This window comes from Haliotis rubra, unplaced genomic scaffold (assembly GCF_003918875.1).
Source record: "Haliotis rubra isolate DU_JTF1 unplaced genomic scaffold, ASM391887v1 Scf1539, whole genome shotgun sequence".
Lineage (NCBI taxonomy): Eukaryota > Metazoa > Mollusca > Gastropoda > Lepetellida > Haliotidae > Haliotis > Haliotis rubra.
In genome coordinates this window covers 93662-157100 of record NW_025765491.1, presented here as the reverse complement: position 1 = coordinate 157100, position 63439 = coordinate 93662, and the positions used below count along the sequence as shown (strand labels likewise).

Here is a 63439-nt window from a genome sequence, read left to right as displayed (position 1 = left end):
TTACGGGCTCAGCCACACTTGATGCGGACCTGAAACTAGGGATGACTATTGAGGGGGAAATTGTTGCGATATCGATAGTCTATTGCAACATGCCCATTGAGATAGCGATAGTCTAATAAGTGACCAACTATTGCAATAATTAGTAGGTTTTTTCACCTTGAATTTCTTATATCTAAAGTCATTTCCAAATGTTTTATAGTTTGAAAACAAGCTGAAGTAGTTTCAGTTTTCCATAACTGAACAACTGCGACCAACTATTGCAATACTAGTAGGTTTTTTTCAATTCTTCATTTGAAGTCATTTCAAATAAATGTATAGTTTATGTGAAAAATGCTGAAGTAGTTTCAGTCTTTAATAATCAATCCGATTGGTAGAAGAACATGTAAAGATGTTAGTGTTGACTATGTAATATGCCTGCATCATGCTTACCTTTAATCATTATTGATCTGAATGTACCTGACTTCACCCTTGTATTCGGATGTACACTGTCCGATAACATTTACTTAGCAATATTTTGCAGGCTCCAACAATGGTGTTAACATAAAGTCAGTAAGTCACATAACCCTCAACGGGGAAGGCCAAGACGATAACCGTGATAAATCCAAAAAGAATTCACAATAACTTAGAGCACCGGCAACAACAACCTGATTAGAAAGGCGCACATTTAGCCAGGCTTCAAGGTGACCAGTCCTGGTGAGAGTGAGGACATCACAGATGGAGGGTGCACTGATACACGAGCAATCCTCGAAGCCAGAGAGAAAGAAGTGGTTAGGTCAAGTCTAAACCGTGGTTGCGTCAAAGAAAGATTTAATAAAGCCAAACGGTGGCGATTAAAAATGAATTCGTTTATAACAACGCGTTTATAGACTGGAGTCTAAGAATTATAAAAATGAAGGATACTAAACATATCAAACTTTACAAAGATGAATAAGATAAAATGTTGAGAGATAAACAGAAAACATGACCCAAAAGAGAGTTTGAAAATTTTAAATGGTAATCAAAATAAAGAGGATGACAATTCCTTTAGACATTGACGCATTTTACGAGTTAACTTCAAATCATTAAATGAACCAGCAATAACGTGAACAAGGAGATAACGATAATACCGACAATGCTATACAGGTTACATGTGATTGTTTTAGATAGGGCCACAGGGAAAATAGGCTTAGCTTATTTCGGTAATTAAACACCAACTCAAGAGGGGTAAGGCATCAGGGATAGACCTTATAGAAAATGAATATTTTATAGATAGTGTTGACTTGTTGGCTCCATTCATTAGTTGAACTATTTAATCTCTCACATTTGGAAAGCGGGTGTTTTACCTGTAACTCATGGTTAACGGGAATAATTAAACCGGATCTATAAGAAAAAGTATGATAAATTTGATCCCAACTCATATAATTTAATAACTCGACTTGAAGGTTTTGGAAAAATTGTTCTACCTCGGTATTATAAGTTCAACCGCCTTTCGGATTTCGGATACTACATTAATGTTTTAACACCTGCCTGCCGGGTTTTTAGAAAATCATTCTCCACTGTTGACAATGTATTTATAATTACTAACGTCTGATGCAAATTTTGAAAGATAGGAAACGAAAACTCTATTGTGCCTTTATAGATTTTACAAAAAGCTTTCTTTGAGATACTATTTAGTGAAAGTGGGATTGTGGAAAAAATGCAAACGATTGGTATAGGGGCAAATTCGAATCTTGTCAAATCAATGTATAAACAACATCAAATCACTTGTACAATGTAATAATGACGTATCAAACTACTTCTCGTAACAACGGCGTCGTCAGACAAGGGGAAAATGTCTGTCACCTTTACTATTCTCCATTTTCATAAATGATATTGAACTCATTTACTTTACTTCAGACTGTAATGGTGTAAATCTAAACTATATTGAATACGTGAAGGACGGTGCTATTTGTAAAGTTGTTAATTTTATTATATGCAGATGATACAATATTATTTGATGAATCGTCAAAGGACTTACAAGATGCTTTTGGACTCATTTAAGGACTATTGTGATTCATGGAAGCTTAAAAGCGGAATATAAGCAAAACTAAAATAGTAATATTCGGGGTAAGGACCCATCGTTAAAAAACATAGATTTCATTTGGATGGAAATTACTTGAAATTAGTTGATAGTTATACGTACCGGTATAACGCTCCATAGAAATAGAAAACTCGTATCAAGTATTAAAACTGTAAGCAATAGTGCCTCTCAAAAAGCAATGTATAGTTTAGTGAAAAAGCTAGAAAATTAGACTTGCCTTTAGACTGTTTATTGTTAGCATTTGACTTAATGGTAGTACCTTATCATGACCTATGGTGCAGAAGTCTGGTCTGTCTTCGAAACCTTGAAACTTTGGAGAAAATTCATTTCAAAATTCTTAAGACTCATTACAGGATTAAGAAATTCAACCCCTCGTTTCATGCTGTATACAGAACTAGGAAGATTCCCTGATTAGAATCATGGGATTTATAAGCGTTTATTAAACTTTTTAAGCACAAGTTAACTTTACCAAGAAGGTGTTTTTTTAAGCTTACGAACTTCTAATTTACAGGTATTTATCACTTCAAAGATCAATTAGATAAAAACATAACATAATCCCTGGCTCGCACGTTGGGTAAAATATATTAGATTAATACTGACTCTCGTATGTTTTTGATAATCCCTCAATTTGTACTTCACCCAGTGGCTGGTCACAAAGTTGAACATATTCTTTAAAGATCAATTTATCCAAAACTGGCACAATGACATTATTTCTAGTCCTAAGGGTATACACTATCAGCACTCCAAAAGCCATTTCCCAATTTTGATGTATATCTCCTCCTTCCCAAACGCAAACGCATTTCTTTGCCATTATTGAGATTTAGAACATGTAACCATAGTTTTACCTATTGAGACAGGCTTCGCTGGAAAAATATTCAAGGGACGAGAGAACGTGTCAACTATGTACTTCTAAAAGCATCGCAGATGAATACCACTATATTTTTCATTGCAAAGCATTAGATACTTTGAGGAAAGAATATTTACTCTCCCACTTGACCTCTTTTCCCAATGAAACAAAGTTCACGAAAATATTATCTGTAAAAACATCTCGAGACATAGTAAATCTATCAAAATATATCCTACATCTATCATCTCTTGTCAGAAAAAATGTTGTTAACTGCCATCTTGAATTTGAATTTGTATTTGTATATATGTTTACAATATATGCTCTTGTACCACCAAGGTGGTTTATGAGAATAAAGAAATTGAATTGAATTGACAAGAAACTTCAAGTAAACAGTTAAAACATAAACTCAATGAAGCTGCAAGTCTGCACCCAAACATCTTGTATTTTGGGCTGCGCATTTATCAACGGAAGTCAATTACTAAACTATCGATAGTCACACATACTATCGAAGCATCGATAGTCTTTCGCTTCTACCATCAATTAATTGCTCTCGGAGACTCAACAATTGCAACCCATTGATAGTTCGATGCATCGTTACAGCCCTACTGAGACATACATGGGATTGAGCGTATGTAGGGATGGGTAGAAGAAAAAGACAAATTGGATAACTCAAAGCTGTTATACTTTCTTTGGAATTATATGTAAACATTCGTTCTGTCTAGGAATAAATGTATATTTTCCACTTTCAACCAAATGTGCATTTGAAGGATATCTGAAATCTGTTGCTTATTTGAATCATATTTACAATTAAAAGACCCAAACAATGGTTTGTTGTCCAAATGTTTTGTTTTCCATGTCTTGTCCCAGTCACAGAACGATATTATTTCCCCTTCCGCCCATCCCTTTACTTGTAATGCTTACGCCCTAAAATGAAGCATGTCTTGATATCCCCAGGTTCCAAGCGTTCGTCATAATCTGCAGGAAAAACTGCAGGGTTCGGCCAGAATTAACATCCCAAACACCACCATGGCTGGCGGGGCCAACATCTTCAGTAACATTTACATCTGCCAACGCTTAATTCGCAAGTGGTGAGGCAATAAGCTAATGATGCTAAGGGTCCTGTACCATGTTTGTGAAGTATCTATGATGCCTTACACGAAGCTCCTATAGTCTTTAGCAAGTCTAGCTATGTATTCACTGACTTAATCATATTGGAAAACACATGGCAACCTATACTTCATTGTGACCACAAGGGTTATTTCCTTTGAGTTAACGGACAGGCTTTCGGTGTCAAACATTTGAAACTACGACCAAAGGTAATGTTATGCTGTCTGCAAATATGGCTTTTTTCTAATGCTTTGGTTGCACTTAATGATAAGTGATTGTTAAATGTACATATGGTGTTTTGAAGAATAATCTCAGCTGCATCAGATACTTTGTATCGTTTTCCCCACTTTCCACACCCGTAAAATCAATTTTCTATATATGTCTGTAAGGAAATGCTGCAAAGAAATGGGATGGCTGAATTTGGCCACCTTGAGGTAGTAATCGCAGCATTCTGGTTACACTGCATTGAGCTCGAGAGGACAGAGCTTGGCAAGATACCAATAAATATGCTTGTACATCATACGTGATTCAATGTTATTAGAGATAAAGAATTACTATTACGAAGTACCAAATGAGTTCGGCATTCCCAGCAGGGTACATAGAAAATGTTACTTGCTTTGTAAGCGGGGTACATTGAAAATAATAGAAGAGCGCTCAGCCAATCAGAAACGACATTAATGTGTGAGGCAAGATAATGATGTATATTCCTTTATATGAATATATCTCAGATATTATGTATAGACTGATGATAGACCTGCCAGTCGGATATTCCGAGTCACATATAGGTAGCAAAACGTTAAATGGTACCCATTGTGGTGCCTACGTCTTGCCCAAAGGTTCACCAACTGCGGTTATCTACCCTTTCCAGGAAATCGACGATTTGAAGGCACTTTTAAGAGTGGAAGATCTTCTGTGTTTCTTGATGTACTCTGCACGGTGAGATGGTTCAGATGGACCCCATGTGTCATCAGGTTTCAGGGACATCTTGATCCTCTGAAATATATCCAATACCATAAGCACTCCGCACAGAAACATTGCTAAAAAAGCCCTTCCATCAGGAGCATTAAAAACTAGAAGCCTTACACAAATCTTTTCGCACAGCTACTGACGACCGCGTTTACAGTATTGCATACACATCCAAGACACTGTCATGAGCTGTAAAAATACTCAAGGACCTGTTGCCATATATTATGAGTCTAGAATGTCATACTCATTTAACCAAGAGTCAACAGGCATATACTGAAGAAAGGTATTACTTCCAGATGAAACAATGACGGGATTACTTCTTTGAGTGTACTCCAATCATGTACATCAACCCTATTAATTGTGCAAACATCAATCACTTACTGTTCTAACTTTACTATGTATATATATACCTTGCCTCAGTATTGTTCATCACTTGCTTGATAACGGTGTTAGTAGCTACACCGAAACGACGCTCATATTATATTAAAGAACTTGCATATCCATAGAACTCTCCTTGTTGTTAACGACGGGATTATTTGCTAATTATTAAACCTATATATTTATCTTGTTTTTTTTACGAATTGCGTAAAGACACATTAGTCTATTCAGTTCCACTTCACACAAACAATTATCACATTTCATTTTTTCAAAAGGAACAGCAACGTTTCAGTGATACGTTTTCAACGCAGTGATGAGCTTTTAATCACCGTAGATTACTATATGTATCACCATTCAAATGATAAAATAGATCTAAAGAGGTGAGGTGATATGGTTTATAACGTCACTTTCAAGACTCATGCACTTTCACGGCGACATGCGGATACGAATTGATCTTCAGCAACCCATGCATGTTATAACTCGACTAACGGGATCTCTGATTTTGTTGACACATGTCATTGTATCCCAATTTATGCGTAGATTGATGCCCATGTTGTTGGTCACTGGATTGTCTAGTCCAGGCTCGATAATTTACAGACCGCTGCCAAATAGCTGAAATATTGCTGAGTGCGGCGTTAAACAACAAAGAAATAATGGAAACTGTTTCATTGAGAATGTTGATACCTTTAAACCGAATTACCTGAAAAACACCTCCTTTCCTTTCCTACGGTAAAGAGCGAGAAACATCATTATTATCACAGGCATCAAGGGAATCGAAGCGATTATCCATCCTATTACAGTCGAGTAATAAGGATACACATATTCTCCATATGTTGGTGATTTATACTGGGCGAAAGTGAAAACAACAGTCATCTGAAAAATGAAAAATCAAATATGAAAGAACATACACACACACACGCAACAAATACACACAACACACATAATAAACACACATACAGACGTATATATGTCACTGTGTGTATTGTTTAGCATCAGACCCTTTCAAGCGTATTTTGTAAAGAAACCTTGGTAGATCTTTCCAAAGCTTCCAGGCAGGCATATATTTGTTTCAATTGAACAACTGACTTGCCTTTGTGTGTGTTTATGATGCGTGCTATCGTTTGGACAGGAACCGCTTACCTATTCGCGAACACTTGGTATCATCACTGTGTTATAGCGATCCCTAAAAACGTTTGAATCTAACAATGGTTACTATTTATAGAATCTATTTCTTATGGGATGGAAATGAAATTGTTGCTTGTATATATTCCCTGAGGTCATAAAGAGGCGATTCCATGAAATACGTTGATACCTACCAGGAGCATTGCTGGTGTAATGTAACACCATGTGATCTTGAAGAATAGGGGTGCTGGTCTGCCAATCATCAGTTGTATGTCGTCACTGAAACGGTCAATACCTACAAAGATAGACACAATATTAGAAAGAGTTTTCGACAAATGGTAGTTGAGATAGAAAAAGTATAATACTTTATTGACAACAACTTCTTGATTTATTATGACGCGACGTTTCGGTATAGCTTCCTATACCGTTGTCAAGCAAGAGTGATCATCATAATGAATAAAGAAGTTGTTATCCATAAGGTATTATACTTTTTCTATTTTCCATCAACTTCTAAAATGCCAGGTAGTTGAGATATCAACATCTGAGCTCGTAATTCCCTGACTTCTATTTAGCTCGGCGACTGGCGGTACTGCGCTGTCTTATAGCGAGAGAACCGCAATGCACGTAAGGTAACAAACATTTGTTATGAAAAATTGTAAAATGGCTGGCGCTGCGGAAGAATGCTTTCCCTTCTCGCTAACAACTCGTGACATCACTGATATTCAGTGATCCAATTATATATTTTATTCCCGCATGTTGCAGTGCTAAAACTTGCTACCTCTGTAATGAAAATAACGACCAAATAAACCTTCCCAAAGTACACCCGACAGTTATTGAATCCTATTTGCAGGGACATTGTGTAAGGGTTCTCTGTTTCTTTGACAAATCGGGGTCCGTAAGTCAGAATTAGTGACATTAAAGGATATCCTCTAATGAACTTATTCCCAACTGACGAAATTAAACGAAATGTGTGTATTCTCTAGGTACTGGTCCAGATCAGCGTTGAGGCATTATTATTGCAAGAATCTGTCTTCACGACAGGTCCTTGTTACAACTGATCTCCGGCAACCCATGCTTGTCGCCTATGAATATCTGGGTTAGAATTGGTCTTCAGCAAACTCATGTTTGCAGTAAGAGGCAACTAACGGGGATGGGCAAGTCATGCTCTATGAGTGAGTGAGTGAGTTTAGTTTTACGCCGCACTCAGCAATATTTTAGCTATATGGCGGCGGTCTGTAAATAATCGAGTCTGGACCAGACAATCCAGTGATCAACAGCATGAGAATCTACCTACGCAACTGGGATACGATAACATGTGTCAACCAAGTCAGCGAGCCTGACCACCCGATCCCGTTCGTCGCCTCTTACGACAAGCATGGGTTACTGAAGATCAATTCTAACCCGGACCTTCACGGGTCTCATGCTCTGTGACTTCGTTGACACATGTCATTGTATCCCAATTGTGTAGATAGATGCTCATGATGTCAATCACTGGGTTGTCTGTTACAGACTCGGCTGATTACAGACAGCCGTCACATAGGTGGAAAGAGTGCGGCGTTAACATCATCCAAATAAACAAAACACTCTTCAATAAGAAATGTTACATTTGCAAACATCGTAACAATTCCAACCACAAAAACGTCAGTGGCACATATATTTACTTAAAACTGTGGAGCGTTTGTGTGTTTTTTCTCCATTTGTTTACATTGGGCAAATACCTACTGTCTTTTAGAAAATTGAAACTTAAATACTGACATACTTATATCAGATGGATCATTGGCCAGAAATATTCAGTTGATAAATGGACTGGTGTTTTAAAACCATAGGATGTGCCTAGCGAACAGTCCTTACCATACAACCACGACACCATGACACATTCCAGCAACGCAGCAAATGTTATGAAAAGCGCCACAATGTACCAGTCTACAAGCTGGAACACATATTCCACCCTGAAATTAAAGATCAAAATATTAACAAGCAAGAACTTGACGTCATATTTATATTTCCTTTCTGTAAATCACTTCAGTGCACATTGCAATGGTAAACAGAATACCGTGAATTAGGCTACAGTTGAAATTGCACAGCTATCTTTACGTCAAGACATATAAACAATAACACAGTGTTTGTCGTATTCAATGTCATGAGTGAGTTTAGTTTTACGCCGCTTTTCAGCAATATCACGGCGGGTGACACCAGAAATGGGCTTCACGCAGTGTGCCCATGTTGGGAATCGAACCCGAGTTTTCGGCGTGACGAGCGAACGCTTTAACCACTAGGCTACCCCACCGCCCCACAATATCATGTAAATAGGATTGTCGTAGTTAAGCAATACGCCTGGAAATATTAAAACGAGCGGAAAGAAGACATGCAGTCATAATCATCTTTATAATTAAATATATTAATAAACGACCGAGAAATCAATGTGTGTTATTGAAATCTGTAAGAAAACATTTTGAATACGATACGGCTACAGAAAGTTGTAAGGGCCATCCATTTTTGCTTTGGATAGAAGACTTATAGATATTATATGACCACACAAATACAAGCGCACGCACATGGACGCACACACATACGTACGCACGCACGCACGCACGCATGCCCTAACACACACCTCAGTGGTCATTACAAGTCCAAGGAGAAATGACACCAGGCAGTAGACAGCAGCGATTGGTATTCTCCATTTCACTAGGTTGTGGTATTCATCCAAGATTGCCGTCATGAAGGTTTCAACCTGCGAGAACTACCAACAAACATGATTATAGGTGTGCATATGTCAAATTTGCATGACACGCCACTGGCACGATGACCACTGACTTGGACTTGATACATGTGTTTGTTTGTTATAAGACTATCACATGTTACGCATCATAAACTGACGTACAAAAGAAAGTATACACCGGGTGTTTGGGAATTATTTGAAAAGTGTTGTAATTTTGACTGGCAACTTCGCAATTGGGCACGATATCTGTGGTGTTTTGGCAACATATTAGGAAAGTCTGTGACTTATATATCATTGTAAAAACTCTTTTCAAAACATTTACGTCGCTTTTTGGAAAGTAATCCAAAAGCACCGAATGTGTACTTTCTTTTGTACGTCAGTTTATTTACCTCTACACAATAAAGATTTCAAGATTTTAGGTTAAGGTCCTCCTGTATACATTGTTATTCAGTTCCACACAATCACTAGTCTATTATTTCAAAGTATATTAAAATAAGCTTCAAAATACACATCTGACAAACTTTATGAATAAGAAACGTACGACGTTTCGATACAGATTGTGATACCTGCTTGATAGTCTGTCTCCACAGTCCCTGAACCACATTATTTTCCCTACTGCCAAGCCTCTCTGCAGTGCTAAAGCCCTCAATAAAGCAAGTCTAGATTTCCTCAGGTTCTGAATCTCTTGTCTCCCTAGGGTTCCTTTTCAATTTAAATGGGCTTGTTTGTTACTATCAAAATTATATATATTCAGGGACTAAGCATTAGTCTACCTGTTTGACAACGGTGCAAAACTCCACACTGAAACGTCGGACTCACGAAATAAAAGAAGTTGTTATCCATAAGGTTTTCAATATTGTACTTCCCAAATAAAATGCCACTCAAAGAAGGTCAAAATACCTAATCTGCAAACTACATTTAATAATGAACCTCACACGTTCTGTGTATTTGTCATGGTCAACTATCATGCTCTGCAACATATGGTCATATGCGCAAAATGTATCATCTGCATCACAAGTGTGAGATATAATGTAAGAGATCTTGCATTCTAACTATGCCAAAACAGAATGCGGAAACACTAAATTTGAGCCAATTTACATCGAGGTCGCGAAAACTGTAACTTTGTCAAACGTGTGAGAATGCCAAATCGTGAAAACACGAGATTAGGTCCAGTTTAGCTCGTTTATCAAGCCCGTTTCGCGAAAACGTCCCTTACAGTAAGATTCTTGAGAGGCATTTAGAAGTTGGTGAATATATAAGACGAGTATATGGATGGCAACTTCTTGTTTATTGTATATCACAACGTTTCTGGGCTACTTCTTGCCCCTTCTTCAGGTGATTTAAGACAGATGCAGATGCATATGCAAGTCGAATCGAACTAATTCAATCACTGGGTAAAATTAGATCAGTGATTAATATCATAATTATGAAAATTATGTTTGAGGTATATTTTACACCGGATGAAGCCATTACCAGCAAAAACAAATTTGTAGCATTGGTGTATTCTAACCAGAGAATCCATTGCCAGAAGGATGATCATGACAAAGAAGATAAAACTCCACAACTGTGGAACCGGAAGATGAGCCAGGGCTTCTGGGTAAATAACAAAGCCCAATCCAGGTCCTGCAAAAAAATAACAAATTTAGAACAAAACAGCCCTCAGGAATACACAGGGAGTGAGCGAATCAGTGAGTATGGTTTTTAGCCGCTTTTAGCAATATTCCACAAATATCATGGCGGGGCACACCAGAAATAGGCTTCACACATTGTACCCATGTGGGGAATCGAACTCGGGTCTTCGGCATCACGAGTCAACGCATTGACCACTAGGCTACCCCACCGCCCCTATCACAAGGAGTGATTAATTCTGGTACATAATCATAAATTGTATAAAAAGTAGATTCCTCACATTGTCGTTTATGTACGCAGGATCTTTCACCGCTCAGCATTTCTTCAGTTGTAATAAAAACTATGTGTAGTCATTGGTGCCACACAACGGCAGTATCTATGTCATCATAAAACGTATGACGTAACAGTTAGTGACAATAAAAGAAGTAAAACGTAGTCATTGGCGACACACCACGGCAGTATCTGTATCATCATAAAGCTTATGACGTAACAGTTAGTGATAATAGAAGGAAAGGAAAACGTAGTCATAGGCGACACACCATGGCAGTGTCTGTGTCATCATGAAGATTATAACGTAACAGTTAGTGAAAATAGAAGAAGTAAAACGTAGTAATAGGCGACAGCCAGCATGGTTGTAACGTCATGATTTTGACGACACAATTTGTGACAATAGTGGTAGGCTTCAATACATTATGTTGTGAGTGTATACATATACATTGAGCTACATACATTGAGCACCTGGCTTCATTTTTCGTTCATGTTGTTAAACAATAATAAAAGGAAAAAGAACAGATGTTCATGTAACATGCTATTTTCAGGTCATCATGGTTGTTGGAATTTATTCCACAATAGACCATGCTTATCTGTGTTCACAGTATATCATACAGAAATATGCACGCGTGTGATCAAGTGAAAGATGATGTAATTCAGCCCATTGTTAGTCATAAGTAGTGTTGGGAATTGGTTGAAATCTCACAATTGATGATTGCTTCATTACCAACGAACAATCATCGAAAAAATTGGTTAGCGTCATTTTTTAGATTTTCCTATCCAGGTTGTTATTGCTGATATGTATAAGATGATGCAACTTGCTACTTTAAAGTGATGACTTATATATCATGAACATAAACTTCCTGGAGTCTTCAAGAAATATTCAGTCATGACTTTCAGTTAGTGAAGTGAGTTTTCTAAGAATTAAACACGTTTTCAGGCACTGACAGCTTCAACGATATGTTCCATTGTCAAGTATTTCAAAGACTACAAAAGTAGTTAAAAAATCGTTTATGTTCGATTACGAGAAAATGTGATCGATTGCTCGGGCGTTTGGTCACTGCGACCAATCTTCGATTATTTCAATTAATCGGAACACCCCTAGTCATAAGAGTCCATTAAACTGGGAACCGGTGATGAATACGGGTTAGAATTGCTCGTTAACAACCTATCATGGGTGTGAGATGCGTCTTATTGGATTGGGTCACCTGGTTCAGTGACTTGGTTGAAAGCATGGCAACCCCGATCGTTGGGATCGGTTTGAATTGCTGCCTGTGAGATAAAAAGACTGATTGTTTGATCTTGACGCGATGATTTTATGGCTGTCGTCAAATACCTTGAACATTGGTGTGTGGGGACATTAGACCAGACACAACTAATATGAATACGTTTATAGAACGTGCCCTAGGTTTCCTCGCTGAATGCACATATCGCTAACAGACAGATGCAGACTGTCATTTCACACGTACAACCAAAGTCACAAATACAGACATGCTAACGCATTCATACTCACACATACACACGCAAGCACGCACGCACGCATGCACGCACGCACACACACACACATTCTTTCCTTTGTCATTCATGATGTGCCAAAATGATATGTACTTACCTGATGACACAACTTCTGTTATCGGCACACTGGCCTCGTGGGACATGTATCAAGTATCGTGAAGACAACAAGACCAGCATACATGCTTGTTCCTTCCACACAGAAGGTACACACGAATCGCATTTCTGAATAAGATTAAAAACAGAAACTATGTACATGAACACAATCAATCATCCACCAAATTCAATCGGAGGTTGAAGTATGTAACTGCATCTGTACATTGCTGCTCTCTGAAGTCAACCATTCATATCACGGAATTGACCCTCTTGTTGTTAAATAGTTAAGAACTCAAGTCTGAAGCCAGGCAGAACATTCTCTTTAAATATCAAGCTTACGGTTGGGTTCAACTGAAAGATACGTTGGAAGTCCCATAATAAAACTGACTGACTGAGTTTGGTTTACGCCGCTTTTAGTAATATTCCAGCAATATCACGGCGGGGGACCTGCCAGAAATGGGCTTCACTCATTGTACCCATGTGGGGATTCGAACCCGGGTCTTCGGCGCGACGAGACAACGCTTTAACCACTAGACTACCCCCACCGCGCCCCCATAATTAAAACTCCCCAGAAGGTTATATATATTCTAGGGGTGGTGGGGTAGCCCATTTCTGGTGTCCCCCGCCGTGATGTTGCTGGAATATTGCTAAAAGCGGGTTAAAATTAAACTCACTCACTCACTATATATTCTATCACAAGTATTGTAGAATACTCGCTTCTGGTTGGTCAGTCAGTGTCAAAATCATAATCAGCGGGGAGATTTGAAAGAGACTATGTTTCAAGATTTTGGGAAAACACTTGATTAAATATTAAGATGCTTGCTTAAAGTTCTTTAGTGATACCTATTTCACGATGACTTACACACGTTCAACGCCTATCATTATGCGAATAAAGGATATTTTCAATGTTTGTGAATTTTCAGCGACATGCTTTGCCAAATGCTTTGATTCCGACCACTGATTTGCAAAAGCTTGTCAATAAGCGGACAAATAGTCTATCTGAGACTCTGTTATTGCCTTCGACAATCTGCTTTTTCTTTCAGTAGAATCTAACTGCAAATAGAGATTCCACTGCCACTGAGATTTCTTCCAAATTGACCCTACAAATACCAAAGAAATCCTCTCAAACTGAACTTTGAAATCCCACTTGAACATCTATCAAAATGGGCCTTGAAATGCCGTTGAGATTCCTTTCCAAAGTATCAGTGAGATCCCTTTATATTGAACTTGATATGTCAGTGAGATCCTATTAAAACGTAACCTTGAAAATGCCGGTGACAAGGCTTTCAAAATGAAACATGACATTCTGGATGTTGACTGTCCTGGTATTACCTGAGACAGTTTGTGTTGAACTTGGTGTAGCTCGACATGGTAATGATACAACCCCAGGCCGGACCCAGGGAGTAGAACACCTGGAGACACGCCTCTAACCACACCTGATGAAGAAGAGAATATTACCTCAGGATTATCTTCTTATGCAAATTGAATGATGGTGGAAGATCATCTGGAGAAGTAAAATTCTTGAGAGAACGTCGTATAAAAATATTCTTTAGGTTGTTAAACGTAAGTACGGCTTGAGTCCTGACGACTTGACTGTGCCCAGAAGCCTTTCTCGTTTTCCTGATACTGTATTGGGCTGTGCAGTATTAGACATTCAAAATTGACTTTTTCTTTAAAACAATATTATCAAAGGAAGGTATCAATGGAAAGGTAAGTCGATCATTGAAATACTGCTGCTATCAGTCATCAGCATAACATAGTAATTAAAGTTTTCCCCAGAAATATTATTGAGAAAATATTTGTTTCCTTATACTGATAACAACATTTTAAAATAGGTGTTACATTATGTAGTAAGGCACTCAATGTGGGAGGCAACTCTTGTAGACTTAAGAACGAACCTAAATACATCAAGATTTATCTCCCCTGATGTAGCAGACGGCTTCTTTTGTTGATATGGCAGATTTGACAGCAGAAAAGAAAAGAAAGCTGGTTCTAAATGATTTTGAAATGGGCGTGAAAAATACTAAAGAGTTAGATGGTAGACATGACATTCCTCTGTCTACAGTATACAGAACTTGGATGAATATTCAGTCAGGAATTGGGATTGAGCAGAAGACAGCGGCAGGGAGGCCAAGGAAGTTCAGTACTACGGATCGCCGGCGACTTGGTCAGATTGTGTGTAGGGGAAAATTGAAAAGCGTTGAGAATATCAGAAATGAGATGATTAATAGAGGAAGTCTTCGGGTATGTAATGAAACTCTTAGACAAGAATTACAAAGACTTAACTAGGTGACCAAAACGCGGAATTCCCTCACCATTGATGAACGAACTCAAAAGGAGAGATGTTTAAATCGGATGAAAGTTCTGTCTGGCTTTTTCCGAACTGTGTGAAAATTTGGACAAAAGATACCGTGTAACCTATCTACCCACACTGTAAAATATTACCTTTGAAATTACAGTCCATCCACTGTTATTTCTATACGTTTGTTACCGTGGCTCCCACGTACGGTGCGTTACCGTCAATAAACCACATATACGGTACTGCCCAGTTAATTTAGTGTATTGTGGGATATGATCCGGGCATTATAGTAGTATCGGCGACATTTTCGGAAACTCTCCTCTCCGATGTAAGAAATGTTTTGAGCCGAATAAGGCACTGTGTAAGAAGTTAAGGTTTTTTGTTACTACAAAAGGTCTAGATTCATGCTGATGTACAATTACCTGTTTACATTTGCTATATTTCTGGCTATCGCACTTGCACGTGTACGGCCAATGGCTACATATTGCTGTGATCATTGCAACTTCAGTTGCGATCGTCCTTTGAGATACGTTTCTCATTACAAATTTCATCGCAATATCCCAAATGTGTTATATCGCTGTTGTTTTCAAACTTGCGAAAAGTTGTTTGTCAAATATTCAGCCTTTAAGTCCAATGTAATAAGATCACATTGCCAAAGGCCGATGATCCATGGTTGCAACTAATAGGGGCACTTTGCAAGTCGTTTAGCTGAGTCAAAAGATTTGAATTTAAAATGTACAATTTTGGATTGTCATAATATATTTGTCAATTTCCCTAAGTTTAGTTGCTCATTTGAAAAGGCATTTCACAAATAATGCAAAAAAGTTCAGTGTCCATTTGAATCCTGTCAGGGAAGCCACCATTTAGTAAGAAATCAACTTTTTCTTCACACCTCTCCAGAAAACATTTACATGATGATTGGAAACAATTATCAAAAAGAAATTAAGCTGTCACTTAATTCTGAAAATGAAAGCACACACGATAATGGTTTTGGAGAACCAGTCCATGCTGTTGATGTTAACCCAGATGGGGATGGAGATACTGCTTTTGCAAATAGGTGAAAATAATCAAGACCAACTGAATGAATCTTTTGATACAGAAACTGTTGATGAATTTCAAGTAAATGAGAAAACAAGCTATGATTTCTAAAAAGTCTTGCTGCGTTTTACCTCAAGTTGCAAGGAAAATATTTATTGCCAGAATCAGTTATTCAAGTGTTGATCACTGAATTTCAAAAGATGCATGAGATAAGTCTTTCTATTCAGTTACAAAAGTTACATGAAAGAATGCAATCAATGAGGGTACCAGAAGACATTATCAGTGAAGTTAAGTCAGAAATCACAAAGTCTGACTTGTTTACAACATGCAACAGTGGACCACTGCAAAGTGCCCAAAATAGAAGAAAACTTTTGACAAGAATCACTTTGTGTATATTGAGCCAAAAGAAATATTTCTTGGTTATGATAGCAACAATAAGGCAAAAACCTACCATTATGTGCCTATCTGTGAAGCTCTAGCCATGCTTTTCAAAAACTTCAAATCGCATTTTAAATTTGGCACCTCTACTGGAAATGCATGTGGCACACTATCAGATATTTGTGATGGAAATGCATTTAAATCTAATGATGTTTTTGCCACTGAAGGTAAACGTTTCCAGTTGATTCTTTATCAGGATGCGTTTGAAGTGGTCAATCCTCTTAGGGCAGCAAAGAAAAAACACAAGCTGATTGGTGTATATTTTACACTTGGTAACTTTGAGTCCTATAAAAGATCCAGTATTGATCATATGCAGTTGGTCATGTTATGTAGAGAAATAGAAATAAAACAGTTTGGACAAAGAAAGGTATTTGAAAAGTTGTTAGCAGACCTGAAAATACTTGAAAACACAGGAATTACTGTGAATTCTGACTCTGGAAAAAGCGTTCTTAAGGGATCACTTATTTGTATTCTTGGTGACAATCTGGGTTCTCTCATATGATAGGGGCTTTCAAGAGAGCTTTCAGCTCAATACTTTTTGCAGGTACTGTCACATGACACAAGTTGATTTGAAGAGCCATAAATTTGAACAGGCTGGGCATGAAGGAAGAACAAAACAGTCTTATGATGAATGTGTTTCACACACTATTGATAATCCTGGAATGTCATGCCATGGTATAAAACAGGTTTCAGTATTTAATTCTCTGACAAATTTTCATGTGCAGAATCCAGGTTTACCACCATGTGTTGGACATGACTTATTTGAGGGAGTTGTCTCTTATGATATGTCACTCATGATAGACTATTTTGTTGGCTTGGGCTGTGTATGTACATGCAAGCCAGTGTTAAGAAAACCATGTGAGTACTGTATGGTGTTTTCAGTGTAGTTTACCTGAACATGCTTAAATTACTAGCCAGCAAAAGTGGTGTTGTATCTGCTGATAATAATTAAAGTGTTCATTTATTTATAATTGTTGTCAATAATGATATGTTTTGATCTGAAGAAAATGGGACTCCGTTTTCATTCACTTATAAGGGAATAGCAGTTAATAAGGTTGAATTGCACACTATCTTGACTGTTGGATTTGCCTCTTATTTTGTGGTATGCATGTAATGTGTATGTACATGCAAGCCAGTGTTAAGAAAACCATGTGAAAATAATTAAAGTGCTTATTTTAAGAAAAATTCTCCCTTTGTCTTTTGTTAATGTTGAAAGTGTGTGTTTAATTTTGGTTTTAAAAGGTAAGTTACAGGACTTCAGTGTAATATGTTGTGTGTTATGATACAACAGTGAAATTCATGGCATCTTTTTGCTTCAGGCAGATTACTGTATGTACTGTAACTACGGTTTAATGCCTGGCAGCTGGTTGCCAACAAATTACCGTACCTACGTGGAAAGCCTGTATCTACAGTGCGGTGCTGTACTTACGGTACAACCATTTTTACTACGGTAATCTGCTGGCAACCAGCTGCCAGGCATAATACCGTAACAAAATCACGGTAATTTTTTTACAGTGCACGCCCAAAACATAGCAAGAAATTTCACATGTGGGGTGGGATATCAGCATGTGGAGTCACGCCGTTGTGTATTTTCACTGAAAATTTGACGAAGGAATGATATGTTGACATCTTAAATAATTACCTCCTTCCAATGGCCAGAAGACTATATAAGGATAATTTGATTTTCCAGCATGATAACGACCCAAAACACTCTGCGGGCAATACAAAACAGTGGATGTCGGACGAAAATGTTCAAGTTTCAGACTGGCCCAGCTACAGCCCAGATCTTAACCCTATTGAGAATGTGTGGGGACTAATGAAGGACAGAATAAACCAAAAAGGACTTAGAAATATTGAGGATATGAAGAAAAAAGTGGTCGAATATTGGGATAAACTGTCACACGATTTCCTACAAACTTTGATTGGTAGTGTACTTCAGCTGTGTATTGCTGGGCAGGGAGGTCTCACAAAGTACTGAAAAGACACTTAGACTGTGAGAGAATCATATCTCAAAATATTCATTTAAGTAAAAAGTTCTATAGTTTATATACATGCATTAGATATTTGCCGAAACAACTTTCTCAATAATCTCTGGGAATACTATAAACCCGCCATGTATCTTGACAGTTTAATAATAATAATAATATACTTGTGACAGGTATGTGGCATCAAGTTAAATATACAATTATTGGACAATCAGGTACTCTTATGAGTCCACTTTAATACGACTGTGGCGGATCCAGATAGGGGAGGGTTCGAACCCCCTGAACCCCCTCTCTGGATCCGCCACAGTCGTGTATTAAAATGAACTCGATAAATTACCTGAAAATGACTAAAGATCACATTGAAGTTAATGTTTTGCAATAGCGGAGCCAAGGTGGGGTTCAGGGAGTTTAAACCCGCATGACACCACACACACACACACACACACACACACACACCCTTTGAAAATTTCTGGATCCGCCTATGCACGACCGTAACTCTGCCTGTCTTTAGTCTGTGAGATAATACCTGTATTTCCAGAAGTTTACTGAAATTTGGGGTGATATAAAATACAGCTCCATCGGTTCCTCCCGGTAGAGTCAGTCCACGAATGAGCAGAACAGTAAGGATGACATACGGTAGAGTTGCTGTTACATAGACGGCCTGAAATATCGAGTGAGTGAGTTTAGTTTCACGCCGCCTTTAGCAATATTCCAGCAATATCACGGCGGGGGACACCAGAAATAGGCTTCACACACTGTACCCATGTTGGGTATCGAACCCGGGTCTTCGGCGTGACGAGCGAACGCTTTAACCACTGGGCTATCCCACCGCCCCATCTCGCAACGAACTGAATTGATATACTATTGTAAAACGGATATGAAAATTAACATTCTCTGTACTATTCGTCTTAATTACCAATATCATTTCATGCTCTGTATTCTCAGTAGTTACACTATGTATAATTTAATGTTCATTTAAGCGAAGGGTATACATCCATTAGATGTGAGTGAGTGAGTGAGTTATGATTTTAAGTCACATCGGCAATATTTCAGCCATATCGTGACTAAAGCAAGTTATAAATATATCAACAATTTAAGTGAAATTATAAAATTCTGCCAACGAAGGACAGTAAAATATCTAGATTATCACAGATATATATGTAAAACTAGTAATTGAATCTAAAACATTTTAACTATAGGGGACAACACAATATAAAAATGGGCTATAGATCGCTAACAACTGAAGGTAGATCACCATACTAGGGACCATGGGGACTTACAGTACATTTGCTTCCTGCATGGGCCCTAGCTGGATTTATATCATCCCCTCAGCCGTTAGCAATTAAGATATATCTAGCCATACATTAAAATTACACATATTCTACGATTAAAAAACGGAAAGTTGAAATTTACTTTGAATGCTTTGGGACTTACGTACCCTCTCAGGAGGACAATAATTTTACAGTACTTTAACCCCCCTCGAGGATACAGCCACTAACAATCTATGGTACTAAGTCAAACTTCCAATCATAAAATATTTAGCTATTTACAAGTCTGTTAACAAAGTTAATTCTTTTAAAAAGCAATAATTAAATGAGGACTTACATTAGTAAAAGATCCTTCATAGTTCGTGATTTGAAATAGATATCCCTTGTGATGGAGTACTCAACACAGTCAAGCAAGACATGCTTGACCGTGATTCTTTCATCACAAGGGATACAAAACGGAGGATCCTCACCTTTTAATAGGTACTCATGCGTATATCGTGTGGGCCAATACGACATCGTCGTAAGATGACCTCTTCAAATCTGGACTGACAACCCAAGTAAGTGTAAACCAATGTAGGGTTTTATTGCATGTAATTTATTGATACCTACTTGGGTGTCCTTACTTTCTTTTGCATCAGATCACGGATATAAGATCTTATAGCAGCTTTGTAATCAGAGTATGGGATAAGAAGTGGTGTCACAGATTTGTTGAGTGCTGCTTTAGCAGCAAGATCAACTCATTGTGTTCCCAGAAATGCCAACGTGGCTGGGTAACCAACAAAAGACGATGTCGCATTGGCCAGTAGCAAGTTCATTGTACAATTCAATAATTTCTAATAAAAGTGGATGTTTGCAAGAAAGATTTTAATAGCCTGAAGACACGAAGAGAATCGGAAAAGATGATATATTGTTTATATTTACGGTGTTTATTAATATATTTAAGAGCTGTTAGTATTGCGTTTGCTTCTGCTGTGAAAATTGAACTGTCATTGGGTAGTCTGGAAGATATTGTTTTGGACCCAATGACAGTGCCACAAGCAACCGCGCCACCATCCTTGGATCCATCTGTATATAAGGATTTATAGGTATTATATTTATTTCTTAATTGACTAAATTCTTGTTTATACTGTAAATCATTAGTTTCGGATTTTTTAAATGAGGTTAATGTTAAGTCAACGTCTGGCCTCACCAATTGCCAAGGAGGAGAAGAAAGAAGACGAGAAGGAGATATATTCTCCAGATCAATGCCAGCAGCAGAAAGGAATGGTTTAATTCTGTGCCCAAGAGGCGGAACAAGAGAAGGCTTTTTGTTATACAAATCCTCATAAAGAGGTGTGAAGACACAGTTAAATGCAGGGTTAGACTCGTTAGAATATAGTTTGGTAATATATTGTAAAGATAATTTAATACGGCGTTGGGAAAGAGAAGGCTCATCAGCCTCAACATAGAGACTATCAACAGGAGAGGTTCTAAAAGATCCACCATTAGATGTGACCTTTTCATAACACCCATTACCACACTAATAGCATGCTACAGTAAACACCTGTGTACTTAGTAACAACTGTTTTGTTAATCGTTTGCTCTTCATTACACCAATGTCTATATATCTGACATGATATTTATACCTTTCCAACAGATCGTACACCTTTCACCACGCATATGAAGATAAGGAACCAGGAAGCCAGAAGACACAACGCCATCTCCCACTTGATCGATCCAATTTCGTCGATACCCTTCGATATCCCAAGCGCCTTGAAGCTGAATATATAAATATGTATGGGTTTAACATCAGTGAGCGAGTGAGTATGGTTTTACGCCGCCTTTAGCAATATTCCAGCAATATCACGACGGGGCACACCAGAAATGGGCTTCACACATTGTAGCGAACCAACGCTTCAACCACTAGGCTACCCCAACGGCCCGATTTAGCATCAGGTTCATGATAATTGCTCTCGTATAGTATGTTTGGCTTTTACCAATGTAGTAATACCAATTTTATTACAAGAGGAAATGATTTGATACTAAATCTTTCACGAATTTAATAAAAATGGTATTTCACGGAAGCGAGTTTATTATTCTGTTTATTACACTGCAACATAAATTGATAGAAACTGCCTACAGTGTGATGACTCTCATATCAATTTTCCGCGAACTGAACCTATGCCGGTTTATTGTCATCTGGTCATATTACATGATATGGGAACGGTTGAGATACCTCCAGTTAGTCTATGGTGCAATGCCTCGACGCCAGCTACACAAGTGTCAGTGTTCCACGTGTTGTTGCAGTTCGTCCAGGGTAGGACGGAACTGAAAGAGGATATGGCGTAGTACATCGCCCAGCCACAGATTACGTTCAGGTAGACGGCAGACCCAACACATATGATCAGCATGCCAATACCGATACCTGCACAAAAATACAAATAACGTGATACGTTGAAGAACTGGTTGAAGAACAGCTTGGTGTTATTCTGAGCTACTTGATTCCATCAACTTTGTCATTAATTTTTCTTTTTTATGTTATTTGGTTACATGTTACATATATAATGTTTCATGGCTATAATGGAAGCCAATTTTATAATATTATTGTTTCTGTTCCCATTGTTTGTGCTAGAAGAGAGATCATAGTGTAAACAAAAAAGGCTGCTGTGTAGCTTAGTGAGTTAGGGGTTCACCTGCCCGAACGCCTTGGTTCGATTCACGACAAAGATATAATGTTTCAAAAAGCAACTAAACTCCTACTCACTCATTCACCCTCTCCTTCACGCACGTACGCACGCTCTTTCGGAAACTCATTCACGTACTCACACACTATACTCAACAATATTAAAAGGTTCGTAATCACTTAACTATTGTCACTTTCCATATTTGCTCTTACAAGCAAACCGTTATGCAGCCTACCAGAGATATAGAGTCCATTTACAGCAATTTGGATGCAATTTGTGCCAGGAAAAACATATCATAGTAAAAAACAAAAACACTGATGTGTAGCCTAGTGGTTTAGGCGAAGGAATGCTTGGGTTCGATTTGCCACATGGTTACAATTTGTGAAGTCCATTCCTACTGTGGTGAATTCTTCTGCGATATCAAAGAGCAACTAATTTCCTACTTCCTCACTCAAGTATATTCAACAATGTTTCAAAGGTTTGTAATCGCATACTAGTAACTCTTATGTCACTTTCCATATTCGCACTAACAAGCGAACTGTTACGTAGCATATATGTTACTGTCACAGTTGTCGCCCACCTTTCATCAAAGGACACAGGCTCCAGACGTGTAAAGGACTCATACTAGTAACTCTTATGTCACTTTTATATTTGCTCTAACAAGCAAACTGTTAAGTAGCATATCAGAAATATATGTTACTGTCACAGTTGTCGCCAACCTTTCATCAAAGGACACAGGCTCCAGACGTGTGAAGGACTCATTCCTGAAAACTGCCCCAGAGCAACCTCGAGAAAGACCAGAGGAAGGCCACACAGCACAAGACACACGACGAAAGGAATCAAGAACGCCCCTAAAACAAACAGACATTTCGTTGTTTTAGTTCAAGTACATATTTCATGCCCTTTTGGAAGAGTAATCCTAAACTGGTTCATACGAATTAAGGTAATTCAGTCAGTAACGAATGTTAAATGACTATAATGCATTTGTATTGGAAAAGCATACATAACACGTGCCGAATAAGGATATACATGGATAATATGAATCGAAAACATGGAATCATTAATAAATATTGGTCAGCTAAATGTTTGTTTGTTTCTTGTTTAACACCGCACTCTGTGGTACTCTGGCTATTAGGCGTTGATCTGTAAACCATCAAATGTGGACTAGGCAATCCAGTGATTGACATCGTCGGCATCGATCTATGCAATTGGGATAAGATAACATGCACCAACATCAGCAGATCTTATGATATTGAGTGAACATATGTGAAGGATTAATTTAAACGTTGAAACAAAACATGAATTATAGACATAAAGTAAATCTTGGAAGATCTTAACAATTGATACCTCCACCGTTTCTCTGGCATATGTACGGGAATCGCCAGACGTTGCCAAGGGCTACACAGAAACCAATCATGGACAGCAAGTATTCTATCTGGGAAGCCCAGTGTTCTCTCTCCTCTCGCCTTTCCATTTGACCATGGTCGGAGTCCTCAGAGTCCGTCAAATCCGTCACAGCAACTTCTACCTCATAATTACCGTTGGAATGCATTCTGTAAAAGATATGTATAGTAGGACATGATCTAACTAACAAACTACAAGGTGTCCAAGGTAGTTATGTTCCAGTAATTAGACGGTACTTTGAAGGTACACAATGTTTGATTCATGTCAGGTAATTAGCGTCGACTATGTCGTGGCTTAATCGTAACCAACACCTGTATTGACTTACCTTCACCTGGAACGACTGTATACCCTCGTTCCTCGGTACTGATAATTAGGGATGAGCAAGAGGTACTCTGTCAGTACCCAAGGGACCTTGGACCTTTCACTGTAGTTCCTTTAGCAATCACAAGCAATTTTTTTTACAGCTTTTATTCACTGTTGGTTTTGCTTGTTCAACCAACTCTATTTGTCACAACAACAAGGCTTCAGTCTCAGTCACAAAGATGGCGCTTTGAGCTTCTTAGTGGGAAAGTTGGTGACATTCTGACGAGAGTGGACGCGTACCAGACTACTATAATAGAAATGTTTGTACCGAGACATTAAAAACTGACACCCAGCGTGATGTATATAATTTACAAATATCTCCATTTACACTGAAAAGGAGCCCCTGTGAACTCGGACATTTTCTTTATGTAATGACTTTGGATTGCAGAAAAGGTTTGGGAGAAAGGTGAAATAGTGCGGTTCAGGGGCTCTTAGACGACAACAGCTGAGTAAGTGTATCACACACGTCGCCCAGTCTGGGGTTTGGCCCATCACAGGGATAAATATATCAATGTCAAAACAATTAAGGATCATTTTTATGATGTTAATTTTCATTTAATCTTTTTTTCAAGGAAATAGAATAACTTGATACATATTGAATAATATGTTTTGTAAATAGATAAGTGGTATTTTATAAATGGTAGTTTAGATTATCATTCTATACGCATGATTTCCCTGTTGGGTGAGACGGACATCTGAGGTTTTTCCTGCGTCATAATAGTTATTCTGGGCACGGTACAACCATAGAAGATATGGACAGGTTTTTGTGTCTTGTGGCGTTTATGCATGGACGTACTGATTGAAATGAACAGCATTTACTGTTTTGGAGTGAAGAATTGTGTGTATTAGTTTTTAGCTTGTCCACACAGTAACAGAACCGTATGCATTATAAGTGATTCGGCCCGAGGGGACCCAGTAGTATCGGCAGGTTCTACGCTCTGTGTAACTAAGTGTTGTGTGTGGTGTTTTAAGTACAAATCTTTTTACATTCTGACATGCACGAAATCATCATTATTCCTGTCAGGTACGGCTGCTTGATGGCTGACTGCATGTAAGAAGTCACCAAACGGTTCTGACAGATGTTGTTTCCACAGCGTTGTAGGTCCGTTTTCTTTTGCCAAGAGCAGTCACAGAGGCAAATGTTCCCTCGAAGCACTGCAATGCCTATTTAGAGGGGAATTAGTTCTTGTTTGTCCTCATCCGAATAACCATGGACCCTTCCACAACGTTCAAATTTCTTTAAACAACGCACAGCCACCAACGTGTCTTTCCAATGACAATGTGTCATGGCCTGAATATATTGATTTTGTTATTACCTGGTTCCCATTCATAGATGTGCTGGAATATGTGGGTGAGTGAGTGAGTTTAGTTTTACGCCGCACTCAGCAATATTCCAGCTATATGGCAGAGGTCTGTAAATAATCGAGTCTGTACCAGACAATCCAGTGATCAACATCATGAACATCGATCTGCGCAATTGGGAACCGATGACATGTGTTAACCAAGTCAGCGAGCCTGACCACCCGATCCCGTTAGTCGCCTCTTACGACAAGCATGGGTTACTGCTAAAGGTTCATTCTAACCCGGACCTTCACGGGTCCTGGAATATGTATTGCATTCGTCAACATTCGCCCTTTTCCGTAAGCTCCAAGAAGACTGGTCCCCCGCTGTTTATGTGCGAAAATACGACAAACCAATCAGAACGCGCGTAATGATTGCGGTGCAGTGATAAAAATAATAGTTATTTAATCGTTTGTGTCATTATGTCATTGTTAAAAAAATCATGAAAAATATACATCGTCATATTGAAAGTACAAAGAAGGTAGATAACAGAATTGTACTGCCTAATGAGAAGTTTTTTATAAGAATAATACGATTGACGGTGAGAGATTCAAATACACGCACGTGCGTTTGTTTGCATAACGGCGCATAGGGGAGGACTGTAAGTGGCTGGGGTGTTGCGGGAGAAGACAATGTTGGCCAATCGAATGGTAGTGGAGGACGGCCAATATTAATGGTACTGCTAGTTGTGGTCGTAGTGGTGGACTCGTAGCCGACATACTCAGAGTAGTCCTAATTATAGCGATAGGGTCCTCATGGCTAGACGGAGTAGACAAATTGGAAGTGGTGTTGGAACTTTGCCTTCCAATGTGTCCAGGCTGCAGCCATGTGTTAAGCATTGTTCATTGACAGGGCACACAGAGGCAGGATTTGTCATCGCTGGATGTCGGTGGAATGGTTATTTCAAGGATGTCGTTCTTTCACAACCCGTGTTTAATAAAACGCAACAATATATGGCATACCTGAATCTGGCCGATGCAGCAGATTTTTCTCACTGTACACAAAAAAGTCCGAAAGTCACAATGTTAGTTCTGTCGGGCCACCGATCCTTTAGAAGTTTGGGCACTCAACACAAAGGGTCCGATTGTCACAATAAGACTTCTGGGTGGCACTTCCGGGTTCCTCACGTATTTCACGGAGTCATATACGTCTATAGTCCCGTCATGTTTGTACACCAGCTTTGTAGTTTACGCAACTGTCAATTGTTCCACACATTGTCAGAGTTTTTGTAACCCCCTTATTGACAAGGCTGCTTATGTCGGCGCTGCAAAGTTTCCATCCAGGTGAAGTATATATACTCTTCCAGTCGTTGCCACCACTGATACAAGAGGAGAACGGCGGCGCGGCGTGATTTTCATAAAAACGATCTTAACGACTCACAGACATGTTTATTCGTGCCACCGCGGCACAACTCTGTATTGTGACTGTACAGCTCAGGAGAGATTTTACCCTGCATCCAGCCACTACGGGTTCAATGTATTTAACTTCGTTAATCAGAAGGTACGAATCGATCGATTAACCTCCAGCGTCGCCTGGCTTAGTCGTAGCCAACACCTGGATTGCCCTACTACCTTCACCGCCGCCATATAGCTGGGATATTGCTGAGTGCGGTGTAAAACTAAACTCACTCACTCACTCACTCACTACTACCTTCACCTGGAACGACGGCATACCCTCTTATTTCACCTGACCTTGGGCTCCTCTTCATTAAAAAAACCGGTTCCTATGACCCCACCATCATCATTATCATTTTACAACGTTAAGTAGTGATTGGGTGAGTTAAAATTTTAAGTCACATCGGCAGTATTTCAATTAGTGAGTGACTATATCAAGTTATATATTAATAACAATTATAGGTAAATTTTAAAAGCCTGACAAAGGACAGTAAAACAACTAGTTTAACACAGGCATAAATGTTAAAACTAGTAATTAAATTTAAAATATTTTAACTATACATGACAAGACAATGTAAAAACAGGCTATACATCGCCACAGTAGTCAGTAACCTTTTCCCTTCTGGTAATCTACTCTTCCCCATCTGGAATCCAAACCCCGGTTCCTGGTTTGGTTTCATGATATATAGTTCGTTATTGGATGTTTCTCACCTGATAAACTATAAACTAAACCGTGTCATTGACCTACTTCCGTGAGTTCAGTCTGTTTTCTCACCACTCCCTATTTCTACCATGCTACTACCGTCTCAATGGTATAAAGTAGCATCAATCTTCATGCCGATCGTCCATATAAACATATATTTTCATACATGTGATTAAGGGACCGGAGAAATCACTTCGCAGTACCCACATTTCATCTCACTCACTCACTCACTCACAATTCATTACATTTTCTTCACATATTACATAGCCCAAGCCCAATTAGATCATTGCTTGAAACCATAATGAAAAAGATCCTCTTCACGTCATACTCACTAACTCACTTCAAGAGTATCAAATATCAAGTGGTTTTGTAAAACTAACCCATGTTCAGTTTCCTCTAATGATGTTTAATAGAAGGTGTTGATATCATAAATCCTAAATCCTGTCATTTTACATCTCGTTCCTTTATTGTGTTGAAAATTCCATCACATCACTAAGAAGGATCTTTTTTAATTGTATCAGTTCCCATTTAATTATTGTATTTTTTAAAGAATTAGATTTGTTAAATGATTTGTAAATAGAAAAATATTTTATGATTGGAAAGTTGAATTAGTAACTAAGATTGTTAATGGCTGTATCCTCGAGGGGGTGGGGTGGGTGGGGGTCGTAAAGTACTGTCAAATTATTGTCCTCCTGAGAGGGTACGTAAGTCCCAAAACCTTCAAGGTAAATTTAAACTTTCTTCCTTTTTTTTAATCGTAGAATATGTGTAATTTTAATGTATGGCTAGATATATCTAAATTGCTGACAGCTGAAGAGATTATGTAAATCCAGCTAGGGCCCATGCAGGAAGCAAATGTACTGTAAGTCCCCATGGTCCCTAGTATAGTGATCTACCTTCAGTTGTTTGCAATCTATAGCCGGTTTTTATATTGTATTGTCAATTTATAGGTAAAATATTTTAGATTTAATTTCTAGTCTTAAATTTATTACTGTGATAATCTAATTGTTTTACTGTCTTTCGTCGACAGGTGTTTTATAATGTAATTGTGTTTATTGTTAATTTATAACTTTTTAAGTCACAATATGGCTGAAATATTGCCGATGTGACTATAAATTTTAACTCACTCACTCACTCACTCCTTTATTGATGAGACTATGAAATATGCTACATGTTCCCGATAACTGGCCCTCAACACATTTCTATACCGTAAAATATGAGCATGATGTCCTTCAAACAAAATGAATCACACGAACCGTTTAAAATAATAAATTGTAAAACAGATGTTTACACGCCTGTGAGTGATTAAATTCCAGGGTTGCTGCAATTATTCACTAAGGTGGTTGCACGATGCTTTTTATTCATGCATGTAATGAGAACGGCGCCGATATGTTTTCTCAATTCTGGTAGGTCTATATTGAATTTTCATCCACTACGTTCTCAGTTCGTACAAACAGTAATATTATTTTGCACATATGGCCCTACCCCACAAATGTCGGACACAACCGGATCCAGGGATTTGATAGTGATTCCTAAACACCTAAACAAATACTGTCAAATCCGTAACATGGGTCATGGATATTTGCCAAGATGAAGAAATTGTTTTATCGAACTATTTTTATTGATATTGTTATGTTAAAATATATGCCTTTGGGAAAAGGCATTACAACACCTATGATTTTACCACGGTTGGCGGAATGCTGGCATTTTATTGAAGGCTGATGCAAAAGATGTCAGTTGTTATCCATAAGCTATCAGCTGATTGGACCCAAAACATCTAATGTAGTTAAGTAACCTTAGCGGTTCGGTCCACCACGACTGGGAGGATACAGCCATTTTGTGAATCAAAAGACTTCAAAAGACTTCATGTCAAGTGACTTTCAGAGTGGCTTTCACATCGTCGTTTGTGGAACAGAATGGTCCTAAATTAGCACCTAAATTAGGCGGGTATATAGACAGCACTGGCGGATCCGGGGGCCTCCCCTTTGAAAATGACTTGAGACCCTTTCAAAATTCCTGGATCCGCCCATGGACAGGCTGGGTGAGTGATTGAGTGAGTTAGATTTTATGCCGCTTTTAACAATATTCCAGCAATATGACGGCGAGGACACCAGGAAAAAGGCTTCACACATTGTACCCATGTGGGGAATCGAACCCGGGTCTTCGGCATGACGAGCCAACGCTTTAACCACCAGGCTCCCATAGAGACACAAGGCGCCCGTTCTTATCTCCAGAGCACACAACATCAAGCTTGGTGTCAAGCTCGAGGTCCCTTTAAATTTGGGAACAAGTACCGGTAGGGGGTGCCTCTCGCATGACTGTAACCCGTGAAAATCCGGGTTAGAATTTATGTTCAGTAACCCATGTTTGTCGTAAGAGGCGACTGACAGGACCGGGTGGTCAGGCTCGCTGACTTGATTGACAAATGTCATTGTATCCCATTATCCCATACATGTCAGTACAGCGATGCTCATGTTGTTTACCACTGGATCGTCTGGTCCAGACTCGATAATTTACAGACCGCAGCCATATGGCTGGAATATTACTGAGTGCGACGTAACACTAGACTCACTCACTCACATGACTGTAAACGTGACTATTTGACGACCAGACACAATTTCTAAATGGACAACGGTACACCACTGCCAAGGGTTGTTGTACCACATTTCGTAATATTGGAACAAACCCACCATCATGAATGGGGCACAATACCCCTAGGTCAAATTCAACGTCTGATACAGCCGAAGAGGAGGAAGGTCAGAGATGTTTAAATAAGTAACTCAGATTGTTAGTGGCTGTATCTTCAAGGGGGGGTTAAAGTACTGTAAAAGTATTGTCCTCCTAAGAGGGTACATAAGTCCGAAAACATTCAAACTAAATATAAAATTTCCACTTTTTTAATCGTAGAATGTGTGTTTTCAATGTATGGCTTGATATGCTAACAGCTGAAGGGATTATGTAAATCCAACTAGGGCCCAAGCGGGAAGCAAATGTACTGTAAGTCCCCATGGTCACTAGACTACCTTCAGTTGTTGGCAATCTATAGCCTGTTTTTATATTGTATTGTCTTTTATAGTTCAAATATTTAAGATTTAATTATTAGTTTTAAATGGATATCTGTGATACACTAGTAGTTTTATTGTTCTTCGTCACCAGGTTTTTAATTTTTCATTTTATTGATCTATAATATAATAATAAATTGTTCTCGTCACGATATGGCTGAAATATTGCTGAAGTGACGATAACTATTAACTCACTCACTCACTATTGCAGCTGACAGAGTGTACATTAGATGTCAACATTTTGTTCGGTTATTGATACTTGAGTGATTTCGTGACGATTGTATGCAAGAATCATGAAACTGACCGCACTTGTTAACATCATACGACCACAAACGGACACAATGAGACATGTTTGCGTCCTTGAATAAATTTATGTATTTACCATATATTTCAGGGTCAGTTTATCAAGATCGCAAATTCAGTTGAGGTTTGTATAAGTTCTTTTCTTGAGGTTAATGGTATTATATTGAGACTATGAAATATATGGGATGTTGCGATACACTAGTCACACAGTCACCTGAACAAACACGAGAACGTATGGTACAATGTAAAATAAGGATTAAAGTCGGACACCACCACCACAATAATAATAAGAAGAAATAATATCAGGACTTACCTAGGATCTGTCCTCAACTACCTCTCAGCCAAAGTGTCTGCCTGAACTAACTTCAACATTTGCGTATATCTTGTCCTGATTGCAATCGTTCCCAGGTTATATGAACCAAGCAGATGATTGGATTATAAAACCATACATTCTGATTAGCTTGCTATTGTAGCGAAGCAAGACCATGACTTAGCTGAATATCGCGTTATTTCAAATTCTAGCCCGACAATGTGTGATACTCGATTCTGATTGGCTGAGAGCTCATCAAAACCGTACGTAAATGACAGTTTAAGGACCGCTAATTAAAGTGACCGATTCACCGCGTATGAATACAACGAACTCGTTGACCCTATTGTTTGTAAACAAACATGTCGGACATCGGCAATTTCTATCTCGGCAGCATCTTTGGTGTTTTTGAAGTAAAAAGCGAATGGTTTGAAGAAGAATTTTTTTACCCTAATCCCAGTGAAGAAACTACGAAGCTGGAAACTCCGTCAGCAGCGCAAAAGCGGCAGTACATTCAAAGCGGGTCCAGATCTAAGTGTGCTGACGTCGACAACACACGTCGACCCACACGTCCTAACCCGACCGCTTCCGTCCCGGCCGTAATGCCCAGTCCTTCCACCTCCACTGGCCATGTATCCCACATAAAACGTGGCATGTCAGGTCTTTTCCAAATTGGGAATAGTAGGGTGGTTATCAACAATTGTTTCCGTGAATAAAGTTAGCGGCGACTAAACTTAGCGTGTTCACGGCTTGCATTTGGGCGAGTCGATTGTCATACAGTAGGGGAGATCAATAATTCGCTTGAGAAAAATCAAATAATTGTACTTGCTCACAGTATAAACTGTATTTTTATCTATTTATGTATGCTACTTGTTACAAATACAAGCATACTGGTTCCTGAAATATAGCATTTATGTGGTTGAAAATGATTTATTTTGTTCATTACACAACCTGTCCCTCAACGGGACGATTCCAAGCGATTTGCAGGAATAAGGCCCCTTTGCACCTTGTGTTCTTGCGCGCCAAACAGTTCGGTTTTAAAACGCTTATCAGTCGTGCTAGAATGAAGATAAAGCGACTCTGTTTTCAATTTTGCGGTCCGTTGATTTAAGACCGCTAAATGTTCCGTCTAAACTCTGACTGTTGGATATGCTTTACATACTTGTCGGCCACGAACATGTGCAAACAGCATAGGATATATAGGCATCATGTTGTGATGTACGAGTCATATGCTGATGACACCCAGCTGTTGCGTTCCACTAAACCGGACTCACTTCCAGCCGATATGTCTATAATCGAAGACTGTATCCTTGACTCCAAAGCATGGATGATACAAAGGAAGCTGAGATTAAATGACAGTAAGACCGAGGTTTTGCTGTGTGGATCACCCAGTAGCACTGCTAAGGTGGATGTGTCTTCGTTGGTAGTGGATAATGAGAAAGTTCCTTTCAGTGATTCCGTGAAAGACCTTGGTGTTTTTCTAGACTCAAATTTATCCATGGAAACACACGTAAACTCTGTTTGTAAGTCATGCTATTTTCATCTCAGAAATATTGCTTCCATTCGTGATATTCTGACATTTGATGCAGCTCACCACCTAGTTCGTTCACTTGTTCTCTCACGTTTGGATTATTGCTGCAGTCTTCTTGTAAATATCCGCCAAGATCTATTGTCCAAGCTCCAGAGGATTCAGAACTCTGCGGCGCGATTGATTTGCCGAGTCAACAAGCGCAGTCACATTACACCATTGCTGATACGCTTACATTGGCTGCCCACGAAACAGAGAATAGAATATAAAATCCTCACTCTCGCTTTCAAATGCCTCCATGACAAAGCTCCAATCTATCTGAAAGATCTCCTCAGTGAATATGTCCCACCACGGCTTTTAAGATCAAGTTCTAATTGTCAGTTGAATGTCCCCAAGGTCAGATTAAAGTCATATGGACATAGACAGTTCTCTTACACAGCTCCCCTTTTCTGGAACTCACTGCCTCTTCACATCCGACAAGCCGCGTCCGTGGAATCTTTCCAGTCCCAACTGAAAACTTTCCTTTTTAAACAAGCTTATGAACTTTAATCCTTTCTTCAGATCACTCTATCTTTTAGCGCCTAGAGAAATTGCCTTGCAGTTTGATTTGTGCGCTATACAAGAACACTTATTATTATTATTATATACATATTTGTTTTTCAACGGTTTTGCATGAAACAAACACTTCGCCATATTCATATTGATCGAAGATTCATGCGATGACACGAGTGTTTTAAACTTCCCCTAACGCCCAATTACGACACACTGATACATTTACGTTAAATGCACGTTTATAGGTGTACAATATAACTGTTTCCAATAGCAGTATGTCACTAAACCCCACATGTCTGCTCAGCATTAAAGTACTGGTGTAATCTGTGCATCACACAATTTGTAGTAAGATTCACATGTAGGCAAGTATGGTTTCATGGAATGTATACTGAGTGAGTGAGTGGTTTTACCCCACTTTTAGCACTATTCCAGCAATATTACGGCGGGGACACCAGAAATTGGCTTCACACATTGTACCCATGTGGGAAATCGAACCCGGGTCTTTGGCGTGACGAGCGAACGCTTTAGCCACTAGGCTACAGCCGCTGGATAGGTTATCTCCCAATTGACAGACACCCATTTGACAGACACCCAATTGACAGACACTGAACTAGAAGGTTAATTAGGGTAACACCTACGGGTATAATGGAACAGTCCACTGTCTTGTGAGCGTGAAACAGGTTCGTTACTGAGAAGTTTGATTGTGGGTAAATAGAACTTTGTTGTGATTAAATGATAAATGATTTCTCTTCTCAAAATTGAATTTACTATCAATTACTATCGAATATAAAAACAGGTTTGTCACTGAGAGGTTTGATTGAGCTTATTGATAGAAAAGCCCCCTCCCAATAATAGCATATGTACAACAGAAGTTAACTGAGAAAACGTTTTGTTGGATAGATATAGATATGTACATATTTGAAAACATTTCTGATTTGCAGTAAATGAGACACCTGCATTGCCATGTAAGATCAGATTACATGTAATACCAATCAGCGTTCTGATTTTAACAATACTTTCTAAAGATTGTAACAGTTTATGTCTTTGAATAGCATACAATGGATATTCAAAGAAGTAATGAAAATCGTTCTCACATCCATGGCCACATTGACATGATGCGTCATATTTTGAATATTTATTCTAAATAAATCGTAATTAAGTGCACTCGTCATATATCATAATATTGTGTGCAAAACATATAACTTCTTTATTCCATATAAATAATATTTAGGTTCACATTTGTCTTTATTTGATTCATAATGATACAAGAGGTTAAGGTTAAACCGAAATGTTTATGAAAATAAATTGTTTTTTATATTGCAGCAATAAAATTTCAAATTACTGTCTTTTCGTCCATCTTTCAAAATAAATAATATAGCTTCAGTTTGTTCCTGTTTTTTTTATTTGGACTATTCCATCATAATGTGTAGGTAACAGGTAGTAGATAATCTGTTCACTGAACCGTAAATGTTGTTGTTTTAAGGTGTCTGCGAACTGGCTGTCTGCGTAATGGGAGGACACCGCTGGATAAACCTCACCCTTTTCATAATCAACTATTTTCTTTTTCGACAGATTAACATTTGCCGTTTACAGCAGTAACCATACAGTATATACACACTATATTTGTAAGTGGATAAGAATATTGGCTAACAAAATAAGTTTATTAACAATTAGAAGCATAAATATATGACAAAAACCAAAATGACAAGTATGTTTAATTTCACTTATCAATATCAATTAGAAACAGAAAGAGATAAGCATACATCATTGTCATAGCCCATTGTCATAACCCACAATCAAATGTACCAGTTACACTGTTTGCTTTAATATGACAGTCTTATTCATTGTGTAACTGTATTTGTTTATTGCATTGTTTCTTTGAATATTATGTTATGGGCAGATGTGTGCTTTATCTATACTTGTTCGATGATACGACTTGTACTATATTTTGACCAAGACATCTGGAAGGTTCTACAAGGCGTTGCAGCTGCATGGGACTTTCCAGAATGCTCTAATCCCGAGAATATTACAGTAATTTCGGATAGTGTTTTCGTATGCACATATATAGAGCTAATTCTGGCCTCGCAGTTCACACTACATCTCAAGTTACAAGGAGACCAGCAGTTGTGTAATGATATTTTTTACCCGGGATATTCAGCCAAGGCCTTCTAGGAGCTTGATCACTGTTGCAGGGAGGTGAATATTGCCATCACTGTCCTTTTTTGCTATTATCACTGCTTTTGTCTTATATTGACTTTGAAATTGTACTGCCACCTTTTCGTACTACCATTGTAATACCTTTGTAGTTAACATTAATATAGAACACAATTGTAGATTCTATACTACCCATCAAAAGTTTAGACTCACTAGTGAAATGTAGCAACTAGATTTTGCAAAATATTCCATACTGTTTAAAGGTACTGTTTACACATGAACTGATGTACTGTACAACAAATTCTTACAGTTGAAAAGATTATTGTCATGAGTTCAAGAAATGATGAAACTCAGTGAAAATTGGTGAATTCTTAACAAAACTTTACACCGAAACGCAGCTGTTCACGTGCACGATATTTGCACATGATGTTCAGCAATTTGATGCATGATCCTCATGCAATTTATCTGCATAAGGTTTGCAGTTTGTTCCCCCAAGTTAGGGGAAGCATATTGTGAGTGCTTTAAGTGAGTAAACTTTTGATGGGTAGTATATAACACTTCTTTGTTTTTCGTTGGTTTCACACCTTCTTCTTTCAAGGACTGATTCTAGGTTTCTGGTGTCCCCCGCCGTGATGTTGCTGGAATATTGCTAAAAGCGGCGTAAAGCCAAACTCAGTCAGTCAGTCTAGGTTAACTTCTAGTTTCAACATTGGGATCAACACCTAACACTGTTGTTTAAACGAACTCAAGCCTTTACGTTTCTGAATATGGATTGGATATCCACTTTAGTACTCAACCATTTTTGTAGAAAACCTTCCAAAGAGGATGGCGCCGAATAGAATCGAAGGATTCAGAAAAGTCATTAATGCTGCATACGATTAACCCCCCTTTACGTGAGAGATAACGATGAACGATAGCATTTGAAATATAATCATCAACATCTGAAAATCATTGTCTTAACCCCAACTGACGCTCACTTATTTGTCATGTGGTGCAGCCCAATTTACTAATCGCTTGTTCAAAATTAATGTAAACCTTCACAGAAAATATTCTTCAGAGGCTTACAAGGACATAATTATCAGGAACAGAGGTGTCCCCTTTCTTTCTTCTTTGGTGTGATAACAGCATATGAATGTTTAAGGTATTCACTAAGAATGTTGTCAAGACCAGCCGATTCATTTGTTTCAAAGGCAGTGGTGCTGTCATAAATTTCGGATCTGGTGATCGGGATATCTGATAGCCTTGTGGTTAAAGATTTCGCACGTCATGTCGAAGGCCCGAATCGGATTCTCCAATTGGGTACAATGTGTGAAGCCCATTTCTGGTGTCCCCCGCTATGATATTGCTGGAATATTGCTAAAAGCAGAGTAAAACCCAACTGTCTCTTTATTCCACCAATCATCTCCAGTATCCTCCTGTTACTGGGCACCCGTGAAGAGCCACCTCCTCGTGGTGGGTGCTGGGTAACGCTAAGCGCTCTTCAACCCCACCCCCACCACCCACCCCACCCCCACCCACCACCGTTGTACCCCCGGGGTATATTTGGTCCACCAACCCGTTTGCCGTGGGTTGCGCCCCTGTGTCGGTGGAGGACGGGAGTCTGGTGGTTGAGGGCACTGGTTCCAGGAACAGTGTTCCTTTACCCAACACACCACTTCGCCCCTGACTTCACCTAGACGGGTGGTAGAGCTGGCCCGGTTCTATCAATCGGCTGGTCACGCCAAGCCCTGTGCATGGTGATTATATTTGCACAATAAATTATCATTTGGGTCTTGGAAATTTGATTTGCAATGTTTAAATTATTGATAACTTTATATTGCCTAGAGTCCTATGCCAGAAGGCGGTGGCTCATGGGCCAATCTGGTGATGTTGACCTCCAAATTCAATATGTGTCCAATTTCTTGTCATGTGCAAGAACCAGCCTGATATTTAATTGGTATACAAATATTGCTATTTGTGTCATACTCGCTGGAGTATAACATCCCTGTATCCCTGGTGTCAGCATCTTGGAGATCCGGTGCTAATTGACATCGTCCTTGTTGACACTCCATGGTGGGTGGGGAGCAGGGATGCTGAATTATTTTCCTTTCATTATGGCGTCCCCACAAGTTGGTTCATCTCGGAATGAAAAGAAGAGGCGACTGAACGAGTTAGATCACTCAAACGCAAATATTTCTGCAAACGTTGACTCATGGGCTCGATTCTTAGTTATTGAAGCTACGGATTTTCTGCCAATTAAACTAAACCCGTTTGCTATTTCAAAAGCTATCTCTGGGATTTGTGGCGAGGTAAAGAATGTCACTCGTCTCCGTACTGGGTCACTTCTGGTGGAATGTGCACGGAGGCAGCAATCTCTCACTTTTCTATCAGTTAAAACATTTGTAAATGTTGAGGTTGCTGTGTCTGTTCACAGAACTCTAAATACTTGTCGGGGTATCATACGTGACCGGGCACGCTGTTTGTATGATATGAGCGAAGAAGACATGGCTACAGACCTTGAGGACCAAGGTGTTACGTCAGTAAAGCGTTTCACCATCAAGAAAGAGGGAATCTTTACTGAAACAAATACGTATCTGTTGACTTTTGCCTGATCTTCGATTCCACAATCTATCAAAGCAGGTTACTTTAACATTGGGGTGGATGTGTATGTCCCCAATCCACTTCGGTGTTACAAGTGTCAGCATTTCGGACATGGGTCTCATTCATGCCGTAATTCTGCAGTGTGTCATCGTTGTGCAGACAACCATGACAGTACAGACTGTCAGAACGATTTTAAATGTGCAAACTGTGACGGCCCACATGCTGCTTCATCCAGGTCCTGCCCTATATATCAAAGGGAATCGAAAATTATGAAAATCAAATGTGAAAAGAATATTCCTTATCTTGAGGCCAAGAAACTTTTCACAAGTCAGTCTTCAACTCAATTAAATATCTCATATTCCGCCGCAGTCACCCGCTCTGCAGAAATGACCTCTACTGCATGTCAGACTGACTTGAGTCAAGTCAGCTCAACCTTTATCATCAACGTCAGCCATGACACCAACTACCCCAGTCACTCAATATACGTCTGGTTCCCAGACAGATGAAATTGATTCCGTGATCCCATCTCAAAAGTCTATGTCAAAACCAGCCAGAGACCAACTTAAAAAAAAAGGAAAACAACTAACAAAAAGACAAAACACCTTCTGTCCCTTTACCTTTAGCGGTTCAACTCAGTGGAGGTTACTCCGTCCTCACAGGACAGGCAGAGGTACAGTTCCTCACACACCCGTCAACGATCGCTAATTGAGCCACCATGACTCAATTGCCGACTTTAATACAATGGAATTGCAGAGGACTAAGGAATAACTTTAATGTGATACTATTATTAATACAGGATTTTAAACCATGAGCATTATGTCTACAAGAGGCATATCTAAAAAATACAGAAAACTTTAATCTACGACATTACAGTGATTATCACATTTTTTCTCCCATAGGAGATAAAGCAACAGGAGGTGCATCCATTTTGGTACGACTGGGTATAATACATAGCCCTGTCCCTCTAAATACCAATCTCCAAACTGTACACTGCACATGGCACTCACGTTGTGCAGCTTGTATATACCTCCGTCTTCTGATATTCGACTGTCGGATCTTAAGAATCTATATGATCAGCTTCCGAAGCCATGTCTCATCATGGGCGATCTGAACGGTCACAACCCGCTTTGGGGAAGTGACCATACTAATACTAAAGGTAAAATCCTTGAGGAATTTATTTCCGATAATCACCTATGTATATATAACGATGATTCTCCCACTTATCTACATCCAGCTACGGGAACATATTCTTCCCTGGATCTGTCAATTGCCGACTCCAGCTTGTATAATGAATTTGAATGGGTGGTGCATGATGACCTATGTGGGAGTGATCACTTCCCCACCATTCTCAAAACAATCAACCCTGGTGATGATCCACCTTTATCGAGAAGGAACTTTGCCAGGGCTGACTGGTCATTATATGAGACTCTGTGTGCTGAACACTTAACTCATGATCGTTTTAGGAACAGTGAAGATCCTATTCAGTCCTTTTCTGATATCCTTAATCGCATTGCTGACAGAACAACTCCTCAGTCCTCTGCAGTTCCACATATTCGTAAACCATGGTTCAATAACGAATGTAAACAGGGCAGAAAGTGTAGGAAGAAGGCAGAAAAATATTTTCGCCGACATCCTACTGTCTATGATTTAGATAAAGTTAAAATTTTAAATGCCAAGGCGCGACGCGCTTTTAAACAGAATTAGCGTCAGTCTTGGCGAAACTATGTTTCCAAAATACATTCGCGCACACCGATGTAAAAGGTTTGGTACATGATACAAAGAATAAAAGGCAAAGGTTCCAAATCTACCGTTCACCATTTAAAGGATGGTGATAATTTGTTAACTGATAAGGCTGACATTGCCAATAAGCTTGGTGAAACTCTCGCCAAACATTCGTCTTCATCCAATTATGTTCCTGAGTTTCAGAAACAACAGGAGAAGAAAAGAATAAATATTACCTCAGACAATGGAGAAGACTACAATGAATTTTTTTCAATGCATGAGTAATGTACTGCCCTTGAGCAAGCTCATGATACAGCAACAGGGGCATGATAATATACACTATCAGCTCTTGAAACATTTACCTGAATCATGTTTGGAAACACTTCTAAATATTTTTGATACAATATGGACTTCAGGGAATTTCCCAACTTCGTGGCGTAAAGCCATACTAGTCCCTATACCAAAGCCTGGCCGGGATCATACCGATCCGTCTAATTACAGACCAATCTCTTTAACGAGTTGCGTCTGTAAAACCATGAAACGAATAGTAAATAATAGATTAACGTGGTATCTTGAAACCAATAGTCCCATAACAAGTATTCAATGTGGTTTCAGGAAAAATCGTAGTACTATTGATCATTTGGTACGTTTAGAATCCTTTGTTAAAAATGCTATAATAAATAAAAAAACGTGCTGTATCGCTTTGATCTCGAGAAGGCGTACGATACCACCTGGAAGCATGGCATTTTAAAGGATTTACATGATTTCGGTTTAAGGGGTCGTTTACCTCTTTTTATATCACAGTTTTTAAAAGACAGGCAATTTCAAGTCCGAGTGGGTTCAACCCTGTCTGATCATTATAATTAGGATCAGGGTGTCCCTCAAGGCAGTATTTTGTCCGTCACATTGTTTAATATTAAGATCAACAGTTCATCCAGGGTTTTAAACGATTCAATTGATGGATCACTTTTTGTGGATGATTTTAATATTTCTTGTTGCGGTAAGAATATGCATACTATTGAACGGCAACTGCAGGTGTGTCTAAACAAAATAAATACATGGTGTCTTGAAAACGGCTTTAAATTTTCTAAGTCAAAAACTAATTGTCTACACTTTTGTAGAAAATATAAGCCTCATAAGGACCAAGAACTATTTTTAAATGGCACTCCGATCAAAGTTGTAAAGGAGGCCAAGTTCTTGGGCCTAATTTTCGACACCCATTTAACTTTTCTACCGCATATCAAATATCTCAAGAACAAGTGCCTGAAGGCACTTGACTTGTTGAAAATCGTTTCCAATTCTAAATGGGGAGGGGATCAAACTACCGTCGTACATCTATATCGATCACTGGTCCGTTCGAAGCTTGATTACGGCTCCATTGTATATGGTGGAGCCTGCAAAAGTAACCTTAAAATTCTTGATTCTGTCCACCATCAAGGCCTAAGACTATGTCTTGGATCCTTCAGAACTTCTCCTGTTGACAGTCTCTGTTTTGGGGCCGATTAACCATCTCTTACACAACGCCGTATGAAATTATCATTGCAGTATATAACAAAACTTTATTCTAACGAGTCTAACCCTGCATTTAACTGGGTTTTCAACCCTCTTTATGAGGATCTGTACAACAAAAAGTCTTCTTTTGTTCCGCCTCTGGGACTAAGAGCCAAACCTTTCCTTTCTGCTGCTGGCATTGAGCTGGAAAATATATCTCCTTCCCGTCTTCTTTTTCCTCCTTGGCAACTGGTGAGGCCACAAGTGGACCTAACACTAGCAACACTTAAAAAATCAGAAACTAATGAATTACAATATAGACAAGAATTTAATCAATTAAAAAGTGAATATAATACTTACAAATCCTTATTGACAGATGGGTCCAAGGATGGTGGCGCGGTTGCTTATGCAACTGTCATTGGATCCAGAACAGTCTCTTCTAGATTACCAAATAACAGCTCTATTTTCACAGCAGAAGCTAACGCCATATAAACAGCGCTTAAATATATTAAAAACACCCTAAATATAAACAATATATGCTATTTTCAGACTCTCTTTCGTGCCCTCAGGCTATTAAAACTCTTTCTTGCAAACATTCACTTTTAATAGAATTATACAATTAGCTTGCTACTGGCTAATATGACATCGTCCTCTGTTGGTTACCCAGCCACGTTGGCAATTCTGGCAACACAATGGCCGATCTTGCTGCCAAGGCAGCACTCAACAAATCTGTGACACCACTTCTTATTCCATACTCTGATTATAAAGCTATCATTAGATCTTATATCCGTGATCTGAAGCAGAAGAAGTGGGACACCCAAGTAGATATAAAAAAATTACATCAAATAAAACCAACTATCGGTTACACCTACTTGGGTTGTCAGTCCAGATTTGAGGTCATTATGCGACGATGACGCATTGGTCATACTAGGTATACTCATGAGTATTGGTTAAAAGGCGAAGATCTAATTTGCATCCTTTGTGATGAAAGAATCACTGTCAAGCATGTCAAGGGATAAATATTTCAGTGTCAAAACAATGAACGATTTTTTTTATAATGTAAATTATCATTTGAAAATAGGGTTTTCTTAAAGAAATAGAATTATTACATAAATTCTGATTATATGTTTTCTATGTAAATGGATAATGGTATTTTATAATTGGTAGATTATATTCGTAACTGAGATCGTTTGTGGCTGTATCCTCAAAGGTGGTGCTGGTGGAATTGGGTTAAACGTCGTGCTTGAGAATATTTCGCTCATATGACGGCGTGCATGCGTGTGTATGTGCGGCTGCTTGTACTAGCCCAGACTTAAGCTGGTTTTATAGTGCTAGCCCACTGAGATACCATGCCGCAGTGAAGCATGAATACCGTACTCAGACACATTATACTGATCCGAGCCGACCAGTCTTTGTTGTACCCATTAATGCCGAGCGCCAGGCAGGGACCAACAAGTACCATATTTTAACGTCTTTTGGTATGACGCGGTCGTGGATCGAACCCGCGACCTTCCGCACTCCGGGCGGACGCTCTAACCACTACACCACAGAGGCGGTCTGTATCCTCAAAGGGGTTAAAGTAGTGTAAAGAGGGTATGTAAGACCACGTCTTTCAAAGTATATTTAATCTCACTACATGTTTTAATCGTAGAATGTATGTCTTTTTCATGTATGGCTATATTTGTCAAACTTGCTACCAGCTGAAGGGATGGTGTAAATCCAACAACGGTCCATGCAGGTAGCAAAAGTACTGTTAGTCCACATGGTCCCTAGTATGGTGATCTACGTTCAGTTGTTGGCGATCTATAGCCCATTTTCATACTGTATTGTCCTAATTTGAAATCCAATTTTAGAGAGAGATGCTAGTTTTATTTCTTGATAGTGTGATAGTCTAGTTGTTTTACTGCCCTTTGTTGACAGGTGTTTATAATTTACTTTTAATTATTATAAATCTATAACTTGTTTTAGTCACAATATGGCTGAAATATTGCCGATGGGACTTAAAATCTTAACTCATTCACTCACAAAAACAAAATACATAGCTCAGGTGGCCTTCTGAACTAGATTCGTTTTTTTATTAAGGTTTATATATTATTAAGGTGAATGTTTCACAGGCAATGTCTCTCTTCAAGGCCTTGTCACTGGCATCTGCATGTGATATCTTATCATCACATTGTCACTGTACTTCCCAATTAAGTTCTTGTTGTCATTGTTAATTATTTACTGTACATGTAAACACCCTGTGTTCAACGATACCAGAATTTGTACCGAAACGTCGCATCACCTGAATAAAGAAGTTGTTCATCCATAAAGTTTGTCCTTATCTACCAGTGAAAATCACTCAGCTGACGCCATGATAAGCATCACATCCGCTGTAGCTATTACAAACTTTGTATGTTTCCGTCATGCTAGGGTTGAAGCTAAATGCGTTTCCAATTAACAATGTGTATGAAAATAATTTGCAATTATACAGTTTAATAGAATTGGAGATCCAAATTGTTCTTACGTACAGTTATCTTTTCACAGTATGGCTGCACCGCTCGGTTAAATCAAATATCTCAAATGACTACATACATTTACATATCAATGTACGCTTGACACTGCAGTGTGTCTTTTGTATGCGGAGAGCTGGACAATATATATTAAAATGTATTCAGATAATTAGCAAATATATATTCAAATTTAAAGGTTGAAACAGACTGTAACTGCACGAATCACACTGTTGGTGAATTGGCGAAACCAAATCCTTACATGTGTATTTCTATGGCTATAGTGTAACATTATGAATATGCTACCAGGTTTAGAAGCTGTAAAATACCAAATCGTTTCAATACATTTCCAAAGAGCTCTTAATAAAACACAATTGACTGTCGGCAGAATCACCCACGGCATTGGTCAGATTATGGCTAATATGTGACAGACAGTAGGTCTATATAATCATATTGATCATGTTTTATTGTCTAACTGAAAGAGATAATGTTAAAAATATAATTCAGATAATGCAGTAACTAATAACTATTTATTGATGTCTTTACAGATTCATGAAACAATCCTTTTAGACGTACCTGCAACATTTATATTCATCATTTCAGGCTTCATAAATTATTTACGTACTTGTAAGCTAAGTATCATCATTAAAGCTCTTCTCTGTTGTTGGGTTATTCTCATTTGGTCTGTCCACAATTGTGTTCAGGAAGAAATCAAATTGGAAGACTGGGCATATTTTTCATTTTCTGGTTTTGTATTTCGGTGTCATACTTTGAAATCTTTTCTTTTTATCTCTACAATTTTTACAGACACCTCACACTGGGATAGTGAGTAGATAAATAATCTAAAGTTCAGTAGTTATATATATTCATTCAACAAAAAAAGTTAAGGACCACCCCAATTTCAATATTATATCATATTATGATCCATAAAATACTTAAATATTGAATATTATGAACTTTTTGTTATTGATATAATAATTTAGGGGAATAAATGTCAGTATCTCATTCGTTATATTAAATCATGTATAGATAGATAGATAGATAGATAATTATTGATTGCATCACCATAAACTTTTTGACTCAGATTGTTTGAAGGATTAATACAATATCATGATTAATCAAAGTATTTATGTTATACGTGTAAAATTATATCCCTAACCATATGATTGTAGAATATATCATCACAAAAATGTTTTTAGTGAAATATAACTGACATAATTTGTTTTATGTGAAGCATATGTGGGGGCGTGGTGTGTGGGGGCTAAGTCGCCTGGCTAGTGATCCGCGAGCAGTAGGTGCCGGTATCGTGCCCACCTGTGACCGGGTGTTAAAGACCTTGGAGTCTCTTTCAGTGTTGTCAAAACCCTTAGTGTACAGTACACAACCCTGTGCACTTAAAAGAACCCACGAATCCGTTGGTATATGACCAGATGGTGGCCACATGAATGCGTGCAAACACCTAGTTGCGGATACAGCAACGTGCAGTAAACTTGGACAAAGTACTGTGACTATGTGTCCCAGTCCACCCAGAGGTGAATGGGTACCTCGAATTAATGGGAAAGCCGCAATAACTAGGTGCGCCTTGTGGCAGCAAGATTTGTATGGTCCTCAGGGAGTTGAGATTGATAATAAGATGTGCCGTTGAGATTGACATCCAGTGATCGAGGGAAAATATACCAGCGCCTTGAGCATGCACTAGTTCGTGGAGATGGGAGCTATATACATAGCCAGTGATCCTAAAAAATCCTAATACGATGGAATGCTCTATGCATATTTCTTCATTCGAAGTACATTGTGTCAGTTTGCCATCAGCAAGAGTACTAGTAATCAGTGAATAGACCTCACACCCTACCCCGTTTCTTGATTTACTAGCATGTTTTTCACATATTTTTGGCTATTACAAATATACACTCCTAAAAAAAGAAACGCACAGGCGATTTCACCAGTTCTTTTCGATATATTTTGACCGCAGTCGTTATTAATTCAGACAATTCCTATGTTTGAATGCCGTTAATCATGTTGTGGTTGTTGTGTATTGCGCGCAAACGCATCCAAAAATGTATTTGAAAGCGTTTGTCATAGAAAATAAAAACGATTCATGGAAAGTTTTCCACGTAACGCACGTGCAATGTGTCAGAGGTGAGGTGAGGTGAAATGGGTTTAACGTCGTACTTGAGAATATTTCGCTCATATGACGACGTGCATGCGAGTATATTTGTGGCTGCTTGTACTAGCCCAGACTTAAACTGGTTTTATAGTGTTAGCTCTCTGATATACCATGCCGCAGTCAAGCATGAATACCCCATTCAGACGCAATATACTGGCTCCGAGCCAACCAGTCCTTGTTGTACCAATTAATGCCGAGCGCAGGTAGGGACAAACAAGTACCATATATTTCAACGTCTTTTGGTATGACGCGGCCGGGGATCGAACCCGGGACCATCCGCTCTCCGGGCGGACGCTCTAATCACTACACCACAGAGGCGGTCTGCATTGTGTCGGGGAAATGAGTAGAAACATCGACTATAGAAGGCCAAACCAATTCATTATTTCATTTCGAAATTTACGACGAAAACGAAGATAAAAAATGCAGAGACATTTTGGAAGCAGGAGTCCCAGTCTGCCGTTGCAAGACACTTCAACGTCCACCACAGCACCATATTTCGATTCTGATATCGACAAACCAGCTTCAATTCGACACAAGATCGTCCCTGAGGTGGAAGACCAAGAGTGACCACTCCTGCTCAGGACCGATTCATCCGGGTCTTTCAAATACGTCATCGATTTGCTACAGCAACGGACACTGCAGGACAGGTCAAGAATTTCCGATCAAACCATCAGAAATAGTCTGAGAGAATTGGGAATTCGAGCATATCGACCAAACGTTGGACCTATCCTGACACGCCAACACCGACAAAGACATGTCCAATGGTGCAACAGGGTACAGGAATGGAACCTGGGGAACTGACGACGCGTTTGGTTCTGTAACGACTGGATGGGAGACAATGTTTGTATCGACGTCGACACGAAGGTTTTGCGCCGAACCGCGTTCGAAAGGTGGACAGATTTGTTGGAGGGAGCGTCATGGATTTACACGTCCTACACGGATAGATCAGAGCTAGTGGTGGGTCAAGGTAATCTTACAGCAAATCGCTTCATCGAACAAATCCTCCTTCCAGCTGTTACAACTCGGTAATATTCGACAAAACACAGCTCGTTTAACAAGTGCCTATCTCGCAATGCAAACGTCAATGTCCTTCCCTGGCCTTCCAAATCGCCTGATCTGAACCCGATCCAGCATCTTTGGGACGAACTTGATCTACGCGCCCATAAACGTCACCATCGTCGTCAGACATTTGCAGAACTTGCCATAACGCTGCAGGAGGAATGGCGAAGAATTTCCCCAACCTAAAGTCCGACGACCTGTGCAATCCCTACCAAGGCGGTGTTGAGCATGCGCAGTGACAGCTGCAGGGGTGGTGTCAGCAGGTGCTGACCTGAACACCCCCTTGTGTCCACACATGTACCGTGAGTGAACTGAATTCATCCTGACCATCACAACAATACATATGTTCACCAGTTGTCGAACGTTCATCTATGTTCAAGTTTTCGATGTACACTTAAATACGTTTGTGTACACTTAAATACATTTAATACTTTTCTTTCGTGGCCTGTGCATTTCTTTTGTACAAGAGTTTATGTATTGTTCAATGACACACATGAGCAGTCAATGACACAATACGAGTCACGTTTAAGTCTATGGGATCAATCTATCAAAGCACCAACATCAAGCTGTCACTCGACACAATGCGTCTGGTACCTTTCCATAATGATACATTGTTAACAGTTTGTACCACGGTGCACTAAAGGTACAAGTTCGATTACTACAGATGAATAACATTATTTCCTGACGATTTTATATCGCTTTGTTCTTCGACCGTGTGTTAGTGAAGGCGTGTTTTTGGCAATACTCACTCACTCACTCACTCAGTATTATTAAAACGTTCATAATTTATTCCTTGGTACTTTCAAATCTAAAAAGAAGCTTTAGAAGTTTATACTGGGCTATGTTCACGACCATCTTGTATTATTTTATTCAAATGTTCGGTGTGACGAGCGAACGCTTCAACCACTAGGCTACCCCACCGCCCCATAAATGATGAATCCGTTATCAAATTTAGAACGGATCAGTGCTTTGTACAGTTGAAGAATGTATTTTTATGATCTCTTGTCTTCCGAGTTTTAAACAACTTGTAATATTTTAAGTTCATTCAGGCATTCTTTAAATATTTCATATGTGGCGGACAGGTCATATGCTGGTCGAAAATAATAGAACTTGGCTTCCTTGAAACGCTAATAGCAGTAGCATCTAGTTCCGGGTCTTTGTCTGGTTTCTATTTTCAACAAAGGTGGATGCAATTTTACACTTTGCAAATTTTAACGCATCTTCTACCACCATTTCATTTCAAAACATAATTGTTTTTACCTTTCAGTTGTAGGCATATTTTCGCCACAACAACCTACCGTTTGTTGTTCCCTGATCGTGATTAAAATGATCAGACAGAGGTTGAATCCACGCGGACTTGAATCTGCCCGAAAATTGCATATAAACTGAGGCAAACGGCAAAAATCATGTAAACCTTTAAAATATCATGTTGCATGTTTTTTCTAGGTAGAAAAGATAGACACTGCATGTGGTTTATTACTTTTAGCATTTTTCAATAAAATGATTCTAAACGTACTTAATGATCCATTGTGGTTATTAGGTTACTTATTGGTTTCTAAGAACGGATTTTCATATTGATACTGTTGTTTGTTGATGTATCATCCGTTTTGTGAAGACAGTAGTAGAGGGCAATGATTGTCCTGGACCAGTTCAACAAAAGCCTCTGCAAAGCCTTATTCCCCAAATAAGGCTTTGGTCGGACCCTTAGCTCTTGCTACCATTACCCCTACTATGATAAATTAGTAAAATGTCCCCGGCAGCCACAATTTCCCAAGGGAGAAATAGAAATGTATTGCGCTTCCTCCCAAGGGGAATTGTGTCGGCCGCCTTTCTCTCACCATGAGAGTGCCCCACTCCAGGATACCTTACCGAATCACCTCACATCACACAAAGTTGCAAGGAATCCACTGAGGCAACGGCGGGATACGAACCCACATGTATAGCTCGCGCAAACTATACATAATGGGTCGCACCACTCAACCGATTGAGCTACCGGGGACTTAGCTGAATCATCTCGGTTTAACGGGTCTATCCTGAGATCACGTGACACTATACCGTGTTGACAGGAGGTAACACTGTGCCATACGGTACGATCAATAATTCTTCTCTTACAAACCCTCTGCCTGGTCCATCCCTCAAGTAGTACAAGTTAGGCTCGTCGGCTTTCATGTCAACTTTATCTATGTTGTAAGTTTTGATTGACCATATAGGATCGGTGGCTCGCTTACGGCTATCACCCTCGTGTTCCCCATGCTGGTATAGATACCTCACTAGGGCCCTATCTGGTATCTGTTTCTCCTTCCCACGCAATGGAGCAGCCGACTCTGCAACTATTGATTTTAGTTTGATAGCGTCTGCCGGTTTCTTGCCGGTGAGACGGGTGACTTCATGGTTGATTGCCGACACCACCTTAGGTAACCTCGTGACCCATTCAGTCGATCGTTTTCCCGGGGTGGCCATCTCCCTCGCATACTGATGTCCAAATAAGCGCTCAGCCAAAGTCCTATTGAATCTCTCAACTATGGCTTGGCTGCGATGGGCTCCAGCCGTGCCACGCCTGACCTTTGTATCGTGTTTGGCTAGCAGTTGTGACACGGCACCCATGAACTCCCGCCCTGGGTCAACTTGCAGCTCTGTTGGCCACGTCAGCGGACTGCGTTTGTATATGCGTTCGAATCCTCTGGCTACCTGGGCAGAATCTTTCGTGGTCAAGGGCTCGGCTTCCTTGTAGCGACTGGCTACGTCCACTACGGTTAAGGCATACTTGTACCTCTTGTCGTGGGGTAGGAACAGTAGGTCTGCCTGGTGAACGCTATTAGGTATGTTAATACCAAACTTCCTTCTAGGCACGTAGCGTGGTGGTGACAAATAGATCTGCCACAGGGCTTGTTTTTCAAGCCACGCTTTGGCTTCCTCCGGGGGTACTCGCGCCATTTTAGCCAGCTTATCTACAGCGCTAGCTCCTTTCCAGTACCCACGCGGGCTATAGTAAATAGCCTCAAACTTTCTCTGGTTCCGTGACATGTCGTCCCGACAGGGTATTTATTTGTATCTATGTTCTTGGTTCAATTTTCTCATGTCCATACGCGTACGTGTTTATCCCATCAATAGCTATCCAACGTTTAGTATCCATAGGCGACAGGGACGTCTTGTTTATTGTCAGTCCGTATATCTTATGGCCATCACTTCTAAGTGTGTTCATTTTATGTCTAAAGGTACGGGTCTTGAACAGGGCTTCCTTGAATCTGGCGTGTTTGATGTGTTGTTTCACCACGTACTTCTTAACACCCTTAGCCTTCCGGATCTCACTATTGTCGGCCTTCAGGATGGAGTACATCTTAGGTCCTCAACCCTATGTACTCGGCTATGGGCGTGCCAGCACACTCGTCCTTCATCTTACCTAGGACCTTTTTATTTACCGTGCTGTGTATGGCATGGTCCTTGGGGTAGTCGCTGGTGTCATACAAATCGAGGTGTTTTTTCATGTCCTCGTACACGTCCTCGGTTCGAATCTCCATCAGCAGGGAATCCGTGTCAGTGTACAGCACTTCACACCTGTCGTCGTACTGTTTCTTAAGCTCGTTGTAGTAAAAGTCGTACATCAGGTGTTTGGATAAATCGAGGATGCTCATCCCCACGTAAACAGGCCGGTTGAATTTTATGTGGCTTTTCTTCATGTGTAGGGCAACTAGGTCATCGGTGAATATTTTGCTACGGTTGAATGCCGGACTGGCTATCAGTCTCCTGAGCTTGTCTTCCTCATTCGACCGAACCAGCTTCACGGTCACGCGTTTCCTCAGGTTCTCCATAGTCTTACCGAACACCGAGTTGTTCATGAGCTTGTAGAGATTTTTCTCAAAGTCACTGGTGGCAAGCTTTCGGAGGTCTGTGTTCATTCTGATGTAGGGCTCCATCCATGGGCTCTGGTCGAACACGAGCACCCTGTGTATTTTAGTCAGCCTCATACCCAACGACAGGTACAGCTGTAGGTTGCGATAGTGAACGATGTACTTGGTCTTATTCATTAAGTTGGGCACGAGTTTTTCAACGTCTGCCACCCGCCCACCTAATAAGTTATGTTGGTACTCAGACATCCAGTCTGGGTTAACCCTCATACGTTCGGGGGCCAGGGGGTAGCTGTTGTGTGATGTGTGTAATGCCTTGGGGTACTCCAAGTCAACCTCGAGGATATAACCTTTGTTAGAATCTGACGCGATGCTCATAACATCGACCTCATGTGACGCCCATTCGAATCCCCCTGTGGGTAGATACTGGCTCATGGCCCAGCCGTACAGGTTGTTGGCGTCGAGGTAGAGAATGTGATTGGTTGGCTTGCTAGGGTCGTAGCCCTTCACGTATTGATTATTTGCTTTCGCGTATCGTTTGGCTGCCATGGAGATCCCACCTCGCAAGCCTTTCTCAATGAATAGGTGCATGTCATAATCTGTAAGCAATTCCAACTTAACTCCGGTCTTTTTAAGCAAGGCATCCCACGACAGACCTGGGCTGGTGTAATACCATGCGGGGTCGAGTTTATACTGCTTGAAACATGTCCGCCTAAACGTCTCAAACACGTCGGCTAACAGCAGTACATCTGTCCTCAAGTACAGGTCGTGATAGTCACCCAGGTTCTTACAACCTAGTTTATTCCATACATTAATAGCGTGTGAGTAATCGTCTTGGGATATTTCCGAGTCGGTCAGATTGCTGTAAAATTCTCTGATGGGGGGTAGTCTGGTCTCGGTGAACTTGGGCCAACTATCCATGTACTCATAGGGGTACACACCCTTCCTCATAAGCAGGGGTCTAGTCTCGGCGTCTGTGTATCGATCGGTAATAGGGAAGGTATCGTTGGCCTTGACCAGACTGTCTAATGAAGACAATAGAAATTGTACTGAATCTATGAACCTAAGACCGTTTAAGCTGAAGGAGATGTATCTCTCCATGTTGTTGGGGATGCACGTTATATTACCATCGATTTTCGCGATGGCCTGCATGATCAAGTGAGAGTCGTACCCTCTCAAGTTGTGAAAGACAACGGGAATGTTTATTGTCTTAGGGTTGATTCTAAGCTTAAGGTTACACGCGCTGTGAGCGGCGCCTCTATACTTACCGGTTACGTGACAGTGATCTCTCACCGAATCACCGTTCAGTGGTGAGTCACACACGTGACAATTAGTGCTACAGGCGTGAGCTAGCCTGTCGGCTCGGGTCATACGCATGGGAGCGACTCTATACAGTGCGTTCCTAATAATTTTTTCTTCCTCCTGCAAACACTTTAGAAACCTTTCAGCCGCGTCAGGACCCCTATACACTACCGGAGCTTTCGTTTCCCCGTCACAACGGACGACAACGTATCCAAACCCACAGGCTTCATGCTCCTGTGTTTTGAGTGTGGTTGGGGTACCCCCAACAACCCCGCCTGTGGGTAGAGCATTGGGAGTATCCCCAACAACCTTAATAGGTTTGACCAAGGCTTCAAAGTCGGCGTATATGATATAAGGCACAGACATTTCGTTCTTGTGGTTGTCGAATTTTAGGATATTGTCACCTTCCTTAGGCATGTCGACTCGTATGGTCGTCTGCCCCACACCTTGGCAATCCTCCCGGTGGGATTCTAATAAATCAGCTCGGCTGAAACCGTGTAGGCATCGCACACAAAAGTGTTTTTTTCCCAACGTGTTTCGACTGATCGTGCAACAACCGGCTGAGATGTTTTATCCACGTGTAGTGATACTTTTCACCTCGTTGGATCATGAATATATTGATAACTTGGCGAGGGGGGGTTTGGGGTTCCCCCCAAGGGCTGACCCTGTGTACTATTGTTGTGTTACCTTCGTGCCCAAAGACATTTATAGCTAGATTATTCTGTTTTTCTACTTTAGTGATCTGGGATATGGGGTTGGTTCATCTATACCATCCCAGTTGAGCCCATCATCTTGGGGATAGCTAGAAGCCTGTCTGAATGAGTGTCAGCTGGAAACAAGGCTGACCTGATAGCTACCCTCAGGCAATCGTCTCCTCTATTCTTAACGTTTACTATGGCATGTTTTTCCTATAGTAGGGGGCAAGTCTAGGTATGACCCGCCTCTGAACGGCACGTAGTTAGCTATGTCTAGATAGACATTATCGATTTTATCTACAGCCCACCCGGACCCCAAGTGTGTGTAGCGTTCTAGGTATTCCTCGTATCTGCTGAAAACTGGCATCGATCGATGCGTCTATGGTCTCTGTATGCGTGACAACCTCTTGCCTACCTCTGAAGTAAGGCTGAACGTACTCAGTGACCCCTCCCCTACCTGCTTATCGGCGACATTTTAACTGTGATCTGAAACTTGATGCTTCCCAGACTGTTTAGTTCCTGATTTATTTTATCAGCTATCAGTGGCTTAATATCTGTAATGTCTATGTTCCTATCAACATGCATGCGCCAACCTCTCAAATAGTTACCTACAGCGCGCTCAGTGGGTATGAACTGTAGGTCAATAGCTCTATTCTGCCGTAACAGTTCTACAAGCTGTGGTTTACTCATACGGGAATACCCACCTAACCCCAAATCACGAACCTCGGTTTTTAATTGTTTTACAGTGGGAGGTTTTGCTACGGGGGCATGTGATAACAATGCGTTTAACCCGGCTCTCCCCAGGTTTGAATAACCCTTGAGCCCAAGCTGTTTTGCTTGAGCTTTTAATTGTTTTACCGTGGGAGGGGTTTCTAAACCTAGTAATCTCAACAAGGCTGGCTTTCGCATTCTAGAATACCCGATAACACCTCTCTGTCTTGCGATATTCTTAAGCTCGCGTATAGTAGTCATAATTGCGTACACACCTAAGAGAATTAATGTCTAATTGGACCACAGTAAAGGGAGGTAACTCATAAAAAATATAGTGAGGCTGTTTCAATCCAGTACTCACACTGTTGGATATAATATTCCTTGAAGTTGTGCGTATACTTGTAAAACAATTTATCTGATGTTGAGTCGTGATGTCCCCCTCACATGTGAAGGGACGAGTATACTTAACACCCTCTTTAATCCATACCACTTCCAATATTACCTGAAATCTGAAGCGTCCCCATAAGTTAAGTTTCTCTTTGAGTATGTTTTTAACCAGAGATTCGATCTCAGTTTCCACAAACATAGCTATACGTATGTGTGTATAATCTCTAATTGGGTTATAGTCAAAGGGACCAGCCTTACACTGTTATCTTGAGAAGCCGCCTACGTTCTTTTATGTAGGCCTTTTTGTTCTCGTAGATGAGGTGATGTCTGACTACGTTCGCTCCGTGAGCTTTACATAGACAGTAGTGCCCTTTAACCCCGATACCACACACAGAACACGAGTAGTTAGGGCTTCCCATGTGGAAACAACAGTATCCCTCAGTCCTACATTTCTTACCACAGGGTTCTTTCTTCCCCATAAGTATGTATTCTTCCACGTTGATAATACTGATTGGGAAAACGTATCATCACCTGACATAAATGTATACAGGTGCATTTGTGAAAACTTATGTCATATCTGCGATTCCAATATACCAAACAAAATTGTTACAATACTAAGATGTAAAGATACTCCTGGATGAAAATAACATTCGCAAACTCATGCGGAAACAAGAATCGACAACATAAAATAGCATAAGCAAAACAAAAAAATGGTGAAAATGAGCTGGGCTGCTTTTAGATCATTAATAAATCAAGTGACTTCTGCAGTTAGAAAAAGCCAAGAAGATTATACAACAAAATTAGACACTCAAATGAAACAATAATCATAGCACTTGCTAAACTATGGTGGCGTTTAGTTAAAAACTAAAATGAACAGAAAATCTGAAAGTACCTCCTTTCCTCCTATTACCCACAATAACAGAAGTCTATCAAGAACCAGAATCAATAGCGATTTAAATAATTACTTTATTGACTGAGGCAACAATCAGTTGACCCTAATGAGGGATCTTCCAAATATGACCTTAAACAATAATAGTAAATATATGAGGGAATATATATCTTACAAAGCCAGGATGTTTAAGATGTTCTATCATCGTTAAACATTTCCAAAGCGAGTGGACCAGATGGTATTGGAAACCGCTTCCCTACGTTTTGTATCCCCCTCCTTGTCACTAGCATTAACTAACCTCTTTAACAAGTCACTTCAAACATCAGTTTTCCAGACATATGGAAAAAATCATCAGTTATACCAATCCACAAGAAAGGTAAAATTAACGACTGTTCGAACTATAGACCCGTTGCCTTAACATCTTGTTTATCAAGGTCTTTGAAAAATGTATATTTAAATGTGTGCTTTACTTTCATGAGAGATAACAATTGCCTCTCAAATTTTGAAATCTGGATTCATGCCCGGAGATTCAACAGCTTACCAACTCACGCATTTGTATAATTTTGTTGCTAAAGCTATAGACAACGGAAAAGAAGTAAGAGCTGTATTCTGCGATATAAGCAAGGCATTTGATAAAGTTTGGCACAAAGGATTATCCATAAACTAAAATCACGTGGGATATGGGAAGTTACTGAAATGGTTTGGAAGTTATTTGCAAAATAGAGATGCAAAGAGTAGTTATCCAAGGTTACAAATCAGAATTAAAACCGATAATAGCCGGAGTGCCCCAAGGATCCAGTCCTTTTCGACCTCTTTTTATTTCTTAATATACATAAACGACATAGTTGATGGAATCGAAAGTAATATACGCCTTTTCACAGAACTGACACATCACTCTATGTAATAATCGACGATCCCCATGCGAGTGCATTTATTCTTAACTCAGATTTAGATAGAATATCTAAATGGGCGGAAACCACAAGGGCAAAATTTAATCCAAACAAAATGAAACTATCCAGTTTTCACACAAAACGAAACCTTCTTACGAAACCTCTCCTCTCGATGAATGGTACACCTATAAATGAAGTGCAGATTCATAAACACCTAGGCATTATTTTTCAGGAAAAGAGCACCTCCTGGAATTCTACATTAATGAAATGATAGGGAAAATTAGCCCTATGATTAATTGCCTTCGTAGTGTTAAATATAGACTATCACGCAAAACTCTCGAAACAATGTAACATATGTTATATTTGGGATTACACTTCGCTTTGTTAAGTACAAATTCTAGTACTTTTTGAGTTGAAGCCCCATCCGGATTCGAAACTCACACACCCTCAAGTCAGGCACCTAATCACCAGCACACAAAGTCATTCCGCCTAACCTACTCAGCTACCGCGACTTCCCAAAAATGGCAGTCGGACAACTGGTAGTCTAGACTGCCGGCTTTGTGTACCCTCTGATAAGAGTTGAATTGGCACGGCTCCCGAGGCCGAAAGCTATGATTACACAATGCCATTTAGAAGTGGTCAAATGTAACATATGTTATGTTGGGGATTACACCATTTTGTGGAAGTCGCGGTAGCTGAGTGGGTTAGGGCGGCTGACTTTGTGTGCTGGGCGATTAGGTGCCTGACTCTGAGGGTGTGAGTTCGAATCAGATGAAAACTCAACTAAAAAGTACTAGAATTTCAGGACTAACAAGGCAGATGATATCTAAATATACCACATGTTGACCGACCACTTTCTAAATGGCATTCGATCTAAATTTTGGTAGTCGATTTTGTCAAAATAATACACTGCCGCCTTAGATTGGGATGTAGTGACTTAAACAGTGATAAGTATAATCGTTTCATTTCTGATAATGCTTCTTGTTCCTGCTCACAAGGTGTAGTGAGGATGTATTCCACTATTTGTTCATGTGTCCTAAATATCATACCATTCGATACGAATCGTATTTCTATGTGAAAGGTTTCTCCTGCGGGATGTGCTAAATGGCATTAACTCAGTATCTCATCAACAGACGAATATGGATATTCTACGGTCAGTCCATCAATTCATTATTACATCAAAACGTTTCGATTCATAAAGTTTTGTAAGCTTCTCTTATTTTTTGTATTTGTATCAACTGGCCACGAAACAAAACCAAGATAAATTGTTTGATATCCATGATTATTATTATTCAGAGATAACTTGTTTTATAACCACTATAAATATGTATTATGCACAAATGTGAACCTTCACATGTATTATGGAGCAGCATTAATATAAAGCCATTTAGGCTTGTTTGACAATCCTTTCTTTCTTCTTGAATAGAATAAAATATGTTTAAAACCATATCAGAATCTCAGTGTTGTTGTCTGAGTCCGGAGAATAGGGATACTGACCAGTTGGTTAATGAACTAGACTAGTGAAGTCATTGGGGTTAATCTCATCCCAAACTGACATCGATGTTAGTCATAATCGTATTCCCCAGACGACCTACCACTCCACAGGATAATCCACGACCTATAATTGTCTTGAAACGCTGTCCTCAAGTCGAGATCAAAGCTTAAATACGTGAAAAACCCTGGAGCCCCTAGAGTTTTTCACCAATGAAGATTTACCGGACCCACGAGCAGCGTTAGCTCGAAGGGCCCGCCAAATTGTCTCGGAAAGAAAGTTGAGGAGCATCATGGGTAACCAGTGATAACTGTGCATCCAAACTGTGCTGTTTACAGTGACACTGCGCTTTTGTAGAACTTCACGTGTGATATACATGAAAACTAAAAACATCATGAAACATGCTGATTCTCGTCATGAGTTAGATATATAATAACTACTCCTTCATGCCTTCAGTCAGTGTCACTCACCGCTAGATGCTAACTGTAGACACGCTGCGGATGTTGTAAAGCACGTGAGTATGTGGTATGCACGAGCAGTGTGTCCGTGCTCAAATGCTATGCAACGGCTCTGTCTCTACTACAAAACTTACACGAACACGAACACGAACTTACAATAAATCGTGCATACACGTGAACTTCTTAGACTAAGGCTTAGTCTCTGAATATATATAATTTTGATAGTAACAAAACAAGCCCATTTTATATTGAAAAGAACTCTAGGGAGACCAGAGATTCAGAGGAAATCTAGACTTACTGCTTTATTTAGGGCTTTAGCACAGCAGAGGGAGGGCTTGGCAGTAGGGAAATAATGTGGTTCAGGGGACTGTGAGACGAACTAACGTGAACTGTGAGCTTCCTCAACGATAACAAGAGCCCCTTTGTACTGACTTGGTTGTATGTATACTATGACTAGGCTTGCTCTACTCTCATTTCATTAAAATGATGTCCATCCACATTCAGAATAGACGTTTGCTTCCATCTCAAAATCAGGTGTAACCTTGAATATGAGCGGATACTGCTTAGCATAGCATACTATACGTGTTGTTGTAGTATATGTGCAATATAGTACACAAGCATTATGCACCTTGGAGGTAGCATGGCACACATCTAATGTAATTTGTGTTGTTCTGCGTGTAAACATGTATGTTCCGTTTGTATGAATGTTTCATATTACCTTTATAATAAAGTGTGTATGCAAAATGCAGACAGCTTGTAATATGTGTGTGTGTGTGTGTGTGTGTGTGTGTGTGTGTGTGTGTGTGTGTGTGTGCGTGCGTGTATAAGTGCTTGTATCTGGTCAGTTGTATATGGATTGATGTAAACATGTATGGATACAACGGCGAGCATATGCGTCATGTGTATGTATACTCATGCCACATAATGGTTGCCACCTTTCAATTTCTTTAATTGGAGGTGTGTGGGGGGTGGTGGTGTTGACAACCATTATTGGCATGAGTATATATATTGTGTAGCTATCAAGGCATGCTAGCTTGATATTGCCAATCTGTAGACTCCTTTGTTTCAAATTCTAGTGTTGTTCCTCCCATAAGAGCGCATTTTGCCTTTTGTTTTCATCTAGGTATACCATGGTTATGGTGTACTTTATCTGCCTCGTTTTCTTTGTTTCCAGTGTTTCCAATTAAAATCATGTTACACCGTGTCATCTGACCTATATCCCGCATCAAATTACAACAAACGTGTGTACACGTGTTAGTTACTTTAGTCCAGTTTGTGTGTGTCTGCCTCCATTTACTTACCTACCGGAACCCACTTGTCCTGACTGTTATGACAGTATGTATGATATTTGATTATGGCTGATATTGAACAAAAACAGACAGGCAGTGGAGTTCCTTTGCTGTAAAACTACATTCAAAATTTGCAGTCAGATTTACGAAATTCATACACATTTTTAAGTTCTTGTGTCTTTACAGTCCCCTCACGTATCTGTAATTTCCTCTCTCATCCTACTCCCCTGTGGCGACATTCATCCTAATCCAGGACCAAATTATTTCAGAGACCTTAAAATAATACTTTTGAACGTAGCTTGCAGTCTGAAAGTCAAATTGATTTACTTCACGCCGAATTTTGATTTTTATGGACGTTATATGTCTAACTGAAACCTGGCTGCATGCAGACATCAGCAGTGTTGATAAAGCAATACCTGGATACCACCTACCATTCGGGAAAGATAGGCAAACCATTGGTGGCGGTGTCGCGATCTATTTCAAAAGTAATTTACACATAACGCCAAACATATGGACGACCTTGACACTCCCCGGGCTTGAGGCGCTGTGGTTACAGATAAAGTGTAAACCTAATCGGATCCGTCTATCGAGGCAGATAAGGCGCGGCGTACTGGGATCTGATTGAGGAATCTGTCGGTAACGCCGTCGATCTGAACATGTCTACTATCGTTGTCGGTGACTTTAATATAGGGCGATGCTTCCTCAGGAAAATCGAACAAAATAGATAACCTTCAATTAATGTATGACCTTAAAACAGATTAAATCAGAACTAACTAGGAATTACACCAGATTCAAGTACCTTGATAGATTTGATTTTTGTTTCGAGTATCAAAGCTGTAAATAAATTGGGAGTTCTTGACCCTATCTGCAGTGACCATTGTCCGATATTTGTGACCATCAAAAGAACCAATTCCCCTCCCAAAACTATAAGAGGAAAGTTTATAACTATTCGTGATCTGATACAGAAGGTATGAACAGGAGTGTCGATGATATTGATGGTGATATTTTATTTTCTTCCAATAATATAGATAAGATTGCAACCGATTTAACATCCGTAATAACGAAAATCTTCGATCAACATATACCAAATAAGACATATACCATTATTAGACCTGCAGATCCGCTTTGGATGACGAGTCAAATACGTTCTTTGATTCGGAAACGTAATCGTTTACATAAAATTGCAAACAAATGTAACCATCCAACGAAGTGGGCTAATTTCAGATCAGCAGGAAATAGAGTTAAACAAATATTCGTCTCTAAAATTGAAGATTCTGCTAATACCTCGCTCGGTTTCCATGGCTTTCCAGAGGCAATAATGTATGACTATTACTGGTTTTACCAGCATCAAACCAAATGTAACATTATTCTGTAATGTGGGCCATGGCCTTGTATGCTGAAATAAAACTGTCTGTCTGTCTGTCTGTCTGTCTTTTCTCGCTCGGTACCAAAACGTGGTTGCGATTGACGAAAGCGTTCATAAAATCACGCAACAATGACAATCAATTTCGAACAATTATCTTCAACGATACAGTCTATAATGACCCCAAAGAAATCGCCAATGTTTTTAAACAATTACTTTATCGCTCAGTCGACTATTGTAGATCCAAATCGAGATTTATCACTCTAACCCACTGATGACGTCAGGGATATTTTAATGAGTGAGTGAGTTAAGATTTTAAGTCACATCGGCAATATTTCAGCCATATCGTGACTACAATCAAGTTATAATTTTACAATAAATAAAGGTAAATTAAAAAGCCTGTCAGCGAAGGACAGTAAAACAGCTAGGATACCACAGATTTCAATTTAAAACAAGTAAGTAACACTAAAACATTTTAACTATACATGACAATACACTGTAAAAACAAGCTATAGATTACCAACAGCTGAAGGGAGCCAGATCACCATACTAGAGACCATGGGACTTGCAGTACATTTGCTTCCTGCATGGACCCTAGCTGGATTTACATCATCCCTTCAGCTGTTAGCAATTTACACACACCTAGCTATACATTAAAACCAGAGCATATTCTACGATTAAAAAGTGGAGAGTTTAAATTTACTTTAGAATGTTTGGGACTTACGCCCCTCCTCAGGAGGACAATAATTTTACAGTACTTTAACCACCCCCACCCCTTGAGGATACAGCCACTAACAGTCTGAGTTACTAATTTAAACTTCCAATCATAAAATATTTATCTATTTACAAATCATTTAAAAAATCTAATTCTTTTAATATGCAATCATTTAATGAGAACTTATATTATTAAAACATCCTTCATAGATCGTGATTTGAAATAGTTATCCTTGTGATAGAATATTCAACACAGTCAAGGCAAGACATGCTTCACCGTGATTCTTTCATCACAAGGGATGCAAAACAGGAGGATCCTCACCCTTTCAACAGGTATTCAGGAGTATATCTTATTAGTGGCCAATACGACATCGTCGTATAATGATCTCTTTAAATCTGGAATGACAACCCAAGTAGGTGTAACCAATATAGAGTTTTTATTTCGTACAATTTATCTATACCTACTTGGGTGTCCCACTTCTTCTGCATCAGATCAAGGATGTAGGTTCTAATGCTAGCTTTGTAATCAGAGGTATGGGATAAGAAGTGGTGTCACAGATTTGTTGAGTGCTGCCTTAGCAGCAAGATCAACCATTGTGTACCAATGCCAACATGGCTGGGTAAATCAACAAAAGACGATGTCGCATTGGCCAGTAGCAAGATCATTATACAATTCAATAATTTTGTATTAAAAGTGGATGTTTACATAAGAGATTTTTTAATAGCCTGAAGGCAAGAAAGAGAGTCTGAAAAGATTATATATTGTTTATATTTTGGGTGTCTATTAATATATTTTAAGGCTGTTAATATGGCGTTAGCTTTCGCTGTGAAAATAGAGCTGTTATCAGGCAATCGAGAAGATATTGTTCTGGATCAATGACAGTGGTAGAAGCCACTGCGCCACCATCCTTGGACCCATCTGTACATAAAGGATTCTTATATGTATTATATCTAGTTTTAATTGACTAAATTCTTGTTTATACTGTAATTCATTTGTTTCTGATTTTTTTTTAAATATAGTTAATGTTAGGACTCACCTGTTGGCCCAACTCAGGTGCCAAGGAGGAGAAAGAAAGAAAAGGGAGGAAGAAATATTTTCTAGATGAATGCCAGCAGCAGAAAGGAAAGGTTTTATTCTTATTCCTAGAGGCGGAACAAGAGAAAGACTTTCTGTTGAACAGATCTTCATTGAGAGGGATTAAAGACACAGTTATATGCAGGGTTCGACTGATTAGAATAGAGTTTAGTAATATGCTGCAAAATAATTTAACACGGCGTTGGTTTAGAGAAGGCCCATCAGCTTCAACGTAAATACTGTCAATAGGAGAAGTTCGGAAATATCCAAGACATAGTCTGTAGACCTTGGTGGTTGATAGAATCAAGTAGTTTCAAGTTACTTTACAGGCCCCACCATATACGATGGAGCCTTAATCAAGTTTTGATCAGATGATTGATCGTACAAATGAAGGAAGGTGGTTGAGTCCTCCCACACTTTGAACTTGACACGACTTTTAATAGATCTAATGCCTTCAAGCATTTGGTCTTCAAATACTTAATATGTGGTAAAAGGTCAAATTTTGTTCGAGAATCAGTCCCAGAAACTTGGCTTCCTTCACAACGTTAATTGGAGAACCATACCTTTCTTTATTTGAAAGGTGGGCAACACTCTGTTTCCTGAGTGGAATTGATATCGTCAGGTCGCGTTTCTCAGTCTGAGAGGCTGATGTGCATTGACGATATTTTGATATTTTATCATCGTCATCCAAGGGTATTGGATCAGCATTCAACCAAGATATAACAGTTTGGCATTCACTTGAAACTGATTGAGATTTAGGAACAGGTGTCGGAGCGGAAGAAGACACTGCGGCTGAGTATGTTGGACCGGTAGAAGATTTGGATTGAGCATTAACTACTTTCTTCGCTTCAAAGTATGAGATGTTGTTAGTACATTTGATTTTGAGAATTCTGGCCTCATATTCAAACTTTGGTCAAGATTTTGATGATGCCAGGTGGTCACCACTGCAGTTTGAGCATTTTATGGTATTATTGCAGTCAGTACTCTCATGACTTTCATTGCAGCGGGAGCATACAGATTTACCGGTGCAAGACCTTGCACCATGGCCAAATTTTTAAGCGCCTGTAACACCGGAGAGGATTTGGTATATATACCTCCACTCCGATGTTACAGTATCCAGCTTTAATGGATTTTGGAAGCGTAGTCATACAAAACTTGAAAAGATATGTATTTCTTTTAACTAATGTTCTACGACCCTGCTCCCCACCCGCCATCGAGTGTCAACAAGGACGATGTTACAGTGGAAACCTGACTGCAACACCAGGGCTACAGGGATGTTATACTCCAGAAATACAGACATAAATAGCTGAGAAT

At 39.5% G+C, this 63439-nt stretch overlaps 1 protein-coding gene across 1 annotated transcript; it reads right to left on the bottom strand.

The window, feature by feature from the left end:
• Positions 1 to 4784: 4784 nt before the first annotated feature.
• Positions 4785 to 24701, bottom strand: LOC124270689 (sodium- and chloride-dependent glycine transporter 2-like). The gene is made up of 13 exons (XM_046705717.1): positions 23744 to 24701; positions 23116 to 23247; positions 21920 to 22137; positions 21359 to 21499; positions 18992 to 19126; positions 14038 to 14141; positions 12710 to 12738; positions 10709 to 10821; positions 9091 to 9219; positions 8331 to 8409; positions 6674 to 6774; positions 6058 to 6230; positions 4785 to 5006 (listed from the first exon to the last, which is right to left on the bottom strand). Exons 1-13 carry the CDS (start codon positions 23946 to 23948, stop codon positions 4988 to 4990), a joined length of 1578 nt encoding a protein of 525 aa, XP_046561673.1. The 5' UTR covers positions 23949 to 24701; the 3' UTR covers positions 4785 to 4987.
• Between the last annotated feature and the right edge of the window lie 38738 nt (positions 24702 to 63439).

Coding starts and splice junctions, on each gene's coding strand:
- LOC124270689 (XM_046705717.1), bottom strand. CDS start 23,948: ATGCATTCCAACGGTAATTATGAGGTAGAAGTTGCTGTGACGGATTTG. Junction 23,248..23,743: donor ATGCCAGAGAAACGGTGGAG/GTATCAATTGTT, acceptor TGTTTGTTTTAG/GGGCGTTCTTGATTCCTTTC. Junction 21,500..21,919: donor CCGTTCCCATATCATGTAAT/ATGACCAGATGA, acceptor ATACATATTTAT/ATATTCAGCTTCAAGGCGCT.